Source organism: Lygodium microphyllum, chromosome 13, assembly GCF_053477565.2.
Source record: "Lygodium microphyllum isolate KBCC chromosome 13, Lygodium_microphyllum_v1.1.10, whole genome shotgun sequence".
NCBI lineage: Eukaryota > Viridiplantae > Streptophyta > Polypodiopsida > Schizaeales > Lygodiaceae > Lygodium > Lygodium microphyllum.
The window spans coordinates 49,323,334-49,395,422 of NC_141147.1; the positions used below are offsets into that span (position 1 = coordinate 49,323,334).

A 72,089-nucleotide genomic window follows, 5' to 3' on the forward strand; every position below is an offset into this window, starting at 1 on the left:
TCAGAGTTTCGAAAGGAAACTTGACCCTTTCCACAGTGGATGTGGGCGTCATCAGGCTTAAGCCAATCCATCCCGAGTAGACACTCATGGATACCTAAATTCATGACTTTGAATTTGACTGAGGTTTTCTTTCCTCCCAGAAAGAATTCCACCTTAGCAGTTTGCCTGGTACAAGTTACCTCACGACCGTTTGCCAATTCCACAAGCAGGGTAGGTGCTTCTACTGTGGCTATTCCTAATCTTTTTGCACATGTTGGTGAGATAAAGGAATGTGTACTACCACAATCAATCAAGGTTTTGAAACCTTTACCTTGATAGTTTGACGGCATCTGAATCACCGAGAACTGGCGATTTGACCCTTTCTTGTGTAAAGCGGCATGGACTGTCGCTCTTTCGAATTCTGCTTCCATAGTCAGATCTTTCTCATCTTCTTCTTTGCATCTTTGCCTATTGGCAATGCAGGCAGTTCTTCCTCTTCCACGGGTGGCGGCTCCTTGACTGCGGCCTACACCTTGGAAAGGCGTTTGACGATGTCCCCCGCTGAGCTTTGGACATTGCCTCTTGAAGTGACCGGGTTCATTGCAGTGGAAACATCGGAGGTTTCGACCATTACTTTGAGTAGGAACAAAGTTGTTGACGTTATTTGTCCTTGCTTTCTTCCTTTGTCCATGATTGTGACCTTGAACTCTCTTCACTTGAGGTTTGAATGCTCCTCTGTTCGGGTCACTATAGGACTAAGTTTTATTACCTCTTGGTCTAGCTTGCACCTCCTGAATTATAGGTGCCGCTCGAATGAGTGCATCCTAAAGATTTGATGGACGCATAGATTCGAGACGGGTATTTACGGGTGGATTTAAGCCCACGCAAAATTTGGACACCTGCTGCGTCATGTCCATCTATGGCGCACACTTTAAAAGTGAGACGAATTGAGAGTAGTATACGTCAAGAGTGAGTCCTAGCTATTTTAGCTCGTAGAACTCATTCATTTTCTGTGTACGATATGCAGGTGGCAAATATCTTCCTTGCACTGCTTTCTTCAACTTCTCCTAGGTAATGAACCCCTCTGAAGTCCCTTGATCCCTACACCATTGCTTCCACCAAAGTCTGGCTTCGCAGGTGAGTTTTAACTTGGCGAGCATGGCATGATTGGTAGGTGCAGTACCAACTGCTTCAAAGTAATCCTCCATGGATTCAATCCAAATTTCAATATCAGCCTGGATGAATCTACCTCTCCCGTCAAACTTGGGTGGCTTTATCTACTTGAGGAGGAACTTCTTCTCCTGGGTCACAGCAGTACTTGATGTAGGGGGCGAATTTGGAACCTGTACCTGGGGTTGTGCCTGGATAAAAGTTTTCTTAACATTATTATATGATAATTGGCATTAGCTTATCTTTAGTTCAGCTATCTCGTAAATAATGAAGCTACTTAACTTTTTAACAACTCTGATGCACAGCCAGATATTGACAAAAGAAGTCTTTATTTATATTTACATGGGCGTAGCCTTATACAAAGTCTCGTGTGATGATAATCCAATCATTACATTCGGTTTGGGGAGAACAACGTTGTATTGCATTTGTCTACAGGAACTGTGTAATAGTAGGGTTTTTGGTCATGGATCTTTAGGAATCGATAATTCATTGGAAGTTCAGGATACCCTTTTCGTTGGAATCCATACCTCTCATGGCGGCCCAACACTTTAATCCTGTCGGCTGGGATAACACGGGTTACTTCCTCATATACATATGAGTTCATTTCAACCTTCCGACCTTGAATATGTAAAGTCGAATTTACGTGAGCTTCCACAAAAATGAATAGCTTCACAACTTTCAAGTCTTCCAACCACTTGATCCTCTTTAGGTTGGTCTGTAGATAAGCAAACCGGTGGCTGGCTATATAGTAGATTCCTGAAGACCCCGTCCATCTTCGTTCTATGTATAAAGGTGATGGATTATAAATCTGCTCCAGGATGTTCATCATTCCAATTCTTTGTCTATAAAGGGGAGAATGCATTGCAGTCATAAACATGACCCGAAACACCAAAAACTTGTTCCACGCTTCATAGTTCTGCAAGACAGCATTGAAGATGAGGAAATGTTTGGATAGCAACCATTTCTTTACTTCATTTTTTTAAGATCTCATAAAACAATTCCGTTGTTGGTCGGCTGTGATATCAACTGTAACGTGTCCCTAGTATCATCCAGGACACGTCTTAGCACTCCATCAGAAAGGATGTCTAGAAAGCTCCGCCCGGCACTCCCATGGAATGTTACGGGTTTTGCGATCTAGTTCTTCCTGCGCCTGCCACGTAGCGGAAGTATCCTGGCCGTTCCCACTTAGAATCGACCGGAATTAGGGTTTTCCTAATGGGTCATTAGCTAACAGCAACAAGCGTCAGACCCGAGCGAAGTACTTTAGGCAGAAACGCCAGATCCGAAGCTGATTCACGCTGCACTTGGTTCAAGGAGAATGGGAAACGAGAGGGATGCAAAGCTCAACCTCTCTACCAAAAGGCATAGTCCCATTCCGTTCCCCTAAAACAGCGTAAGTCGGGTAAGACGTAACTTTAGGTCATTGTTCTCGTTATTCGTTTTGATGATGATGATCATTCCGCTGTTCTTCGAGGTTTTTGAGAAAAGTTCCTGGCTAACTGGGACCACCCAACCGTAGGACGGACCCATGGTCCATCCTCCGCACTTTCCTCGGTTTGTTGTAGTTATGTAATTATCTAACACATTAATTTGACATATAACAATCAGCTTCTTTAATTAACCCTGTTAAGCGCTGGTTTCTTCATGTAATCTTATCATGTGACATAGAAAAACAACATCAAGCAAGTTCTTTTAACATTTCTTCATTTTATCTTTAAAATACAAGGAGTTCCACCCATAGGCTTGTCCATAATCTGCCCGAAGGCTATTTAGTAATCTCCAGGGATCACTATTCCAAGCTTCCGCCCGTCAACTAGTATGTGGGCCTCGAGATCCAATCCCGAGTCACGTTGGCCTCTTGTGCAGGACCCGGAAGGCAAGGGATTTACGGCCAGAGCCCCCCTGGCACCCAAGCGTCCTCCTGCTCCAAGTAGAACTCAACGGAGAGACCTCTTGCGGCGAGTTCGGTCCACGTTCCCGGTGCGGTCAACAACCCCCTTGGTTAGGGTCAGGCAGGCAGTCGGGGGTAACTGAAGCTGCCTCTCCCTTCAGGCCTTTAACCTGAAATATAGGTACTCATTTAATTTGTAATTTATATTTCATAAAGAGCTCTAAAATCTCTAGCAAGCACAAACATTTCCGTTAATCAACTGAGTTGTTTGGCAAACTGCTAAGGAAGTGTTCTTTCCTTTTTGAGTGTATCAGCACCCGTTCCCAAGGTGTCTTTAACTTGGCAAGATCTCTTACACTCCGGTGTAGGGCATACCCAATTTGGTTAATCCCTAAAGTGCCTTAGATATGCTAGTTTCTGGTTTACAACTCTCTTTATTTAGAAGGATATCCAAAAATACGTCTTTTTGCAAGATAACTTGCGTAGGGATCTGCCGTCCTTGATGAGGGTTTTTACCCTTTTTCCCTTGTGAATCAATCACAAGACTAAATGATTTCATACATGTCGCGCAAGTCTGCGATGGAATAATATGTTTAGATTCTTTAAGCTGACGTATGTCAGGCCTAGGGTTTCTTCTTTTAAGAACCTTAGGGACAAACCCTAGTTTCTTATCTTTATGAATTTATTGTCCCTACGGTAAGGAAAGTAATGAAGTGTTTAGGGTATGAATGTTTCTATGTTTAGATTGGTTCAATTATCTTTTGGAAGGTAATATTAATCGTCTTGTCACGGTTTTACTATCCTTGTGACAATTTACTCTCCCAACCAATACAGTTTAATTTGGCATATAGCCTAATGCCAAGGTGATACAAAGAGCGACAATACTCCTTGGAAGAAAAAAAAAAAAGGCTAGCTGTGAAATTGGTGTATACACACTTTATTAGTCCCCAAGCCCTCAAATAGCAAGAGAAAAGTATTAATAGAGTGTCATCCAGCAATTCCCCATTACATTTTCTTTCCAAATGAGTTCGTATATCTAATTTTTATACTTGTTAATTCCTAACATTTAACTTCCGTTTTCTTTAAAGATGAACTCATGCCAAATAACAACAATTGCCTTGCTAAGATGTGCAACTAGCAAAGATAACTCCCTAGTAATTTTGAGCATCGAAAGAAACCTTTCATGAATTTAGCCATTTACCATGATTCGTTGCAAAAGGAATAAGACTAATGGTGCAAGATATAATTTCTACACCTTAGGAATATATTACTATAGTAAATGGTTAAGCTTTCTCGTAATTTTATAATGCTTGATGCAATTTGAAGAAAGCTAAGTTGTATACATTGTCATTCATAAGTTAAACTCCTTCGTTACAAATAACTCGAACAAATATATCCTATCCTTAACAATTTTTCTTTGCATGATCGACTTAAAACTGAATTAATGCCAATAAGAAAAACCTGGCTTTGAGGTGAGATATCCACATGGATACCGGGGGATGACCCTCCCGCAGCTACACCTTGGACTTTCTTCGGTGGTATCGTAGTTCGAATGTGAGATAGCCTTTTCCTCTTTCTTCTGGAATTCCACCGTCTTCTCCTTCTTTCCCTTTCTTTTGTCTTTTTCCCACTCTTCCTCCTTCACTCCTTCTTTTCAATCCCTTTACTTTCCCTCCCTATCTTTTATCTCACGGCTATTTTTCCCTTACGGGATACCATCCGAGTCCATGATGATGGTTAGGTTCGGGGGGAAAATAATAATGGGGATACAGGGGGATTAGGAAGAAAGCTTAGGGAGTTGTGGGAAAATGAGAGTTCCGGGGGGTTTGAAGAAGGGTTGAAAGGGTTATAAGGGGGTGAGAAAGGGTTTAGGGGAATAAAACACGGGGTTTAGGTTCCCAAAGTCTAAAGGAGGGCTTAAGGGAAAAAGGGAAAAAAATAACCTAGGGGGTGTGTGGTTCCAAAAACCATGGGGAGGGCTAAGGGAATTTTTGAAACCCGAGGGGTGGAAAACAAGGGCCTTATGGGGATTAGAAAGGCTTAAAGACCTCTTAAGTCCTTCTAAGGATAATTTGGGGGGGAAACAAGGGGCTTAGGGGGGGATTAAACCCGGGAGGGGGAGGGAAACAAAGGGGGTTTTAAAAAATAACATAAGGGGGGTGAAAGGGGGCTAAGAAGGTTCTTTAGAAACTTCCCCCCAGGAAGCTTCTAAAGCTTCCACGTGGGAGGGGGGGAAGCTTATTAGGCAGACTACGGCGGCGTGTTGACGGAATGGGCAGATTGCGATGTGATGGAGGCCAAATGGCGATGCCTGCGGCACTGGAGGATAATTCGCGGTGTCTCGAGACGGTGTATGCATGGCAGACAGACTGAAGTGGCTCACGGCCCTCTCCCAGCGGCACCCCACTTCCTGTTCCACATCTCAACGACATTGGCCTCAGGATGCATAGGTGGGAAAGGTAATCACATCATCCTTATTGCAGGGCGGATGAGCATGTGGCGACCTCTCTCCTACACAGTGACAGCAGACGGTGTTTTTTTTTCCCCCTCCGATCTCAGGCGGTCCCCTTGTTTAAATAATGGAGGGGAGGGGGATCTTCCCTCCTTGCGTGTCGACATGCATGTCCCCCCTTGCCTCATAAGGCTCCACCAAGGAGCTTAAATGGCTCCTTCTATTCCCCTCCCCATCCAGCTCGTCAGTCGGCTGGAGGGGTAAGGGGGGGAATAAATTTATTTTTTTTCTCCCATTTTATTTCTTCCGTGGAATATTACATCAAGTACATGCAAGACTTGGTTGACCCACTTGTAGGAAGACATGGAGCTGTCTACATAAAAGAGCAATCAATGATCTTATTTCAAGACCTTAAAGACATTTCTGCTGCCTAAAAAATGATGATACCTTTGCTTGAGGGGAACAAGAAGAGGAATGTGAAAGTTAAAGAAGCTGTAAGTAAGGTGAAGAGTGACAAAGCAAGCAAAATAAAGGACAAGATGTTGTATGATCTCAAAAGAAAATCCAATGTAATGTTAAGCCATGAGTGAAAGACATATGAAATTCCAAAATTTATGTATCCCAAGATTTATGTCATGGTTCAACAAGCCATGTCAAGTCACAGCAATGTACTTATTTATACCCATCTCAAACTCACTGAGAAAGAAGACCAAAAGGACCTCACAAAGAAGAATAGAGCAGAAGATAATGAAGAAAAAGTCAAAGATGAAGAGCATGAAAACCAAGAAGACCAAGAAGATCAAGAAAAACAAAGGAGGCCAAAGGTGCATCAAGAAGACAAAGAAATTTCCATTGCTAACAACAAAGAAGTTTTCCCAGAATGGATCTTTATTTTCCATAGTGGATCTTGTTTTCCCATAGTGGATCTTTATTTCCCATAGTGGATCGTGTTTCCGATAGTGGATGGAAAAACCCTTACCAAAATGTAATGTTTCAAGCCTTAACTTGACTAGGTTGCCAAATAGCTAATCTCCTAGCCCATGTAGGAAGGCAAAAGCCAAAAAGGGCAAAGAATCATCATTTAAGGGGGGGCGTTGAGAATAGAAAATGATGCTTGCCCATAGAGGCTAGATGTATTCCCTGAAGAGGCTAGAAGATAGACGAATGATGTATGCTCTAGGAAGAGATGTCCAAAATCCGATATGCACAATGAGGAGAGTGGTACTATTCAAAACACTATAAGGGCATGTACTTGGTTGACACTCATTATAGGAGAATGGTAATGTTAGTTTGAGTCATTGTCAGTGGCATTGTCCATCTTACACAAGAATGTGTTTACGAGTCCAAGCTTCCATCTTGAAACCTAATTCACTTGTGTAGCAATTAGTCTATCTAAGTCTATGTCATCATGAGTTGTGTATTTATCTTCCATCCTCCATAGCTCTTGCCATGCTCTAGATCCATGTTTATCAATAAGATCGATATCTCCATTGCACCATAAACTACTATTAGAATGATTGGTTTGAGATTTTGTCATTTGCAAAATTTGCTTATAAAAATAGTATCTAAGCATCTATCAAACAAACTCCTTTCTTTGCAAATTATGGATACTATCTAAGGATGGACGTACATTTCTCTAATCAAGTAAAGAACCCTACCACCTGAAACAAATCTCAACACCTAGCAGATATACACCAAGAATGCAAGTAACAAATCCAAAAGATTCAAAATCAGTAGAAGCACTATGCGAACCAACATGGTCTCTAACATCTAGTATACAAAGTTGATGATAATGTATGTTTACTCAGGTATAACCTCTAGACAACAAGGCTCTCCACCAAGCTAGACCACTAGAGATTTGGACCCTTCACTATCATAGCCCAGATCAACCCAATTGCTTACCGACTCCAACTCCCCAACACCATAAAGATCCAACTAGTCTTGTAGGTTTACTTACTTGAGCAATAACATATCTCACCTCTGAGGGGGGAGAGATCTAACCTCCTGTCACTTGTCCAAATTAAAGATTATGAAGAATTTGAGGTCAAGCATGTCATCTTAGACTTGAGGATCTCCCAAGATGGATTGGAATAACTTCTTCACTGGAAAGGATATGACATCAATGATCACACTTGGGAGCCTATACAATATGTCCAAAGAGCACATCTCAAAGCTAAATAACTTTACAAGAGGAAAAAAAAAAATTTGGACCAAACCACCAAGCATCTCCTCATGGAACTCGTCACTAGAGGAGCTAATGTCACAAACATGCCATGATCAAGTGTACAGATTAATTCTTGCTCATGGCACATGAATCAACACCCCATGTGAATGTGCCCTTAATAGGGCATCCTCGAGCCAACCATCCAAAAACTAAGTCGTGCCATGTCATCATAGTACCTTCTAGAAGATATGCCATGTCATCACCTGTATCATTGATGAAATCATCTTAGAACCTTCTAGAAGATATCCCATGTCATTGCTTGCATCATCGATGATGGCATTGATGATGTCATCATGGAGCATTCTAGAATATCTTTAGCTATCGTCCAACACCTATAAAAGGAGGGACTCACCGTATAGCTCCTCAACCTTGGTGATGCTAGTTTTGGGAGCTCAAGGTGTTGAGACCTCCAAATAAGTAACTTTGAGTTTCAATTCTAGTTCTTGTCTAGTCACAATACCTAGTATTGTCTTGTCTCATGTTATCTTGTCACCTCGTGATCTTCGTAGAATGAGATCTTGTCTACTACTATCTTGTATCTTATTCATTCCCGTCTAGGGACATCTTGTAATTTGAATATCTTATATCCATACCCATGGTCTCGCTTTATGGGATCCTTCATATCTTATCAAGTCCTATTGTCTATACCTACGGTCCCGGGTTATGGGATTTTTCGTATCTTGTTAAGTTATCATTGTACCTTGTGCCCCTATGTGGGATCATCTTGTAATCAGAATTCTTGTAAAAAATCTTGCATCTAGTCTAGTCTCTCAGGTACAATATAATGCTTCCATAATAGAGGGTGGTCCCTTTGTTTGTGTTACTAGATGTTAGACACTCTTATGTTTGGGTGCTTCTTTTGTTTGGAGTCGAAAAGGGCATTACATTGGATTACGATCTAGAGATAGTATCTACAAATACTTTCTTTGGATAAATCAATCTACAATGTCTATACTCTCATGGCTACGAGGTTGCAGGGTTATTTAGGTGAGTTTAGGAGGCTTGGCTAGAGCCCTAGAGCTAGTGTCGGACCCATTTTTTATCAAAGCATCCTACCTTTTCCCTTTTTTCTTTTTCTAGTATTTTATCATGAAGGAACCTTAAAGGAGAGAGAAAGAGAAGAGTGAAGATTGTAGGAAAGAGAAAAGAATAGTTCAAAGGAGAGAAATACTAGAAATGGAGAGAGAAAGAAAGAAAAGAAGGAAAGAGATGGCTAATAGCCATGAAATGACAATAAGAGCTTCAGAAGTAAAGGATTGGAGCCCCAAAAGGAACACCAAGAAGATAGGGATTCTATTGCAAGATGATCTAACTTGTATCATCAACAACCATCTTTTTCACATTTGATATGACCACAACAAGAAAAATAACACCAGCAAATAAGAAAGCTTTATGAAGCTTCATAGAAACAATTCTTCCACTGCTTTGACTTAAATAAAAATTCATTATGTTGTTCATATTCTTCATAAAATTCATTGATAGACCAGAAAAACATAAGAGAATACACCACTTTGAATGCAGCAGTACGACATCCACCCCCTCTGATCCTGCGCATCCTCCAGATGGGCCAACTACCCATGATCATTGTCGTCAAGATCCACGAACAGACCAATCTCTTCATTGACTATTTCCAGTATATCAGGAAGATTATCTGTCATATCATCTGTCTCTTCTACTAGAGTTTCTTCTTGTTGCTCTTCTTTTGCAAATTCTTCCAATGCATAATCCTCATCATCTCTTTTCTTGAAAATCTTGATTCTTGTTCCTACAATAGGCACTCTAAGGACTGTCCCATATGGCCTAGAGCCGGAAGAAAACGCAATGAATAGGCTTTTTGCTACTCATCTCAACAGGCTGTTCGAATGATGTGTGCTTGGGGGATGACTCTCTTCTTTAGCCCAGAAATAAAGAAAAGCATAGCTATGTTAGAACGCAGGAAAAAGAAGGTGATTGATCTACAAAGTCACAAAAACCTTGAAAAGGGAGCGTTAAAGTGGCATATTATCAATTTCCATCACCTTTGCCTATCAATTTGGGTCTGGACGAGCCGCCATTAATAGTGGCAAGCAAAAAAACTGGTTGTTACCATTGGAGGGAAGCTAATTCATGTATGAGGCAGGCATTGATTGGAAATAATGGCGGGAATATCATCTATTCTAATGAGCCAGGACAAGATCTCAGAAAATATAGAGACTGGGACTGAGTAAGGATGCTGTAGCATCTATTTTCCCAAGGTGGACATTCTCTCTGAGACCTATCAAGTCATCGATTTGTGATAGCAAACAAGGTGGCTGATTCTGAAGGTGAATCGGAGAAGGAGTGCTGATTTTGGGAAGGAAAGCATCGGGGAGGAGTCCCTCTTGTGGTTTGGACTCGCCTAAGGTCGCCTCTGATCTGCAGCAGCTTAGAGGAACAAACATTGAAGAGCACAAAAGGAACGTATAATAAGGAGTAATCGACATCTGCTGCGGATATTGAAGACATCAACCTATCGTAGGGAGGCCTACTGATGCTAATACCGATGAAAATAGCGATGGCTACAAAGAATTTTCCACGCTAATACCGACGATTGCAGAATACTTTTTCGACGCTGATACTGACGGTTGTAGAGAATAAAAATTTTTTGTGGCAGGGCAGCAGATACAGCCCTGCCATAGTTAGAACCACATAGGGCTAAGAGACAATTCCTGCTGTCAAAGAAATTAGACAATCGATCCCAAATAATTACAAGACTTTGCAAACAAGTACTTTCATGACATTAATTAACAGAAATGTGTACTACATTGATAAAGAAAATAACAGAACTTAAATTGAGAAGTGCTACTGCGACAAAGCAAATATGGAGTCATGCTACAATATAGAAGTCCGAATCATATATACTTTGCTATTACATATGGAAGTTAGAGGCCATAATGCCATACATAATACAAGATGGGGAGTAATCCTATGTAGCCTAATCTGCCCTCTACGACTCATTCACATCATAAAACTCCTCTCGCTGTAGTGGCATATCGAAGGGAGTCTGCAAAAGCAAATGCATATATAATTGTGACTACCAAATACAAACTGACATATGATGATAGATTTCTCAAATTAGAAATGATATTTATTACTACTTACCGGTCCTTCGCGAGCATAGAGCTTCTCGATCAGGGCACTCAAACCATGCTTCTCCCCGTATGTCACCTCCAGTGCAGTCGGGTCGTGATTCGTAAAAACTTGCTGTAGCACACAAACATTGAAAAACAACATACTTGATATTCATGTTCGAAATACATACATCAACATGGATGTCATTAAATTAGAGTACTCTACCCTATTAATACTTACAAAATTTGCACGAATGTTGTGTTGCCGCCGCTACCAAGGTGATGCACCGATCCTGCATCCAAGCGCGCCTTTGCTGCATCCTTTTGCTGCTTCCACTTGTCTGGAGTGGATGTCGCCTCATCCTCGAGATTACTCCAGTCCTCTGTATCGAGCCACTCCAGCTTCGATTTGCCGTGCTTGACTGCTTCGCGTTAATAAGCTTAGCTTAAGCTTAAAAAGCTTAAATCTTCCAATTCGTAAAAAAACGTGCATTACGCAAAAGTAGTAAATCTTATCTCATTTGGGTGAATGAACTGCAAGTTAAGGAAACTCATATGCACCCTAGGCATAAAGAATTTCTTGCACACTTTAAAGACTGTTTTGCCGAAGATCTACCACCTGGTTTATCTCCTTCACGTCCATAAGACCATAAAATAGATTTGATTCCTGGTACACAACCACCTTGTAAAGCACCATATACGCATAACCAGATAGAGAAAAAAGAAATTCTAAGTCAAGTTGAGAAGTTACTAAATAGAGGATTGATTAGACCTAGTAGTTCTCCATTTGATGCACCTGTTCTGTTAGTAAAGAAAAAGAATAATACCTATCGTATGTGCATTGACTATCGTGCTTTAAATAAGATTATTGTAAAGAATAGGTATCCAATTCCTAGAGTCGATGACCTTATGGATAAACTGCAAGGTTCTGCCATATTTAGTAAAATAGGCCTTAAATCTGGTTATCATTAGGTGAGACTAGATAAGTTTGACATATTCAAGACTGCATTTAGGACACAGTTTGGTCATTATGAATTTTTAGTGATGCCTTTCGGACTAACTAATGCACCTGCTACATTTAGTAGAATGATGAATCGTATATTTTTGAAATATCAGTATTGTGTTATTGTCTTCTTTGATGATATTTTGGTGTTTAGTCAAAATGAGAAAGAACATTATGAACATTTGTCATTGGTTTTCCAATTATTAAAAGATAATCAACTGTATGCAAATCCGGAAAAGAGTGAGTTCTTTAAAATAGAAATTAAATATTTAGGTAATATTGTATCATCTGATGGAATTAAGGCTGACCCTAAGAAAATAGATGCAATATTGAATTGGCCTATACCTAAAAATGTGCATGAGTTACGATCATTCCTAGGTCTTGCTAGTTTCTATAGGAAGTTTGTGCGTAATTTTTCATTACTTGCTTTGCCTTTGACCAAACTTTTGAAGAAAGATATTGTTTATCATTGGTCCGATAATCAACAGAAATCCTTTGACATATTGAAACGTGCATTAACCCATGCTCCTGTACTACAGTTGCCTGATTTTAATAGACCATTCTTTTTAGTAGTGACCGATGCTAGCACATCTGGAATAGGAGCCATACTTATGTAGGACAATCATCCCATAGCCTATTCTAGTTGTAAGCTGAAACCCTCTGAACTGAAATATTCCACATATGACAAAGAATTATTAGCTATGGTACAAGCCTTAAGACAGTGGAAACACTAGTTAATGGGCTCTGAATTTATGATTAAGACCGATCAACAAAGTATTAGACATTTACTCAGCCAACCTCAAATATCTGACCGACATATCAAATGGGCAGCCTTTATTCAGAGTTTTCATCCTATCATTCAATATCAACCCGGTAAAGAAAATGTAGTGGCTGATGCATTAAGTAGAAGACCTGCCATTCATAATATTTCTATTATATCATTTGATTATTTGACTCCTATGAAAGATACTTATCATCAGGACATTACTTTTCATGTTGATTGGAATAAATTAGCTCAAAATAACTTGATTCCTATTTATTCACTATCTTATAATGATGGATTCATGTTTTATGAAAAGAGATTATGTGTTACAGTTCAATTCAGATCTTTTGTTTTGAATGAGATTCATTGTCCTCCATATCAAGGTCATAGAGGTATTATATCTACTTTACGTACATTAACTGAAGATTTTTATTGACCGCATATGGACACTGATGTATCTAACTTTGTTTCTGAATGTTTGATTTGTCAAAGAGTTAAGAGACATCATGGTAAACAGTATGGATTACTTATGCCTTTGTCTATTCCATCAAGACCATGGGAACAAATTTCTATGGATTTTACTACTGGTTTACCTAATACTAAAGCTAACCATGATATGATTTGGATAGTAGTAGACAGGTTTAGTAAACAAGCATATTTCATTCCATGTAAGAAAACTTTAACAGCATCATAGGCAGCACAATTGTTTTTGAAAACTATTTTCACTAACCATGGATTACCAAAAGTTATTATTTCTTATCGTGATTCTAGATTTTGTAACAACTTTTGGATTACTTTGTTTGTTAACCTAGGCACAAATATCGATTTCTCATCTGCATTTCATCCTGAAACTAATGGACAAACAGAAGCTACTAATAGTACTATTCTAGATCTTTTACGTGCTTATACTATTTCTAAACCACAGACATGGGATACACATTTGCATTTATTACAGTTTGCATATAACAATACACCACACACATCTACAAAGAAAGCACCGTTTGAAGTGATTTCTGGTTATAGATTGTCTACACCTGTTGCATCTTTGTCAAATAGAATTCACAGTGCTGATGATATTGCTAGTATGCACAATACTATTTTTGATGAGGTTAAAGCCATGATTGTCAAAGCCCAGCAATCATATACCAAACAAGCCAATAAGAAAAGACAAGCAATGAATTTCAAAGTTGATGACTATGTTTGGTTGAGAATAGAAAAATGTAGATTACAAAGTGTAGATAGACACCTAGTTGTGAAATTAGCACCTAGATTCTATGGACAATTTAGGATCATTCATAAAATTAATGACAATGCATTCAAGTTAGAATTACCACCTCACTGGAAAATTCACAACACATTTCACATTAGTTTATTAAGACCCTTTAGAGGCCAATTACCTGTACACCCTGTTTATGAAAACCCACCTTTGTTAGAGGAAGAGATTGAAATACTTGAACCTGAAGCTATCATAGACACTGACTTTATGACCACTAGAACTGGTCGAAGATATTCTAGATATTTAGTCAAGTTTAAGAACCATCCTATAGAGGAAGCTCAATGGATGCACGCTAGAGACTTAAATGCTTTCCCCACTCTGTTAGCTCCACATTGAGATAATAGCAATTGAGATCAATTGCTATCCCACCCCGGGGGTATGATGCCAGGAGGCATATTTCACAGTAAAATTCTGTGCCAGGGTGGATTCCGTGAGGTTTTACGGTGGATTCCGTAAACTTTGATAACCGGGGCTCATACACAAAGTGGATTCTTTGTGCGAGAAGTTGATGGGGACGCCTATCCTTTTTAGGCGTTCATTAATTTAGTGTGTACATGGGTGATTTCATAGCGGGTGATTCCGCAAAATGCATATTAAATTAATAAACATTTATGAGTTTAGAGTGTGCACTCGTAATAAATTAAGGTTAGGATTGATTTCTAACTAGTTGATTTATTTATGTAGCTGAAGACTGCTAGGTATTCACTTTTGTCGATTTAATTGTATTGTTTTACTAACGATTGTGAATGCTTCAGTTGATGTATAGAGATAGCAGCAGTGGTGGAGAAAAGCATTGGAGGATAGCGAGTATTCGATTTATCATTTATATTTTGATGGGTGCATACCTTAGGCATGGCGCCTATATTTTGTCGCGCCTATTTATTGAGGCATTGGATATTTATTTATTATTTTGTATGCATATGGGCGCACGATTATGTTATTTGTACTTGGACATTGTATTGGGTATGCCAAACTCTTTGGGCACTACCCATTAGCTTTATTCCTATTTTGTGCTAAAGCAAACTCAAAAGCTAAAAGCTTGCTATTTTGTAATTTGGGCTATTTTTTGAGCTTGAAGATGATTAATACATAAAATACATGCTTTATGGAGCGCTCACACAAGGCATGGGGGGAGATTTCACCCAATTGGTCTCTTCTTCATGTCGTGCATGCTTTTTACCTTGAGTTTTGTGCAAACTGTAGAGTTCTTTTGTTCTTGGGGACCTTCCGGCATTCACTACGTGAGCGTACAGCATCCGATCTACGCATCACTGTCCATGCACACAATGCAAATTGGCCATTCGTCGGAAACATCATTTGTCCATAGAGCATGTGCAACGGTATGGAGAGTTTCGAGTTGAGATAATCGACCAAGCAGTCTTGAATTATGAGATTGTGGTAAGTTCTCTCTCATTACTATATGATATGTAATTGATTTAAGTATAACAATTTGGGGTTATCTTAGAAGTTAGCTCCTTAATGTCCTTTATTGGGTCAGGGCCATGTCGATACATTGCAGTTTTGCAAATCTCTTGTGTCCAGTAAGACGCGTTCGTCCGCACTCTATACAAATGCCGTCTGAGATAACTAACTGTCTCATAGAAGGTGATAACTCTCAACCCCCTTCTATGGGTGAGAATACTGGAGACATGGACGATCCTCATGCTTTTTTGGAGCCCGACTTAGAGGACATGATCGAATCATTGCTTCCGACGGACTCGGAATCCCAAGATCCTTTAATTGCGGAGGCTGCCATTCCATTGTATGATGGGGGTAGGGTATCCCGTTTGAAGACACTTCTTGCATTGTTGAGCATACAAACAAAGTATGGATGGAGCGATGCGAGTGTGACAGAGCTATTCAGGTATATTATGATGTGTATGATTCTTTATTGAAAGCCATTAAAATGTGCTATGTAGTACTCTAATAACGTGCTTCATTGCAATTTGTAGAACATTGAAATCTTACATTTTGCCTACCCAAAACACGATGTCTGAGTCTCGTGATGATGCAAGACAAGTGTTGTGAAAGCTAGGTATGGATTATAATTGCATTTATGCTTGCCCCAATGATTGCATTCTCTTCCGGGGAGAGTTTGAATTGTTGGCCACATGTCCCAAGTGCGGTGCGGACAGGTATCAAAATGACTTGCAAGGACAGACTATTCCGCAAAAGGTTTTGAGGCACTTGGTCGCTGATATCACGTGTTTGTCACATTTTTCGAACCAAGAGTTTTGCAAAGTTGACTACATGGCATGCGGAAAATTGATCCACTGATGATGTACAGTGTACACCAGCTGACTCAGAAGCATGACATCACATTGACGAGACTTTCCCTGACTTTGAAAAAGAGGCGAGGAATCTACGATTCGGTCTTGCCATGGATGGGGTAAATCCTTTTGGTTTACGTTCCACCTCCTATAGTATATGGCCTGTGGTCCTTGTTAACTACAATATATTGCCATGGCTTTCCACCAAGAAAGGACACCTTTTGCTCAGCTTGCTTGTGCCTGGATGATACAAAGTCAAGAATATGGATGTCTACCTCTCTCCACTGATTGATGAGCTAAAGGAGTTGTGGGAGGGAATTGTAGTGGAGGACATGAGCAAACATATTGGTAGGCGATCCACAACTATAAGGGTAATTCTTATGTGGACCGTGCATGACTTTCCAGGTTATGGAGAATCCTCTCATAAAGCGTGTTTTCTTATTTTGCTAGTTTTCTTTGAGTGATGTTGATGTTACGACATGCCTCATTGTACATGTGTGTTCTGCAGGGCTAGTCACGTCAGGTTACCATGCATGTCCTCTGTGTGGACCAAGGTTGGATTCTCGTATGTCAAAATCTATGAAGAAGATGGTATTTGAGGGACATCGGGCTTTTTTGCCAAAGGATTTCTTGGTCGCCCTTCTACGAGAAGGAACGCACTGAGCTAGTTTGATCGCAGATGGCGGAACAAGACTCGCTTCCAAGTGGAATGCGATGCTTCTCAATTTTCTATGAGTTGACTTATTGGAAAAAACTGAAAATTAACCACCTTTTAGATCCCATGCACAGTTTTAAGAATGTGGGTAGCTTGCTATGGGACCACCTCACTGGGCAGTGAGACACACTAGCAGCGAGGATGGATTTGAAAGCAGTGGAAAAGATGGAACCATACTGGCCTGTAAGTGGCGTTGATGGTCGAGTGCAATTGCCACGCACTCCTTGGGTTTTGTCTGGCAATGAAGTGTGATGAGTAAAGGAAAACATCAAGTCCTTTCACACACTGACTGGCCTAATGCGTTCTCTCAAGACAGCATTCACAAAGGATGACCAACTGACAGGACTCAAATCCCATGATTGGCATAAGATGTGTCAGGTATGTATGGTATGAGGCTGTGTATGGCATGATTCTGCATATTAGATTTCAGAATCTCCGTTTGTTTATACACAATATTAATTACATGGCTTTCACAGTTCATATTGCCGATCACAATCGCGGGGTCTCTGACATCGAAGGTACGGATAGCCATTTACAAATTGTCAGTATTTGTTCAATTTGTCTCCCAAAAAGAGATTCACACATCATCGATTGAATCCGCGAAATACATGGTAGTAGAGACTGCTTGTCTTTTGGAGAAGTATCTTTCCACTAGCATGCTTATGATATAAACCCATCTTCTAGTGCATATTGTAGATGAATTGCAGGTTGCAGGTCCAGTCCATAGTCGATGGATGTTTTTCCTTGAACAGTTCATGAAGAGCTTAAAGGGATTTGTGCGACAACAGGCTCATCCTGAGGGTAGCATGCTGAAGGTTGGTGAGTGTCGAAGGCCCTGGTATACATTTCTAAGTGGTTGTCCACTGTGGACTGGGATAAAGGCTTGATATGGTCACTTAAGGAGGATGATCGTCTGAATGGAGATGTCCTAGTGGGAAACCGAATAGAGAAGAAGATGGACGCATCCATGGAGTCCAAGGTGAACCGATTTTGTATGCTGCATACCGCTACGATGGAGAAGTGGCTACAATAGTATAAGGATGCTTGAGCTGAGCGAGAGTCTGCAAGATCTGACTTTCCATGAAGTACGCGGCAATGGCACATTCAATATCCAAAGGGCTTAGAGGAGATGCCTCTACTCATGTCCACTAGATGGCTACATGAGGCCCTAACCAAAGCATCTCAAGATGGAGAAAGAGTTACTGAAGAAGAGTGGGACTTCTCATGTGGATGCAATCCCAAGGTATGGATGCAATCCCAAGAAATTACAATCTATATTGCAAATCACAACTAATATACTTGTTCTTCTTCCAGTATAAGGTCCATAGTGCAGCATGGTCACATGGACGACATTTCAGAGTAGAGTACATCAACAAGTTATGCTCGACAATGGACAGTGGAGTGATGGCAATGTTTGAGTAGGAAAGCCGACGACGTGCCACAGATCCAAACCGTGTAGTTGCAGAGATGGAGTATTTCGGATGTTTACAGAGCATCCTTGCAGTGGACTATCGAAGTTTCTCCGTGACCATATTTGATGTGCAATGGTTCAAGGTTACTCTCGAAGGAGGAGGTGCAACTGTTCGGCGAGGACCAAGTGGCTTTGCTGAGATTGACTCAACAAAGAAGTGGACCGATTTGAGTGATACATTTGTTTTGCCAAATCACTGTGAGTAGGTAACAGTCCCTAATACTTGACGTGCTTTAGCAATCTCAAAGTGGACTTTTATACTAATCATAATATGGATGAGGTTGTCTTTTTCCCTAATCCGCAACAACCTCAATGGTGGTATGTCATTCCCATGACATCTAGGAGTATCCGCAACACCCACAACCGATCATAGAAGAGACACCTTTAATAGCGGCAATGAAAAAAGGCATACAAGAAACTAGGATGAACTGCCTGGAGGACCAAGACATCTCACCTATGGAGAAAGAGGATGGGTTTTTTGAAAATGAAGCAGAGTCCTCATTTTGTGGAGAATTTTATATAGATCTCCCGGTGTATATTGAGCTATGTCAAGATGAGATTGTGGAACCCTAAACAAAAGTGATTCGATCAAAACGTTCCTCCCACTACAGCAATGCCACTTTTTGCAAATTGGTTAGGACAATTTGTATGTTTTTGGAGTATGTTGTTTTGTATTATCTAATTTTTTAAATTATTTTAAAATGAAGTCTTGCAAAATAAGTCTTAGTTTTATTATGTCTTGCAATTCATTGTCTAATATTATTATTTTTCCTTGTATGTGCAGGTTTAGGATTTGGGCACGGACGGCAAGATGAGTCGCGATTTTACAGATGACGACATTGACGCGACGCTAGCGCGTTTCTCACCGGAGCAGCTAGCACGTGTCAGAGATAGAGTCGATGCACAGCTTTCCCATTCCACCTCAGCACGATCGACAAACTCTAGACGGTCCGATGCTTCGGTCTCCAGTAGACGTAGTCGCAGGTCTCGCTTTGCTTTAGAGTCACGTAGTCGAGGAGGAGGCAGCTCCTGTTGTGGGGATACAAATGCAGTCTCTCCCACTCGCATTGCCACCAGGGTGTCGACACCGTCTTTCACTAGTGGTGGCGAGCAGACATCTACTGCTCCCACTCCTTCACGCACCCCACCGATCACTTCTAGGGCCAACAAGAAGTACACAAAACCCACTCCTCCAGGTATGTGATTTCGCATCCTTTTTCGCAGTAGCACTTATCAATTCAAGTTGTGTTTGACACATTTATATTAATGTCATGAAAGTATCCATTTGCAAAATCTTGCAGGTTACTCATATCTCATAGATAAGGCCACTGGCCATTTATACATGAATGATGAGGGAAAAGCTGTCATCTCTAGGATGCATGAGTTATGCCAACAAGTATTTAAGCACAACATTACAGACAAGTGGAAGCAGATCCCAGATGCTAGCAAGGAGTACATAATCAATACATTGTATCGAGAGTTTCCTCTGTCCTCTAGCAATGATACATTTTTGACAGAGTGGATGACTGCGTATGCGTGACTATCAGTCGCATAGGCGGTCTGATGCACGTGAAGCAGTCAAGCAGGGCAAATCGAAGCCAGAGTGGCTGGATACAGAGGACTGGAGTAATCTCTAGGATGAGGTGACATCCACTCCAGACAAGTGGAAGCAGCAGAAGGATGCAGCAAAGGCGCGCTTGGACGCAGAATCGATGCATCACCTCGGTAGCAGCGGCTACGCAACATTCCTAGCAGATTTCGTAAGCATTAATAGGATAGAGTGCTCTAATTTAATGACATCCATATTGATGTATGTATTTTGAACATGAATCTCAAGTACGTTGTTTTTCAATGTTTGTGTGCCACAGCAAGGTTTTATGAATCGCGACCCCACTGCACTAGAGGTGACATACAGGGAGAAGCATGGCTTGAGTGCCCTGATCGAGAAGCTCTATGCTCGCAGAGGACTGGTAAGTAGTAATAAATATCATTCCTAATTTGAGAAATCTGTCATTATATGTCAGTTTGTATTTGATACTCACAATTATATATGTATTTGCTGTTGCAGGCTCCCTTCGATATGCCACTACAGCGAGAGGATTTTGTCTGATGTGGATGAGTCGTAGAGAGCAGATTAGGCTACATAGGATTACTCCCCATCTTGTATTATGTAAGGCCTTATGGCCTCTATCCTCCATATGTAATAGTTAAGTGTATATGATTCGAACTTCTTTGTTGTAGCATGACTCCATATACACATCTCCATGTTATTCACCACATATTGATGTACAGGTGTATACATATTTGCTTTGTCGCAATAGCACTTCTCAATTTAAGTTATGTTATTTTCTTTATCAATGCAGTGCACATTTGTGTTAATTAATGTCATGAAAGTACTTGTTTGCAAAGTCTTGTTATTATTTGGGATCGATTGTCTAACTTCTTTAACAGCAGGAATTGTCTCTTAGCCCTGTGTGGCTCTAACTATAGCAGGGCTGCATCTGCAGCGCTGCCACAATTTTTTTTTTCTGCAACCGTCAGTATTAGCGTCGCAAAACAATTCTGTAATCATCGATATTGGCGTCAAAATTTCTCTGTAACCGTCGTTATTTTCGTCTCTAATTTTGTCGGTATTAGCGTCAAAATTAGCGACGAAAATAGTGAGGCAAATAGTGACAGTTTTGTAGTGATGCTAATAGCGACGACGGGGATATTTTTCATATATAAAGAAAACCTCGTTATAGCATGTATATGTTGTAGTGAGAGCTCTATGTTGCATGTCCTAATGAAAAAGTGATGATTGGTGATGTACAGGAAGAGAAACACTTCTTTGTGCAAGATAATTTCTCATATGCAGTGATTTTGGGATAGCCCTATACTACAAGTGTGCGTGTGGAAACAAAGGTGCTTGATGATGGTTCTGCTTATGCAAGAGTCAGAAGTAAGGATGGGAGAAAAGCAGTCCAATTTCTTACTCTTTGTATTAATCATCCTAGAAATTGGGATACGCTTCAAGAGTCTCCTTTGGTTCCAAATGCAAGGGAATTCAAAGACCTGGATTTTCATTAAGCATTGCTATAATGTAGGGCTACAGTAGTGATGTTCGGTGGGTGTACTCGCCTCTTGATGAAATGAAGCATGTATTTACTATTGGTAATTCTCAGTTTATAGCAAACATTTCATGCTGTTTTAAGCCTATGGAAGCTATGTGTAGGGCTGAATGCATATCTATGAAATGGGCTACTAAGAAACTGAGAGCATTGGGGTTGTTAGCTAAAAATGATGGCATTTCAAGCATCTTTTATGGGCTGAATATTACTGACACTATGGCTGAACTTTCAGCAACTATACATGTAGAAAATGAGGATGAAAACATAGTGTTGTTAGTATGTTCTTTGGATATGTATAATATTATAGCATTGTTTGCTCAACATGAAGGATTACAATGGGCTAAAGCATTTGTGGAGACAGAATATAAGACAATTGACAAAAATGTGAAACCAATTGCTTTGCCACTTCCACCAGAGAGTAAGGGTATGTATGAAAAAGTATAAAGGCAGCCAAGCTTACGGGATCCTAAAGATATAGGTCATCAATTTACATTTGAAACATTACAGGAATTCAAAGTTGGTGTAGAAGGGTTTATTTTGCCTACTGAGAGAGACTGTTTTATGTGGATGTTGGCTAGATATGGGAAGGCATTTGCATTTTAGCCAAGTGAAATAGGTTGTGTGGATCCAAATGTTGTCTCTCCTATGGTCATATTTACTGTGCCACATGTACCATGGAACTTGATGCCTATTCCAATGCCTAAAGCTTACTTGCCAAAGCTGATGGATTTGCTAAATGAAAAGATTCACATGAAGATCTTGGAGCCTTCTTTATCCCCGTACTCAAATCGTTGGTTTACTCTGCCCAAAAAGAATGGGGCTTTGAGATTTATTCAAGACATGCAACCAGTCAATAAAGTGACCATAAGAAATGTGGGTGCAGGTCTTGTGGTTGATGAATTTGCAGAGGATTTTGCAGGTAGAGCGATCTATTCTTTGGGTGATCTTTACTCATGTTATGATCAATTTCAACTTGCAATTAAAAGCAAGGATATCACAACCATGAAGGCTCCTTTGGGATTAGTACAGATGTGTACTCTCCCACAGGGTGCAACAAACTCAGTGACACACATGACAAATGCTATGAATAGGATACTCATGGATTTTATACCACAATTGACTATGCCCTTCTTGGATGATGTTCCAATCCAAGGGTGTGTAGTGGATGAAAAGAATGAAGAGATGGATGCTTATGGATGTAGACAGTTTGTTGCAGACCATATTTTGGATTGTGAGAGGATTTTAACACGTCTAGAAGAGGTGCATTTAACTCTTTTTGGACAAATGTCTATCTTTGGAGTTGAAGAGGTTTTGATTGTTGGGCATATGTGTGGGCCTTATGGGTAAAGGCCATCACCGGAAAAAATAGATGGGATTGATAGAATGCGAGATGTATGCACAAATGTATCAGAGGTGCGTAGATTCTTGGGTGCATATGTGTTCTATTTGATATGGATTCCTAACTTTGCACATGTAACCGATACTCTTTATTAGCTTCTAAAAGGAAAGGTCAGAAATTTCATTGGGAAAGGAAGTGTCAGAAAGTAACGATGAAATTGAAGCAACTCTTAAAATCTGCTCCTACATTGAGAAAGGCTGACTATTCACATGGAAAGCCTGTCATTATTACTGTTGATACAATCCCAATTGGAATTGGATGGGCAATTGGGCAAGATGATGAGGAAGGACAAAGATATGCAATTCTCTTTGGTACTAAAGTATTGACTGAACCATAGAGAAGATATCCACAGGTTAGAAGAGAATTATGCAGAATTGTGACATCCCTTGAATGTGATAAGGAGTATTTTATGGGTGCTCATGTAGTCATTGAGACCGATTGTTTACCAGTATTGGGTATGATTATTAGTTGTGCTACTCTGGACATTAGTATGCTTCAGTGGATTGCATACATCAAATCTTTGAACCCTAAATTTCAGCATATTATAGGAAGAGATAACCTAGTGGTAGACATGTTATCTCAAGCGTGTTATGAGAATGAAGATGGGATGATGAAGAGAAGACACTTTAGATGTATTTTATCTTGTGTAGAAGTGTTTTTGAAAGACAAATTTATAGGAGAGTGGCTGAGAATTGGTCAATACCTCGGTAGATTAACAAAGAGAGATGAATGGTCATATGAGGAGTTTAAGAAAATCAAGAGGAAAGCATATGAGTTTTTTTAAAAAGATGGATACTTATGGAAACATGCTAAAAAGAAACAGAGTATACCATTGCAAGTTTTGGGTGATAGAGCTTCACAAGTAAAAGTAATGCAAGAATTTCATGAAAGCTTGTGGGCTGGTCATAGAGGTATTTGGGGTACTTTTACAAAGATCAAAGAAAGATATTGGTGGCAGGGTATATATAAGGATGTTTCTCACTTTGTGGAAACATGTACGACATGTCAAATGTATTCATCTATGAGACATCGGCATGGATTGCAACCCACATATCCATTGTCTCTTCATTTTAAGTGGGTGGTAGATTTGGTAACAATGCCTATAGGTCTTTGGAAAATGAGGTATCTTATGCTTGCTTGTGAAGACTTAACTAATCAAGTGGAAGGGAAAGCTTTACTTACTAATACAACAAATGCTATGTATACTTTTCTCTTAGAAGAGATCTTTGGTCCGTATGGCTGTGTGGAAAAAATTATAGGAGATAGGGGTGAGTTGGATGAAGATGAAGCTCATGATTCTTTGCACGGTTGGGGATTAATCTTGCTTTAAATTCAGCCTATAGCCCTAAAGGAAATGGAAAAAGTGAAAGAAGTCACCCAGCTATTGTGAAGGCATTGGCAAAAGCATGTGGAAAGAAGGTAAAAGAGTGGCCACGATTGCTCCCTTTTTCTTTGTGGGTTGACAGAACAACTCATAGTGCTATTATAGGATATATGCATGCAGAATTGATCTATGGTCAAAAACTTATCATGTCGATAGAAGAGATGACAGTCACATGGAGTGTGTTACCTTGGGAGGAGGAGTTGAATCGAGAGGAGTTGATGGCCTTACATATTAGACAGTTGGAAAGAAAGTATGAAGGCATAGAGACAACAACTGCAAAGTTAAGGGCAGCAAGGATACAGAACAAGAAACGGTTTGACAAAATATATAGACTGAGACCAAGAACCTTAGAAGATGGGGATTGGGTATTGGTTTATGATAGCAGTTTAGATAACCGGCATAGTGCCATGCATAAAGTTTCCAAAAGATGGTTTTGACCCTATATGGTAAGACAGGTGTTTGATAATGGTACTTATGCATTAAATGAGCTGGATGGGACAGTCATCAAACTTCCGGTAGCAGGAAAAAAAATCAAATTATTCAAAAGGCAAGAATCTACTACCTATGAGTTGCCAAAATTGGAAGAAATTAGTGGTCTTGATACAGGGGCTAGCCAAGAAGATATGGAAGATGAAGAAGTAAAGGATATGATTACAGAGGATGAGGAGGACTCAGAATCCAGTGACAACTAGGATTTTGGCACATACCGGAGGATGTGTAGGTTCAGAGGGGGTGGATGTCGTGATGTTATGAGGGCATAGTGTGAAAAAGTAGGGAATGCATCATCATCCGACTTCTTTATTGATCTAGAGAGTCAATGTGATTTGAGCTATTAGTACTAGTGTGAGTTGTATGGATTATCCAACAATACTAGATTTTTGCATAATTTTAGCCTATTTTTGATATTATTTATTGTAAAAATCTGAAAAACTTAGAAAAAAGCTTCTTGATAAGTATAGCATGCAAAAAGCTAGTTGCTTTTTCAGCCAATTAGGGGATTTTCACAAAAGGGACAGATTTATGAAATTGCACACATCGTGATCATTGTAAACAAGCTGAAAACTGCAAATCAAACTGAAAGAAGAAGAAGGACCGATCTAGGAGATTTGTGACCAAGTTTCCTAGGATTTTACCCCCCTTTCAACGTCAATGGAGCCATCAGATTTGGGTTTCGAGTAGCAGAGAAGGAGCTGTAATTTTTATGCACATTTTGTTTTACGAAGAAGCTCCAGCAGATCTAATGCCTGGAGATTGCTTTTGAGTAGTGCAAAGATTCTAGGTTCTTTCAATACATATTGATTCAATTCATTGTGATTTGTCTTTGTAGTGTTTACCACTTGGGTATTCTCTATCTTTTCTTCCATCTCCTATATCTACTTCCTTGTACTTCTGATCCCCGGTGGATTCGACCTTTTGACAAAAACCCCTCCGACAACGTTAGGCTTGGCCCCCCATTAATTTCCCTCCTTAAGCTTAAAAATAAGGGAGGGGTAGGGTATAAGTGAGAGGGGGGGGGGGGGGAACACACATACAAATATGTATAGATAGAGAGTTGATTAATGGCATAACTCATAGTGCTTACATCCACAATAATGGTGACAAGGAAATTGAAAGATAACATGGATAGTTGCATATTTCTTGAATGTGCTTCTAGTAATATTCTGAAGAAAGTAAAGTCCATATTGAAGTAATATATGCATTCTACATTTAATCCCTAGTCTTGAGACAATCACTATTACTTCATATATATAATCAAGTATGTTAACTACCGATTGTCTGATGATTAGAAATTATATGTCTAATTATACATATTTAGGGATGAGATCTCTCCCCTTGAGTGTACCCATATATGAAGTATTCTGTTATATATACCTCTTGATGTTCTAACCTTAGCTCATTCACATACACATATTTATGTGCCCACATGTGCGTGCGCGCACGCGCACACACACACACACACACACACCTCTTCTAGAAAAGGAAACATTCTTAAAATAAGGACAACATTCTTTGGGTGGGACCACTAAATGACATGCAACACACTTATATTTTACACTAAGACTTTGAACAATAATCTTGACCACCATTCCTTGCAATATTCATTCTTTCGAATCCACTATATTGCATACCAGGGAAGAAGGAAGGGGCGAGGGGTGGAATGGATTAATGTAACGTTCTAAATTTTCTTCGCGTGAACTACCTCTTATAGGAAAGGGGATAATGATATAGCATTTTTGAAATTTCCTAAGGATAGTGCAAATTTTTGTTTTCTATCCCTCTCCCCAGCCGACTATCATGCTGGAGAGGGAAGGGAATAGAATGCATGGGAAAAGCTCCTCGGTGAAGCTCGCTGGTCACAATCTGCCATCGTGCAGACACGTAGGGGAGGAAGGAGTCCCTCCCCCTTACCTATATAAACTGGGGGGGGGATCACCGTGAAGGAGGAGAAAAAAAGGACAAGTGACGGCCTACTGCTAGTGTGAGAGGGGGGGGCAGAAATCGGAAAGAAGACAGAAAGGTTGCGCCTGCTGACACTATGAGGGGGAGAGGACGAGGCGTTGATGTAGGTCGAGGGCCTGGACGACGTCACCTCTACTGTCGGCCGCGCCCAACCGCCGTCAGAACACCACCTTCGGCGTTGGCTTTGATTCCCCCCTCCTGCCACGTAAGAAGCTATAGAAGCTTCTGAGGTGACGCTTCTAAGGGGGCTTTATAAGCCCCCTTCTCCCCCCCATAAGAACTAAGGCCTTAAAGGTCTTATTACCCTTACCCCCCATGTTTAATCCCTTAAACCCCTATCCCTTGGTTTTGGAATCATCCCTCCCCCCGGGCTCTAAAAATCTCTTATCCCCCTTCCCTTGGGCTCCCCTCCGTGTTTAAACCCTTGGCCCCCTTCCCTTGTGCCATTTTGGAAAACCCCCCCCAACCCCCCCCCCCCCCCTCCGCCTCCCTTGTCTTTAAAAAAACACCCTTAGGGCCCCTTCCTGTGGGATTGGAGATTTTGCCCCATAAAAGGGTTTTGGCCTTGAAGATCTTATCTCCCCAGTTTTTATTTCCTCCTTAGGGCCCTTGTTCATTATAACCTTCGGGACTACCCCCCCTTATATCTTCTTCTAAGGCCTCCTTAGGCCCCCTTTTCCAATAGCCTTTAAGGCTACTTTTTCCCCCCTTGGAGTTCCTCCCTTAGGATTCTATAAGGCCCTTTTTCCCCCAAGAGAATTTGTCCTTAGCCTTTCCTTGCCTTATGCAAAATACCCTTGGGGCTTTGTTTTTTTCCCCACTCGAAAAATGAAAGAGAGTGTTGGGGGCTTTTAACATCTCCCTTTCCCACTCAAAAACCCTCGTAAGGGATTCCACACCTTGTTATTTCCCATTCGTGCGAGTCCTTACAAAGGCCATTAAGCCTTCCCCATGGCTTAATGGGTCTTAGTCGTGAAAGATTCTGAAACACCCCTTTCGAATTCCCGACTCCAAGGAGGAAGCCTTCTAAAACTGTTTTCGACGGATGGTGCAAGTTATTGCAAAAGAGAGCCACGGTGGAATATCAAAAAGGAGTTGTAAAGCTGCTTCCACGAGGGAAATGCCTCCTAAGAAAGTCCAAAGTGCAGTTGCGGGAGGGTCGTCTCCCAGCATCCATGTGGACATCTCACCCCAAGCCCAGGTTTTGCTTCCTAATTTTTATTTGATATTATTGTAATTCAATCATGCAAGGCTAATTGTTAGAAGTAGGATATATTTTTGTCCTAGTTGTTCATGACGAAGGAACTTAGTCATTAATACTTTTAATGAAACATGCAAAATAAAGAAAGCATAAATGCATTTCTAGCAAATAGCTTTATGCATTGGAATGAATTATAAGCTAGATTATTATCCATTAAAATAGTATACTTTGGTTAAGCCTAGAAGTATAAACTGCATCTTGCACTATTAACCCATATCATCTTTGCAATGAATCATCATGGAAAGTGCAAAGCATGAAATGATTCTTACAATGCATAAACTCTATGAAATTATCCTTTGTCAACTGCATAAATTATCAAGTAAAAGGTTGCTTATTTAGCATAAATTTTATTCGCAAGTTATAGGAAGATTAGTTGAAATTAACCTAACCTATGCCTGACCTCAAATCGATAAGTTAGGGTTGAAAAATCAATTTACGCATAGACAACAAATCATGTGGAAGTAATCTCGAAATTATTTTCTAGAGTTAACCAAATTGGCATAAACCTAAAACACCTAAACCGCGCATTTATTTATTAAGGTGGATGTGGATGTGGATGTGGCCCCCTCATATCTCTATCTCTTTTTGGTGATTTTGTAACAATGTACTTGTTATCTTTTGTACAAAAGATGAAATTGTGATATATGCATGGACATTTTTGTGCCTTGTTTTTATGCTTCTTTTGGTGTCATCATATTCCTCCCATACTAAAATGTGAAGCGTCCTCGTGAACCTTGTCAAAGAAGAACCACTGTCTAACATAAACAACTTCCAAAATTGTTAGTAAAACAACTTCAATCATAAGGATGAGGCCTAGCCATGGTAGGGTATAGGACTCCAAATCCATGACCACCAGAGTAAGGGAACTCCTGCCTCAAATACTCCCACACTGAAAAACTTTACTAGTCTTCAAAGGATAGGGTTTTGTCGTTGACAAGGGATCACAAGCACAACTCCTCCATTCCAATAGAGGAAAGAAAGAAAACTCCATCATGTAGCCCCAAGGGAAATTCGTTAACACTTGACAAGGGGAAAGAGGAAAGCATGAAAACATGCTATTGTGAAAATGGATTTTTTTATAGTGAAGAAGATGGAGCATGATGGCTACAATAAAAGCGCTCTTTCTATACTCTCTTCCATATTGCTCCAAGGCTGTGCTCCACAAGGAGAGACCTAATCTTCTTTCTCTTAAATTTTGTATTGTCCTACTAAGTTCCAATATAGATGTGGAATCTTGACTACTCCATTATAATTCGTATGCTCTGCATCTCTTCATCATCTTCTTCTCCTTATTATGCTAGTAATTCTGAATTATAGGACAACTATGGAGAAGCAAGAAAGGAAGAGATTTTCAAAAGATACATGTGTCTATTTGTCCTTCTATACTTCTCCTTTACGTCCTCCTTCCTATTCTTCTTCTATTCATCTGTCTCTTTTTTTTTTTGCATCAAATTTCTTCAAACCTTCCCTGATACACACTTTTATCTCCTAAGATTTTCAAATTTGCATTCTACTTCTCTTCAAATACTATAGTGCCATCATTGCTCCACCATTAATGCAAGTTATTGCCCTGAGAAACTTTACTAATTGTAAATCTTCGTCCTTGAAATTCTCCACCAGCATTGAGATATTTCCCCGGCTGCGCACCAAAATGACAGCAACCGATTTGTTATCTTCATCATCTTCATCCATATCTTCAACCATTATACAAGAACAAAAGGGAAAAGAAGAATTTCTGCACAAAAGACAGAGGAGAGAGGAGAGAGAACAACTTTTTGCACCACCAAAAAGAGAATGTGCGATTGGACAAGAGAGGGAAGGGAGAGAGGCACATAACCATTCGTGCACTCCACCCCACCTCTTCCCCAAAAAGCACACCCCTTTGTATTTTTATTATTTCTTTGAAACTTTGATACATTTGATATTATAAGACCTTTGGCCTTTAATTTTGAGTATTCCTACCCTTCACCAATGCATGCACGTAACACTTTTGTGTATACCATTTATTTATTATGGTGGATGTGGATGTGGATGTGGCCCCCTCATATCTCTATCTCTTTTTGGTGATTTTGTAACAATGTACTTGTTATCTTTTTTACAAAAGATGAAATTGTGATATATGCATGGACATTTTTGTGCCTTGTTTTTATGCTTCTTTTGGTGTCATCAGTCGGTGAAAGAGTGCTCAAGGCTTCCTGGACCACCAAAGCCTTTGACTATATCCATCATAGGGAAAGAAAGATCAAGCCATAAACAATCATTGCATAGCTAAGAGGTAAGCATAATGCTCATAGCTTTAAAGTTTCATATCGATGTTTTATGGCCCTACACATTGAGGTCGATACAATATATCGATGATTATGTTTATGACTGTCTCATGAATCCATCTCCTTGTGTTGCAAACATGTCACATGTAGGTTTAGAAAAAGAACACAAATGAAAGAACGAGATATTTGTAGGACTAGGCTATAGAAATGTGAGATCATGCTAGAAAAAAGGACAAGTAATTAGAAAATCTATCATGATAGATGAGATTGTCAATTGTGTTCAATTTATGTAAAGACATAAAGACAAGTAGAGGCAAGGAAAAACTTTGTGAGAATAAAAAATATAAGTTAGCAAACATCTATTTCTTTTTATGGAAACTCTTGATTGACTTGAACTTTTTAGGAATTGTGTAGTTTTTGCCTATGAAGCTTGTTGTAGGTCCAAGGCTGGAATTCAACATTGATAGCATGTTTGCAGGATAGGTGAACTCTCTTGACCTTGAATTCTTTTGGCTAGGAAATTTAAATTTTTCTCTACTTATTGATTTTGAGGAAAATTTATTCTAGATTATCCTAAATAGTAGGAGGGTAATGCACTAGCATAGATGGACCTAGATCTTATGATAGTCTTTGTGGTCTACAAAGGCAAGCCATGGTATATTTAAATCTACTATTTGGTCCAAAGAACCTCCTTAGTGATTCTTGTTGACACATGATAATACTATAAATAGCTCTTCTGCTTCCTCATCCTTAAGCACCACAACTACCTCTTTGAAAGCAAGATACTAGATTACATGCACTTAGAGAGAATGAAATGTTTACCGAATCTTTTGCCTCCTACTATGACCACATAGGGTTCCTTTCTTTCCCTATTATTTTCCTATTGCAACTATACAAGAATAGGGATATGTATAACAACCACACCTCTTGCAATATTGCCGGAAATTGGGGAGGTCTTGAGGAAGATCAAAGCCAAACTAGAATCATCAAATTACTAAGGTGAGATAAATGCTAACTTAGAAGTATGATACTTTGTGTTTCCCATTACTTTTTGTATATTATTATTATGTTCTTTAAGAAAAACACAAATTGGTTGCTAGAGACCCCTCAGTATGGTAGAAAATTTGTTTATTTGGATAGCCTCTTGAAGTATATACCAAAGATTCATCCATTTCTCACTTCAAGCTATGAGAGAGGTTTGATGTTTGAACTATGCTTGCTATCTATGTTTCAACTTTGATAGACTTGGCACCATAAGTTATACCTAGACTTGATACAATCATATGTATTCTGCCAAGTTAGTTGTAATACCTTATAAGATTTAAAGTTTGTTGCAAATACCTAAAAGTAGCTTTCTTTAAGCTTGATTATCCATGTTCCAACTTTCCCTTGGAACAAAGAAATATAAAGCAGTACAAAATATGCTTGTATTGATGGCAATATGAATGTCCCAAGTCGTCTCAAATCTTACAAACTTAGTTCCAAGGGATATCAAGATTGATGTAATCATATGGAATACCAAGTTAGTTATAATTTCTAAAAAGATCTATTTTAAGTTGATCAATTTTGATCTTAGTATTTATGTTTCAAGTTTAACTTATAATAAGATAGGACTATGTTTTAATGCACATACCTAATGCTTGCACTAAGATTGGTATATGGATATCCTAAGTCCTATAAACTTGGTGCCAGGAGAATAAGAATCAATGCTAGATATTATAAGATTTATTGCAGATCATATTGTGTGTACTAACAACTAGAATATAATATATGATTTTGAGGAAAATGTGCATACATATACTAAGATTGATATCCATGTCCTAAGGTAAAGATTTTATTGTCATATGAGGGGAGAGTTGGTTTTGCAAAGAAGTTCAATTTCCTTTAAGAAACTAAACTTTAGTAAATATTTTACTTTAATCTATGTAAAGTTTCCATTATCTAGGGCTATATTTATATTAGTCATTTTAGAACTTTGTAGTTACTTTTGTGAGCCAAGTGTTTATGACTTCATGTGGCATATAAAAAATATAGGGCTTATTAGACTTGAAATGGAAAAATGGCAATGCTTTGTGAATAACTAAAAAGTGAAAAGGTTGAATCATCCTTTGCATAAGGAGAGATTCAAAAGATGCCATGAGATCATGAACTTTCAATCGAAACCTAGCAAGGGCTTTTTAAAGATAAACAGAAATGGTACAATATGCATCAAAGTACATTCAAGGTTGGTACATCTTTATGTCTCTAGGAAGTGAGTTCAAGGATGACTTGTTTTTAGAAGACAACCTGTAAAGATGAAAACTTTGTATAATGTAGTGGAGAGTGTTAAAATCACATTAGCACAAGTTACATGGTCTATGTCACAGGAAATAAGAGAACGGTTTCCAAAAGATGAACTATTGGAGGCAATGTCAATAGTATATCCACAATTTTGGAACTATCAGCAAGACATGCGTGCTCTTCAAGCAAATTTCAAGATAAGAGTTCATGTTCTTAAATATCACTTTGGGAAAATGTTACAATTGCAAGAGTCTGATGCAGTCTTCTCGGTAAGAGATGGAGATACACTTCTACAACAATCACAATGCTTTGGAGAGACCATGTGGCATCAATTTACAGAACTTGAAGCCTACAAAATCAGGTGCGATTACTCGATCATGGAACATGTTGAGCCAAGTTCTCCAAGATTGTATGCCTGAATATTTTCGACTTGTTGACTTGGCTCAAACAATAACTTTAGGATCCATGGAGGATGAAAGAATGTTTAGTGTTATGACCTTTTTTTAAAACAGATTGAGCATGAGTCAAGTTCTCCAAGATCGTATGCCTAAATATTTTGAACTTGTTGGCTTGGCTTAAACAATTAATGACTTTAGGATCCATGGAGGATGAAAGATTGTTTAGTGTTATGGCGTTTTTTAAAAATAGATTGAGCATGAGTCAAGTTCTCCAAGATCGTATAACTTGGCTCAAGCAATGACTTTAGGATCCGTGGAGGATAAAAGAATGCTTAGTGTTATGGTGTTTTTAGAAAACAAGGTGCACAACAACTTAATTACAAACTTGGATACTTGCATGAGATTGTATGTTTCCCATCAGTACTCAGTAGAGAACTTTCCCTATGAGTAAGCTTTGGCATATTGGATATCAATTATTACTCGACGAAATCAATTGAACATCAACAAAGGGTCGACATCAGTACCATTATCATCATTAACAAAACTACATAAAAATGATGAAGTTCTTAGTACTGATGGATGGCAAACCTAAGATAATCAAGTTGCTCTTTGTGTAATCAATCTAAATGATGAAGCTTTTCTATAGAAAATCCAAGTGAATGTTGCATTCTGGCTCATCAATACATTTATTATACGTATTTGCTCATAGAAAAGTTGAGCTTTAATCAATGTGTATTGACTTGATTTACCTTGTTTTAATTGTACTATTTTCTTTGCAATAACACAGTCATTGGTTGAATTATCTTTCATTCAATGTTTTTTCAACGTTATTATGAAGAAAACTTTACCATCTTGAGTTCAAAAATAACACTTTAAACCATTTATTACTTTATTATTCTCATTAAAAATATTTGCCAACCAATTATAGGATATCTTTGGTTTAGAAAATAAATCGTCATACTTTCGAAAGTCTAAAATACAAGTTTCGTCACATATTCTATAACATGAAAGTATACATTGGCTCTTAAAGTCATCTATGACCTCTTCCTAATATTTTATTTTAGCATCACCAATTTAAAAGGGCATCCACTTCTAATGGCCCATTAAGATGAAGACTAAGAACATTTAACCTTTCCTTATAATCGGTCATCATGTTTTTTCAACATGGAAACTACTATTGTCATGTTGGCTAGTTTGTGCATGTTCTACTTGATGACTAGCAAAAATTGCACAAACTTAAGAAGAAAAGATGCACACACACACATATCTCAAAAATATATATTCTTAGTAATAGAAATCCACCTGATTTGCTCACAAGGGGATTCCTTGCTAACAAACATGAGTACATAACATAACCTATGTACTCATGTTGCTAGATTAAAAGACCCAACACAATACTAATTCCATTTCATCACCCTTTGCTATTCAAAGTTTCTAGTACTATCATTTTACTCTTCACATATTTGGGGGGAGAAGCACTACTAGAAATGCTCTAATCTAGTTTGAAGGGAAGTGTGAAAAGTCGAACTAGATTCTCTCTAAGAATCTATTAGTAATTGCTAGCCACACCATTTGAAGCCAAAAGGCTCACCAACCACAGATTTTACCTATTCTATTGAAAACCAATGGCTGTCTTTGAATTATACCCTCATATAAATAAATGCATTGTAATGAGTCCCACATCAGTTTTTGAATTCAATTTCAAGAAATTTACGAGAGAGAAAGAGAGAGAGAGAGACATGTGCAGGAATGGTGATTCAATAACTGAGGCCTCGTTTACGCTGATTACAACCCAGGCATATACTTCATCCATCTTAGTATTTATTCAGCCTCGATGGATGCCGAGCACTCATACATATACTAACGCTCGCGCTGCTGCTGATCATCAATGATCACAAACAGCAGTCCCTCATGCCCGCTCCGTCTAGCGCTCGTAGAAGGTGACGTGCTTGCCGTTGCGCGAGAAGTTGCCGCCAAAGCACCAGTGCTCGTAGCCGCCGTCGCCGAGGAGCGTGAAACTGCCGGACTTGAAGATGTAGACGTCGTAGTGACGGCTGAGAACGTAGTCGTAGGGCACGTTGATGTCCTGGTGGACGCTCTGCTCAAAGCTGGCGATGTGGGGGGAATTCACCACTATGACGTTCCACTTGGGGAAGGCGTACAGGAAGTGCTCCACGATGTCCTGCGTCACCTGGCCCAGGTCCTGGTTGGTACCTAAGCCAGAAGCGAATCCCTTCAGCCACTTCGACACCATACTCACAATCTCCGAGGGATCAAAGTCGCCGACGGCCAGCTCAGTCGTTAGCGCCTGCGCTGCCTGCGTAAGCTTGCGCGGGGCAGGTGCGCTCTTCCCTGCGTCTAAGCGCAGCAGCTGCTCAAACGGCAATATCTCATAATTCTTAGCCGGGTCGACGGCCTCCTGCTCCACTTGGGTGGCGCTCTCAGCCATTGTGATACCCCAGCTACCTCTCTCTTTCTCTCTCTCTCTCTCTTGCTGCTGTCTTCCTCTCTGCAGAGCCCCTCCGACCGATTTATACACATACCTGCCGCACAACTCATGCAGAATCATGATGACACTATTCCAGCCAATAACCGCGCCGCGTATGTATATCACGGCCAGCACATGCTCTATCCCTGCAGCCGTAGCTCGTGGCCGAATGATGACTTCGACGTGCAATGGTAGCGTGCAAGCAGGAACGGTACGCTACCACGTGAAGGCATCAATTCATTGGCGTTGCGCTAAAAAGACTACCATTCTTGGGACTTGGACTCGTCTTCTGAAAAATTTCACCCTACTGTCTAAAGTGTTGCCTACAATTTAGATAAACAGTGGCTCATCGCCTGCAATGCTCGAAATAAATATTTTTCTGAAAAGTTGGAAAACCTTCAACTAGGGAAGATAAGAGGTTTTTTGCCAACATTTAGAGGTATTTAGATAAGAATACGTTAAAAATTTCCAATATTTATAGATATTCCCCCTTTTCACATTTATTTTTAGGTTGGTTGAGAAGGGACAAAAATAAACACAGGGGTTTAGAAAAGGGAAAAGATATATGAAATGCTAGTTAATTAGTTAGTACTGTTATGATTCGTGTGAAGACAAGGCTATATTTATATGATCATGATTGTATTGCATGTCCTCTAGGCAATTAACATGATGCCTATGAATAAATGGTGATTCGATCAATATGAAAGGTTAAACACAATTAATATACTATCTTCATCTAGGGTGTCTATTTGTAGCCTTGTCATTTTATGTATTTACTCCATGCGGACCACTCCATCATTATTCCTTACAGTTGTATAGAATGATTGTCTTTGTGTGCTCCATTTAGAATCCCAATGATTGAATTGTGATACCAACATAATAGAGATATTAGATATTCTACTATCATAGATATAAGAATCACAAGTAGAAAAAAATGGTCAAAATGTATAGTAATAGATCTGTTTCATAACTCATATAAGTGAGTTTGAAACAAAAGGAATCCTGCGAATATTACTATCAAAGACATTTCTTATCTATATTAATGAAATCTCATTCTTTTTTTGTGGAAATTGAAGGGAGGTGAGCCCTGAAGTGGAAGCACGAGCATGAGCAAGAGCTATGGTGGAAGAAGTAGGAGCAAGAGAGAGAAAGACTTCAATGTGGGAACTCTAACTTCTTTCCACGGGTCTTACTACGTCCATGTGACTTAGAGCAGGACTTCTGAGAGTCCTTTTCATGATGATCATTATCTTTCTTCTCACTTCTGCCACCTCTAACGGATAAAGCACGTGAGAAGGATAATTCTTTTTCTTGTTAATTTCTTTAGTCAAAAGAGCACTCTCTACATCTTCCAATTTCAGCCCATCAAGTTTGTTGGTATAGTTGGCAATGTGAAATACATCCCAAGACTCAAGTAAAGTGGCAAGTAGAAACAAAGAATTTATATTATTCTGAAACTCAATACCCTGTTAAAGAAGATTCTTCATGATAGAATGAAATTGGCTAAAGTGAATAGACAATGGGATCTCCTCCTTCATGCAAAGATCCATCAACTCTTTAAGCCAATACATTTGCAAAGCAAGGCTTTGCTTTGCATAAAGTTCTTCAATTTTTTCCCATAGATTATATGCACTATGATCTTCATCTTCAATAACATTATTATGGATCTCTTAAGAGAGTGATAAAATGATAGTGGATTTGCAATATAGTGTATTCAAATCAACCCAGTCATCATCATCCATGTTTTCAGGTTTAATACCCTTGTTGCTTAGTGACTGAATCTCTAAATTTTGCACCAAAACCTACCATATTGGAGGGTTCCAATTGCCATATTGGTGCCATCCAACTTGGCAATGTTAAACAAAGCCATATCTTTTAGATTACTAGCCATAATAAGTCAAATAGGGGTAGACTATGTAAAAAATATTTTGCGATAATTAGCAATGAACATGCCAAAATCACTATCAAAACAAGCTGAAAATAAGAGAAATTAATAAAATTACCAGCTAGCTGCCAAATACAACTGAAAGGATGTCAAACAGTAATGATTGCCCTTAGTAAATGCTCATAGTATGCAATTTATAGCTTGTTGTAATAAATCACAACAGTAGGCAATGTTAAACAAAACCATATCTTTGAGATGACCAGCCATAATGAGTCAAATAGGGATAGACTATGTGAAAAACAATTTGCTATAATTAGCAAGGAACATGCAAAAATCACTACCAAAACAAGTTGAAAATAAGAGAAATTACTAAAATGACTAGCTGTCTACCAAATATAACTGAAAGGATGTCAAACATTAATGATTGTCCTTAGTAAATGCTTACAATATGCAATTTATAGCTTGCTATAATAAATCATAGCAATAGGTAAAAGAAGCCAAAAGCAGAGCTATTACTGATACATGACCAACTGTAACAAGAACTGTCAACCAAGCAAGGTGCCAGACAAGATATATCTCGTAGACATAAAAGTCATGCATAGAACAAGTCTCACGTTAACAAAAGAGACCAAGCAGATGCACAACGGATAGAGCACTGTGAGTAAAGCTGAATGCAAAGCCATTCAAGATGCATACATAACTGGCAATACCATGACAGAGATAGGTGCCTACCCAAGAGTAGGGTTAGCCCACTAAGCATGAAGTGCATACATGAAGCACAAAGAGAGCAGACACATGTCAATTTCCCACAATCTCAAGCTCAACTACAAAGTCCAAGTGCTATGTACATCCAAATAGGCCAGAATCTCCCATTGGAAGGAAAGTCATATGCATACAGAGCAAGCACTACTCAAATACATCAAGTACATATCATTAGATATCTGACCTCCAAGTAGGATAAATCTAGAGTTTAAATTCCAAAGTAGCTCAAGCCCCTAAAGCATAAAGCATTGAAGCTTCCAAAGTTGAGTAGCTCGCAACCAAATAGGGTGTCCAAGTTAGGGAATTCTATTCCCCATAGCTTAAACTATGGATTTTTAAGTCATATGACTAGGGAGTCATGTTTCCCACATAAAACATATTAGGGAATTTTAAGCCACACAACTAGGGAACTTCATTCCTCACATTTTAGACTACAAATAGATGTATCAAGAACATATACTTCATGGAAATTTCCAAATAGTTTGTGGAAAATGGTCGCCAAACAAATTAGACTTAAATTAAGTAGTCATTCAATAATACAACATTGCTTCTTATCTTTGATTACAAAATTTAATAAAATTCTTCTCAATTCTATAAAGATTAATTCGTGATGCACCAAGCCCTATAAATGTGATGTTATTGATCAATAATTTAATATTGACCACCTTGTGAGGTAGCTCAAAACTCATGGAAATTAGGAACCAATTGTAGCATGTCATTTTTGCATATTCTTCCACACATTTCTAATGCATGTGCATTGTAAAATGATATGAAAATAATCTACTTTTTCATAAGGTATATGTCCTAAAATAAGCATCAATATACTATATCTACCCTTGAAAAGGTTCAACATAATTAGCCTCCAAAGAAACATACTAAAATTATAGAAAGATGTTACATCCCATGCTGGTAAGGCTAAATGTTTTCATTTTGGTCACATATGTAAGATTGTTGCAGTTACTTTGATAGCCCAAATTATGTTAGAGTTTAAAAATAGATTGTGCATGTCACCTATAATCAAGCCTAATTGAGGTTGATTTTAAGGACGCATTGCCCATGTCACCTACTATAATCAAACATTATTTGAGGTTAAAATTATCATAATGATGTGGCATTCCATGTTGGTAAGGCTAAACTTTTTCATTTTTCTCACATATGTAAGCTTGTTGCACTTTGGTTAACCCAAATTAGGTTAGAGTTAAAAAATAGAGTGTGCATATCACCTATAATCAAGCCTAATTGAGGTTGATTTCAAGGACACATTGCCTAAGTCACCTACTATAATCAAGCCTACCAAAGATTATAAATACTAAGGTATTGTAATGGAAAATGTATTGGAGATTAAAGCCATGAGCCAAATGGATTGGGTAATCAAGACATATGTGTTTTACCCCACTTTATTTGAAAATAATCACTACAAGATATAGGCCTTATACCGACATTAAAAGTGACGAAAATATAAATAACAAAATTTTCCACCGTCGTCACAAAAAGCATCATTATTGGCGATGCCATAGAACAGTTGGTTTCAGCGTCGTTATCATCGTCGCTATTTGCGTCGATATCAAGCGTCGCTGATATCGACACAAATAGCGACGCTAATAACGACGCGTGCAGGTAAATTTGCAACGCTAATAGCGATGATAATAAGAAAAAAAATTGATGTGGTGCCACATATAGCACTGTGTGCTTTATTTGGGCCATACAAAATAGTTTCTGGACTATGTACAATGCTCGTGTAAACAAAAACAAAGTGTTCTTAAATCATAACATTGGTACATGAAATAAATACATGATCGCATAATGAAAGCAACTGGAACAATCATGATAATATATCACTACTATATAGAAAATTTTTCCATAGATCAGGTGACCAAAAAAGAAGGGTGTGTGAGCTCCACATCAGTCCACCATACAATAATGCATTCTAATTAAACATAGTAACTACAGACAAGAAAGATGAGTGACTTACAGGGCCGCCACGTCTATACAATCGGTCGATCAATATAGTGAGACCGTTGTCAAAGAGTTTACTGTTCATAATATGAATTATGGGATTCTTATGAACACAGAAGAACTTCACTAGAAGTTATATGAGGAATTTGCATACGAAATTTAGACATTGTTATCCAATAACCACCTTAGTTACACAAGTTCTTTTGTATTTAGCATATAATTTTCAGTTATACCATGTATATTTATGAAAAATAAGTCTATGGGAACCTACAACTTGGTCAGCTGAAAGTAATTGACAATCTGCTGGATAAATCACGTTGATTCAGGTACAAAAATATGGTCAGAACTCAAGAAATTTGCCAAAAGTTGTCAAAAGTCCACTAGGTTCACATGGGACCTGGAGTAATAGACTTAAGTGACCAGCAAGTGACCTGGGTAGGCCAAAAAGTGACAAGGGGCTGAGCAGGAAGCAGCCCGCATTTTTTCGGTGCAAAATGCGGGCTACACAATCTAAAGAAAACTGGAGAGAGCTAGAGCTATGGTGCATGATTTGGAGCATGCAAACTGAAGATCAACATGCCCAACTACTGAAGATGTAAACATGGTGAGAGCTCCACTTCTCTGCCCCTTTGGTCTGACAAGAATGCATACTGAAATAGTCTACAAAAGAGGGAAATCTGAGAGAAAAGTATTCAGCCTGCTCTTATGCACGACTTCTCTCATTTTGTCTTTCTTATTCTTAGTCCAATGAAGCCCAACTTGTACCCAAGTACTTGAGTGACTTTGGGGCAAGAAAAGGGTGAGGATATTGAAGGTATACGGGCTGTTATAGGCTGAAATAACTAGTCAAAAACAGGGCAGCCCACTGTTATGGTCCATTTTTATGAGCAAACATGGGATTTATGTGGTTGTAATGGAAGGAAATGACCTCTTTTCATCACGGCATTGTTCATTAATGATTAGAGGTGTTTCTTATTGAGTTTATACACTCATTTTGAGCTTGATTATGGGCTGGAATTTTCTGTTTTAAAACAGGGCTGAAGCTAAAATTATGCTTCTTCAATTCATTTGATGTATCATTGGCCCAACTCTTGAATGCATTTGAGTCTATCAACATAATACTTGTTCCAAAGGGTTGAAATCCATCTATGTACTTGAAATAAATGCCATTAGATCTTGCATTTGATATTCATAAATTAAATTGAGAATCTGGAAATATCCTTTATGATATGATGTATGTATCTAGAGGCATTTGATGTAATCAAGATAGACTTATTTATTCCGATCATGTATGCTAAATACATAGTGAAAAAGCTTGAACTCTTCTTCCATACCTAAATCATGTCTAAATCCCGGATCTTATTAAACCCCAATCTATTTCCCTTTCCTGAACCTTGAATCCTAAACTCCTCTTTTGCACTAAAGCCCCGGTGGTAGACCTTCAACCCTTAACGCGACGACATTGGTGAACCCGACGTGAAGGTCCGCTGCGGAAGAAGAAGTCCAATGGGAGAATCATCAAGTTCGAGAGGAGATGCCTTGCAACAGTTGGTTTGTCTAATGCAAGAAAGCCAACAACAACAGTTGCAATTTCAACAGCAATTGCAATTACAACAACAACGAAGACAAGAAGAAGAGCGGATTGATGCTGCTCCCATTAAAGCCTTAGAAGTAGTTGGACAATAGCTCAAGAAATTTAATGGGAAAAATGTATCCTCTTTTATCCGCCTTTATACTGACAAGATGGTCTTCTTTGGAGTCCCTCAACAAGCCTGGAGCCGTTATTTTTCCCGTCTGGCTGTGCATGGTCTCCAGGACCGAATTCATGGTCTTTTTCAAAAAGATGCAGGATGGACTGTGTTCAAGAAGGCTCTTCGGGAAGAATTTTTCCTTGAAGATTCTGGCCTTATGACAAAGAAAGTCTTCACCGAATGGGTTGAGAGGCCCAATAAGGGTCTAACGGCTACTGCTCTTCATCGATAATTTGAAAGTAAATTTGCCCAACTAGATCTTGATGACCAACAAGGTATGGAAAGTCAAAAGATTGAATTATTTTTAAAGGCTATAGATTCTTTTCTTCAAGAGAAACTAACTAACCGACTTGAAGATCCTAACTCTGAGTTAGGATTGAAGACTGCTTGGAGTGATGTCACTGAAGCAGTTAATATGATTGCTCGAAGAGAGCGATTGTGCCTAAGATGGGGATCAACCCCTGCAACAACTGAATCTATGAAGGAGCCTGTTCCAGTTTCTCGATCTCCTGCCTCTATGGCCGAGCAACCAAGAAATTCTGTTGTTCCTTCTCCAAAGAAGGATGTCATGGACGAGCTAATTAAAAGCATGCGGGATCTCCATCTTAACTTAACGGAAATTAATTCTAAAGTAGAAAGGCTTGATGTAAAAGTAGAAGAAAGGGGTCGGTCAACTGCCCAAAGGCCTGCACGAGAAGGCTTCAAAAGATGTTGCATTTGGTGTGATAGCCTTCAGCATGACAAGAGGGAGTGCGGTGCATTCCGTGAAGCTGAAGCACAAAAATTAGTCTTTTGGAAGGATGGTAAAATTCATGCAACCGAAACCAGGCTTCCTCTTGAGCCAAACTTCGGTAACGGTGGCATGAAGAAAAGATTGGAGGATTTGGCAACAAGAACGGCCTATACAACTGTTGATGCTGCAACTTATGGGCTGCAAATTGAGCCAACTAATGAAATTATTAAATCATGTAAAACTAATGCAAAATCTAAAGTGTGGACGCAGGCCTAGGAATGCATGGAGCAAGGCAAGGCAATTAAAGATGATTTAACCACTGCTAGTCAATGTATTCGAGGGAGAACCGGTTGGTCCGAGCCTGTAGATTCATTTTCAGCTTTTGCTCGCTTAGCTGAAATTAATAATCAAGAAGCCATGATAGAAGAAAAGAGAAGAAGAGAAGAAGATGTTACCGGTCCTTCTTCTTCAGAACCGACTAAACGCATAACAAGAAGTAAACCAGACCAACAAAAGGCTACTGAAAATCCGCCGCCACCATAATTTGACATGGGAGATGCCTCTCAAGCAAAGAAGACAGAAGGAAAAAGAAAAAGTAAACATCCCAGTTACAAGTTGCAGTTTGACATAGAGACCGCAATGGATCTTAAACGGATCCTAGAAGAAAGGATTCTTGGAAGTAGAATTGAATTTACATTAGGTGAAATTCTCGGTATTGCAAAACGAGGATTTCATGATGTAATAATTAATGTAATTAACGAACAAGACAACATGTTGGTGAAGAAACTGAAGAATCTGTACATGCTTTTTTGCAAGTACTTCATGTGTATTTGCAGGATGAAGAGAAGCTAAAAACTCAAGGGATTTGATTGGAGGCAATCAAAGAATTGATTGCACCCATAGAATCCAAAGATGAAGACGTTTATGAAGCTGAAGCTGAAGAAGCCATAATGATGGGTACTTCTCAATCTAAAGTGCAGCCCATGCGTAAGAAAGAGACTCTTCTTCACAACATGCAAGAAGAAAGTGAAGCTCACTTTATTCCTAGTAGTCACTATTCCCGTACCCATTGGGCAAGGGCGACTACTGAAACTATTGTTAAAATCGGTGAAAAAGAAACTCCATGCATTGCCCTTATAGATCATGGTTCGAAAATTAATGTTATGTCAAGAAATCTCTATGAGAATGGTAGATGGCCCATTGATGTGGACCCAGGATGGCGCATGAAGGCAGCCAATAACTCTTTTGGCGATCTTTATGCAGCATGTCCTTATGTACAAGTTACTATTGGTAATGTAAAAGATGAATTTCATTTCTTTGTTCAAGATTCCTGTAGTTATCCTATCATTCTTGGACAACCATTTATTTTCGAGTCTCGTTTAGAGACAAAGGCTCTTGATGATGGTTCATCATATGCTCGGATAAGAAGCAAAGATAATGATAAAGCTGTTCAATTCCTAACTATCTGTGTTAATCACCACCGGAATAGGGATCGATTGAGAGATCATCCTGTTCCTCCTAATGCCCGAGAATTTAAGGGTTTTCGGGTAGCGATGCTATAAGTGGAGACTATGGCAGTGCATCATGTCACAAAAAATTGCCTCCACATATGAAGGAGGCAAGGCCAAAAGCTGATTTGCAGGTTTTTTCAGCCAATGGTGTGGGCTATTATAAACAATTTTCAGCCATGAAGAGGGTTGAAAGAAAGTATTTGAGTCATATGGAGCAAGAGCTGAAGCAAATTGATGTTTTACCTAAAGATGAAGAAATTTCAGGACTATTTTATGGGCTGAATTATAATGATACAATGGCTGAAATTTATACAGCCATTCATGCTGAAAATCAAGCTGAAAATCAGTCCATACAGGTATGTACATTGGATATGTATGACATAATTCAAGAATTTGCAGATTATGAAGCTTTTGGACAGCCAAACAAGGATGAAGTAAGAGTAGAAAAAAAGTATAAAATAGTTGATAAGAAGGTCAAGCCAGTAGCTACTCCTCTACCGCTTGAAAGTGAAGGACTGGCAGAAAGGATATCCAAACAACCAAGCCTTCGTGATCCTAAATATATTGGTCACTAATTTACAGCAGAAAGTCTACAAAAGCTAAAAATTGGTGAAAACACTTTTCTCTTGCCGGCGGCTGAAAAGCAAATCTTCATGTAGATGTTAAAAAACCATGGTAAAGCCTTTTCATTTCAGCCACATGAAATTGGCTGTGTGGATCCAAGCATTGTGGCACCAATGATAATTTTTACGGTCCCACATGTTTCTTGGAATCTTAAACCTATTCCGGTTCCAAGAGCTCATTTGCCTAAGTTATTGGAACTTCTAAATGAAAAGATAAAAATGCGAATATTAGAGCCATCTTCAGCTCCATATTCCAACCGATGGTTTATTGTACCTAAGAAGAATGGATCTTTATGATTCATTCAAGATTTACAACACGTCAATAAAGTCACTATTAGAAATGTTGGATCAGGACCAATTGTGGATGAGTTTGCTGAAGCTTTTGCATGTAGGGCAATCTATTCCATGGGTGATTTATATTCAGGCTACGATCAATTTCAGCTTGCTTTGGAAAACCGTGACATTACCACAATGAAGACGCCTCTTGGCCTAGTCCGCATGTGTACTCTACCTCAAGGGGCTACGAATTCAGTAGCTCACATGATGAATGCCATGCATAAAGTGTTGAGGGACTATATTCCTCAATTGACTTTTCCTTTTCTTGATGATGTTCTAATCAAAGGATGTGAAGTTCATGAGAAAAATGAAGAACTCAATGAGCTTGGATGTCGAAAGTTTGTTTCTGATCATATTAATGATTGTGCTCAAATCTTGTCTAAATTAGAAGAAGTCCATCTTACTCTTTCAGGAGCTAAATCTATTTTTGGAGACGAAGAAGTCCTTGTGGTCGGTCATATGTGTGCTCCATATGGCCGAAAGCCTTCTCCATCCAAAATAAATGCTATCAACAAAATGCAGGAAGAATGTACAAATGTTTCAGAAGTGAGAAGATTTCTTGGTGCATGTGTCTTCTACCTTATTTGGATTCCACATTTTGCCCATGTTGCTGAAAGTCTTTATCAGCTTCTAAGAAAGGGCCAAAGGTTTATATGGGAAAAAGAACACACTCAGGCTATTCGGAAACTCAAGAAAATGCTGACTTTAGCCCCCACTTTAAAGAGGGCTAATTACTCTAATGGACAATCCATTATACTCACAGTAGACACAAGTCCTATTGGAATAGGATGGGCAGTTGATCAAGACGATCTTGAAGGCAACAGATATGTAATCCGCTTTGGAGCAAAGGTTCTTAATGAACGAGAAAGAAGGTATGCTCAAATTAAAAGAGAGCTTTGGAGAGTAGTAACTGCATTAAAATGTGACAGGGAGTACTTTATGGGCGTACATGTTATAGTTGAAATAGATTGCCTTCCACTCTTGGGCATGATCGCCAACTGTTCCACTCCCGACATAGCCATGCTAAGATGGATAGCCTATATTAAATCCTTAAATCCTGATTTGAAACATATTTCAGGTAGAGATAATCCAGTTGCTGACATGCTTTCACGTGCTAGATATATGGATAAAGAAGAAATGATGGATGAAGAAGAATCAGAGTTTATAAATGATGTTGTTAATGTAGGTACAACAAAAATTACAGCAAGAACAACAGGTTCAGCTGTTAAAACAAATTTTACATCAGCAAGGAAGGATGAAACAACCAAAGAAGGACAATGGATAGCTAGTAAGCAGCATGTTCAATGTTATGTTATGGTTTTTTCACATTTTAAAGAAGAATATTATGCAGATAATTGGCTAAAAATTGGCCAATTTTTTAGCACTATGACAAAGAAGGAAGATTGGACTAATGAAGAGTTCAAAAGAATTAAGAGAAAAGCTTATGGTTTTTTTCTTAAAGATGGTTACCTTTGGAGGCATGCGAAAAAGAAAGGAAGGGCGCTTGTTCGTGTCTTAGGAGACAAAAAGACACAAAGACAGATCATGTAAGAATTTCATGAAAGCCTATTGGCTGGTCATAGAGGCATATGGGACACTTTTGCCAAAATAAAAGAGAAATTTTGGTGGCAAAACATGTATAAAGACATTGAGCATTTTGTTGAGTCTTGTCATGTTTGTCAAATGTATTCTATGGTAAAGCATAGGGATGGGCTTCAACCTACCTATCCTTTATCCATTCACTATAGATGGGTTATTGATTTAGTAACCATGCCTACAGGAATTTGGAACATGAGATATCTAGTACTTGCTAGAGAAGATCTCACAAATCAAGTGGAAGGAAAGGCCTTGACAACAAAGTCTACTCATGCTGTTTGTAGATTTTTACTTGAAGAAGTATTTTGCAAGTATGGATGTGTTGCTAAAGTAACTGCTGATAGAGGGGAATTGGATGCCGATGAGGCTTGACATTTCTTTGCTCAATTGGGAATCAAGCTATCTCTTACTTCAGCTTACAACCCTGAAGGCAATGGTAAGAGTGAAAGAGGTCATCAACCAATTCTTAAAGCTTTAGCAAAATCATGCAAAGGAAAGTTGAGGGAATGGCCTAAAATTCTACCATTCGCATTATGGGCTGATAGAACTACCCATAGTGCAGTGACAGAATATATACCAGCTGAACTTATATATGGACAGCCACCTGTTCTGCCTATTGAGGAATCCATTGTCACATGGAGTATCTTGCCTTGGGATGAAGGCATGAATAGAGAAGGATTGCTGTCTTTGCGCATAAGGTAACTTGAAAGAAGGCCAGAAGATGTCAAAACAGCCATTGAAAGGCTGAAAACAGCAAGATTAAAGAATAAGAAGAGGTTTGACAAGCATCATTAACTCCGTCCAAGAGCTATTCAAGAGAATGATTGGGTTCTTGTCTATGATAGCAACCTGGACAATCAATATAGTGCTCATAGGAAGTTAGCCAAGCGATGGTTTGGACCATACGTTGTAAAAGTAGTACATAATAATGCTACTTACTCTTTGGCTAAAATGGATGGGACCATGATTAAGATTCCAATATCTGGGAAACGAATCAAACTCTTTAAACGAAGAGAATCTTCAACTTATGAACTTGATGACTTAGATATGAGCCCTCTACTTGAAGACATGTAGGAAGAAAAAGACTTAGAGAATGAAGATGATGATGAAGACCCTCCTTGACCTGTAATCTTATGAAATGGCACATGCCAGAGGATGTGCAGGTTAGGAGGGGGTGAATGCCAAAGAGTTTACTGTTCATAATATAAATTATGGGATTCTTATGAACACAGAAGAACTTCACTAGAAGTTATATGAGGAATTTGCATACAAAATTCAGACATTGTTATCCAATAACCACCTTAGTTACACAAGTTCTTTTGTATTTAGCATATAATTTTCAGTTATACCATGTATATTTATGAAAAATAAGTCTATGGGAACCTATAACTTGGTCAGTTGGAAGTAATTGACAATCTGCTGGATAAATCACATTGATTCAGGTACAAAAATATGGTCAGAACTCAAGAAAATTGCCAAAAGTTGCCAAAAGTCCACTAGGTTCACATGGGACCTGGAGTAATAGACTTAAGTGACCAGCAAGTGACCTAGGTAGGCCAAAAAGTGACAAGGGGCTGAGCAGGAAGCAGCCCGCATTTTTTCGGTGCAAAATGCTAGCTGCACAGTCTGAAGCAAATTGGAGAGAGTTGGAGCTATGGTGCATGATTTGGAGCATGCAAACTGAAGATCAATATGCCCAACTACTGAAGATGTAAACATGGTGAGAGCTCCACTTCTCTGCCCCTGTGGTCTGACAAGAATGCATACTGAAACAGTCTACAAAAGAGGGAAATTTGAGAGAAAAGTATTCAGCCTGCTCTTATGCACGACTTCTCTCATTTTTTATGTCTTATTCTTAGTCCAATGAAGCCCGACTTGTACCCAAGTACTTGAGTGACTTTGGGGCAAGAAAAGGGTGAGGATATTGAAGGTATACGGGCTGTTATAGGCTGAAATAACTAGTCAAAAACAGGGCAGCCCACTGTTATGGTCCATTTTTATGAGCAAACATGGGATTTATGTGGTTGTAATGGAAGGAAATGACCTCTTTTCATCACGGCATTGTTCATTAATGATTAGAGGTGTTTTGTCTTGAGTTTATACACTCATTTTGAGCTTGATTATGGGCTGGAATTTTCTGTTTTAGAACAGGGTTGAAGCTAAAATTATGCTTCGTCAATTCATTTCATGTATCATTGGCTCAACTCTTGAACTATCAACATAATACTTGTTCCAAAGGGTTGAAATCCATCTATGTACTTGATAAATTCCATTAGATCTTGCATTTGATATTTATAAATTGAATTGAGAATTTGGAAATATCCTTTATGATATGATGTATGTATCTAGAGGCATTTGATGTAATCAAGATAGACTTATTTATTCCGATCATGTATGCTAAATACATAGTGAAAAAGCTTGAACTCTTTTTCCATACCTAAATCATTTCTAAATCTCGGATCTTATTAAACCCCAATCTATTTCGCCTTCCTGAACCTTGAATCCTAAACTCCTCTTCTGCACTAAAGCCTCGGTGGTAGACCTTCAACCCTTAACGCGACGACACCATGCCTCTCTGCATATCGAATCTCAAGACCGGTGGGATCGCAATTTGTAATGGAGTGATGCAAAGAAAAAAAATTCTAACTATTAGAAACATGATTGTTAGTACAAAGGATATTGCAAAAAAACAAGCAAGCAAAACAAAAGAAAAACTTACAAAGTCCTCTAGATATGTCATGTGGCCGCCACTCCCAAGATGATGGACCACTCTGGCCTCTAGTTGTGCCCTCACTGCCTCACGTTGCTGACTCCAATGTCTTGGAGAATCTGTAGCCTCCTCCCTCAGTCGGCGCTAGTCGTCCACGTCTAGCCACTCGGGCTTTGCAGCCCCACTCTTGAGTGCCTTGTGTGCATCCGATCGTCTGTGTGACATATATGCACGCATGCAGTCCATCATCTAGCCCATAGAAAATGTATCTGCTGTGGCTAGAATCGGAAACTCCTCATGCAAGGATGCTACTATGTAGTCCTTTCTCCCCTCCGATATGTTTTTCCAATGATCTAAGACATGCCAAAAAACTTATTGGTACAACTCTCTCATGTGAGCCATCACTCTCCTCCCCTCATCATTCATGATGATGGCTCTTGATCTATCATCAACAAGATAGGCATATCCCTCTCGGGTATGCCTAAGATGGGTCCTCTCCCACTTGCGTCCACGCTCCTGGGCATATCTAGGAGACCCCTGTATATCTAGTGTACCGACCGGGGTAGTATCTATCGATGTAGCACCCATAGGGGTGCCACCTGCAAACTGCTGAGCAAAAGGCAGAGTAACTGGAGTAGATGTCCCCATAGGTGTGACAAATCCTGGAGGTGACGCGACTCCAGCAGTCCGTGCCTCCATAGTAACCACCTCAGCCATGCTCCCTGGAACTGCCATAAGAGCGAGGAGTCGCACCTATATCCCGTGCCGACCGTGGGCTCGTTGCCACCCGTATCTCTACAGCATCCCCTTGACCCTAAAGCACTCCCTTCCTCTGGCCTAAGTTTGGAGCGTCGATCTCATCTGTTGGACGCTGTCGAAGGGATTTCAAAAGCAAAGTCGCGACCATAGAGGACCTTGACTAATTTTAGGATAGAAGATCAATCAAACGAGATCACGTTTGATTACAACCCTATTCAACATGAACATCTTTAACTTCATTAAAAAAACAAATTCGATTTACAAACTGGCTGTTCAAAAACTGAAGTCCTTCATGTCTTTTCGACAAAAAGTGAGGAAATTGAACATTAGACAGCACAATGCTGATTTCAATAATGTCATTGTAAGAGGAGAGACAAGGCTTTGTATACTCTTTTGGAAGATGAAATAACAACTTCCAAGAGTAGGCCAAGTGTACAATTCTCACTGCAGCTCAGAAAGAGATGATGAAGGATGTTGCGGTACATCAAAATAATGACTAATCCTATAGCACATGATAATTATCTAAAGAAACTTCAGTCTTTGGACGTAATCTTTTACTTCCAGATTGCAGTTCACTTTGTAATTCCTTGAAGGCATGGCTCATTAGAGATTACAACGATCCATTGTAAAGGTGCTTTCGGACGTAGATTTGAGGAATGATGAAGAGGAGAGTTGGAGGACATTCCTAAGGCTGGAAACTCGCATTGAGTTGGCAATCACGTTCGTTAGAAGAATCGAGACTGGATGGAAGATCTCGTCACCATAATCTTGTCTTTTGGTGCGTTACCTTTCTTCGCCTCTTCGTCCTTCTTCTGCTCTACTACGTCATCTTCCTCATTGGATCATCAGCTAACTTTCATCGTTGTTGTCAGTGTGATCGTTCAACATGCCCTTATCGTCGTTTTCTGCAAATCGAAGATCATTCTTGACTTCCTTCGCCTTCAGCAGAGCTCACCAATGCTTCATCGTAGCCTCATCAATTTGTGTTATTGGCCTCCTTTTTGACTTCAGCTCCTTTGCCTCATTCAGCGTTCATGTTCTTCAACTTCTTCTTTTGTTTTTTTTCTCCCTTCGATGTCGCAAAGCTCCTCGAATTGAATTGGCTTCTTTTTTTTGAATTTTCAACTGCTTCTCAACCTTCTTATCTTTAATAATCTTCTTCTTCGTGTCCATTTGCTCCATCTTTGTCTTCCACTCGTTGTAGCCTTGTCAATGTCCTTTGCTCATCATCATCTTAAGCTTTATCTTCCATTTCGTCTTTCAGAAGAGCTGCCACTTCCACTACAATAGAAACGAGGCGTAGACGCGCATGTTAGATGCGCAAAGTCGGGCGCGTCTATCATTGCGTCTATATGTGCGTGTAAAAGTGCGTGTAAATATACGCGAATTTTGCGTCTATATATCTGTGCAAATAGACACCAATATAGACGCGCCAACAGACGTGCAATTATTTAACCACCTAAAATTGGAATTAATATAATTAAAAAACCAAATATAATAATTATTTAACCACCTGAAATTGATTCTTGAGCATGCACGTGTGCGCATGATAAAAACCATAGAATTAAGAATACACGTTGAATCATTGAATTAAAAAAATAGAGTTAATAATTACTTTTTCATTGCTCTCTAATGAATGGCAGTTCCTCCAATTGACAAGCTTGATATAAGTAATTAGCGGCAAGCGACAGAAACCTTACAATTAGTAGCAAGCATTGCAATATGTATCTCATAATTTCTCTACTTGAAGATGATAAAAAATACTTTCTTTTTATTATGGAAAATTCAATTTAGCTTTAAACTTGACTATTGATTCTTGAGTATGCACGTGTGCACATGATAAAAACCATAGAATTAAGAATACACATTGAATCATTAAGCAAATTAAGTATGTTACAGTGAATGATCCATCTCATCTTCAATGAGATCAGCCCTTGCTAAACTATCTACTTCTAGGTCTATGTGACCAAGAGGTAACAAAACAAATAAGTCTATCCCACTATCAGATGTGTTGCTATATTGCTTAATAACTTCATCAATATCGCGAGGTGCATCTTGTACTATATCACGCATATCATCCATTATGGTGTCATCATGCACATCATCATTAATTGTTGGATTGTCATCTGCTAACTCCATGTCGATAATATTACCATATATTGGTTTTGAACGATTAGATATAGGAATGATATATCACCATCGGTTATTGTTTACCATTGGATGATACACAACCTGTATTTGAAAAACAAAAGCAAGAAACTTAAATACTTATTATATTGTGTATATGTATCACATGTATACATATTAAAAAAATTAGCCTTTGCATATATACCTACTCGCATTGTTGAGGTAGTACTAATGTGTCATTCTTGTTTTGGTGAAATTTTGTAGAGTCAATGATTACAAAACCACTTGGATGACGTTTGATTGTGCAATGCTCACCATTTGTTACCACTTCTTTAAACCACTTCACATCCAATACATATATAAAGAATCGTCTAAAGTCAAGCTTCAGAATATCTTGGATCAAGCCACAATAACCTTCCATGGTACCATTGGCATCCTCGAAGTGAGCAAGGACACCACAATCTTGGGTATTTTTCTTTTCATCTATACGTTGAGTTCGAAGATGTTTACCCTCACACCAAAGTGCATTGAATAATGTGCACTAGTAGTAAAAGATAAAAGATCAAACATGTCAATTATTTATATAAAATAAAACTTATCGAAACAAATTAATTGATAGTATGTCTCACCTTTGATAAGCAACCTCGTGCGTATTCCCACTCTTCTTGAGATATATTAATTTCCTCTTTTTCCATTCTCTCCATTTCCTCATGTAACCAATCTATATCAATATGACGTGGGAGCGCATTTAGATGATCTGGAAATGAGACATTACGTCCATATCTAGTGAGAAATTCTTGTCTTTCACTTTTTCTTCTTGCCCCTGCTTCATTATATAGTGTCACCCATTTGCTCATTACATTACTATTGAGCACACAAAAACTATTTAACTTATGAAGTTCTTCTTTTGTTAGCACTTTACTCATTCCCTTTCCTTGAGGTACTATAGAGGTCATCCTCAAGTCTTCATCATCTTTCCATAGTCGTGGTTGAGAGGGATCCACTTCAGCAAGATACTCAGAGATATAAACAAGGGATGATTGCACTAACCAACCCTCAGGCCGTGCTTTTTTCCTCACAAAATCTTTCAAGGTTTTCATGAAGCGCTCAGGAAAAAACATCCACCTTGCATGAACTGCCCCACAAAGTGCGATCTCATCAATCAAATGTACGAGTTAATGTAATTGAGTAGTCAAAATGGATCGAGGAAAAATTTCCTTCACCAAACAAACCACCTCAACAGATAATACTTGAGCATCTTGCAATGTGTTTGGATCAATTTCCTTCGAGCTCACGTATCTATCAGGATGTATTTGAGAATTGTTTATTTTTTTGTAGAATTTCAAAGATATATAATGAAAAAATACAATGTATACCCACCTCACCAGCTCTCCCATCTTGTAAATGATATCACGTACATCTTTGGATACACAATGGGATATGCTAGTAGGAAGTACGAACTGAATGTAAACAATATTCATAGATCAAATGATTAGTTGAGAAAAAAGTTATCATACCCCAAAGTTTACACATAGTTACTCCACTAATTACTATATTCATGGTTAGAGATACCCTTACTTGAATCATTTTGTGCCAATCGTGGGACTTCAAACTAGATAGTTGATCCACACCTCTTTTCTTTTTCTTTATGAAGGCTCCCTTGAGACATCTCATACATCCTGTGGGTGTTCGAAAGATATATATTTGTTCCTTCACTATTTTTCCATCGTTCTTTGACAACATCCAAGGTGCATAGGGTAGCTCAATCTTTCCTCTGGGTCCAATGCGTAGCCAGGCTCGTCTCATGCGACCAATGTTACGTAAATCCTCCCTTACATTAATTAAATCACGAGCCCCTATCAAGTGATCCAATAATGTAGATACAACATTTTTGAATATGTGCATGGGGTCCAACAAGTGATTGATCTTGAGTTCAGTCCAGTATGGAAGACGAAAAAAATATAGAGAACCTAACAAACAAACAATATATTATGTAAACAATTCATCATGCTAAATACTTTAAAGTCAATCGAGAGAAATGCACTTCTTACCGACTCATGCCGAGTGGAGGGTGGCTGTCAGCATTAATCCATCTCTCCTTCCAATCTCGAATGGTTAGAGATTGTGGAGTCATTTCATTAGTAGAAAGAACATACTTGGGATGGTCAATAGGAAGAAATCGATGATGATTGTCGTAGATAACCTTCTTTAAACGTGCCGGCCTAGAGGAAACTAGAGAGGGCCCGCAAATAGGACATGCATGATATCCTGATGTGGTTAAACCTGAAAAAACAAGTGAATTAATAAAATGCAATTGATTCAAGTTTTGAATTACAAATATAGAGTTATATACATGTACCTAAACACTCTCCCTATCTTGGAAAGTCATGCATGGTTCACAACAACATGGCCTTCAATGTGAAGTCTCTAGAGGATGCAGATGCACTTGTATCTTGCACCTCAATACCTTCCCATAACATTTCTAACTCTTCAATCAAAGGCTCTAAGTAAATGTCCATGTTTTTCACCTTGTGCTTTCTAGGAATTAGAAGAGACAACATTACATGTCCCTTTTTAATTGCCATGGATGGAGGAATATTATAGTTTACCAATACCACGACCATACATTGTATGATGTGCTTTTGATGCCAAATGGATTGATTCCATCCATACCTAAACCAAATCTCAAATTTCTTGGCTCTTCTTTGAAAACGGGCCACAAATTATCTATATGTTGCCATGCCGATGTGTCTACAGGGATCCTCCATTTTCCATCACTTGAACGATGACTAGCATGCCATGACATGACCTTTCCAATAGACCTACACTTGAATATAGGTTTTATACATGGAACAATCAGAAAATATAGGCAAAACCTTACGAGGCACATCCATTGACTTCATCTCCACTTCGTATCTTGATTCGCCACAAACAGGACACTCTCATGCGAACTCATGAATCCCATGAAATAAGACACAATCATTGACACATGCATGGATCATGACATAATCGAGGCCTCCCAGAGATGTCAAGTAATGTCTTGCTTGCTCTCTCTTACTTGGCAATTTGTTTCCTTTTGGAAGCATTTGTGATAATAACCTACATATATTTTTAAAAGTGAGTTAAGAAACCACCAACATATATTTCTGTCTGATTTCAAAATAGAACAATTAATATTATGATTCATAAGCCAAACTGAATTGATACCTACTTCAATAACGCATCCAAACTGACATTACTCCATCCATAAATTGTTTGCAAGTTAGGTATCTCGAGGGACGCACGAAGAACAGAGTACGTACAACCTTCATACAACGGAGTAGATGATGCTACATATAGTGGATCATCTGGCTTCGTAGAGTGACCTTCTCCCTGAACTGGTTGCGAAAATAGATGGTGTACCATGTTGTCCAAAATCTCATCCTCTACGACTTGATGGGGCATTTCATGAGGGTTACTATCATGGTCGTGAGTCTCTACTCTTCTTGAAGACTCTGCCTCCTCGCGTCAACGTTTTGCAGCCTCTCGACGCCCGGGAGGGAGCATCTGAGGATGTGACATCGCATCCTGCTCAACCACAAAAGGAAGTTTCATGTACGTTGATATATAATTCCCGTAACATAGACTAGCCATCTTACTGGTAAAAAAAAACAATGAATACCAGTGATTTTTCTCTGTCCCATTCTCCATACAAGCTGAGGTGTGACATTGCAATTCGACGTGCTAAAAAAATACACCCTGGACAACGATCACACATGCATTTAATTTTTCGTCGTAGCCATGCATCTCGATTATGAAGGCGCAATGTTTCATCCTCACTTGAGGATGTGCTCATTGACTCATCAGCATGCACCGTACTAGGTGATGACGATGACATGATTAAACCTAATTCATGACAACATCAAAATATTTATCATTTATATGTTTGCATAAAAACTTAAAACTAGCATATTAATTATTCTAAGATCTCAATTTTAAATACACAAAAATCATCATAAATACATTAAAACTTATGATAAGAATTCACTATCAAAACTTATCTCAAAAACAAAAAATTATGATAAAGCCTAAATGCGCGTCTATATTCGCGTTTACGTACGTGTCTATATTAGCGTCTATTTGCACATCTATGTTCACGTCTATACTCACGTCTACATGAACAATAGATGCACATATACACGCCAAAATAGACGCACACGTCGAAATTCAAACCATACTTAAATCATTTCTTTTCAAACTGTGCCTTTCCTTTCCTACGTTTTTTGCGGTTCTGAAGCTTGAGTTTAGCCGACATGCAGTCTCTTCAAGCCTCACCTAGTCTCTTCATGCCTCACCTCCTCATGACTCACCTCTTCTTTCATTTCAAACACACAAGAAGGGAAAAAGGAAAGCCAAGGAGAGGAAGAAAGAGAGAATAAGATAGAGGAGAACAAGAAGAAGCTGCAAGCAAGCAAGCAAGCATCAAGGGAGGGTAACTTACCAAGGAGAGGAAGAAGAAGAAGGAAGAAGCGCTACCACCCCGCCACACCAAACACCCAAGGCGAGTCTCTCTCTCTCTCTCTCTCTCTCTCTCTCTCTCTCTCTCTCTCTCTCTTTGTCTCTCTCTTTGTCTCTCTGCTGTGTCTGTGTATTAGCATTTCTGATTCCGTTATGTATTGTATTTTGTAAATCATCAATGGCGATCGTCGGACTAAAATCAGCCGACTGAGCGCATCTGCTAGCGCGTCTACATTTCAGTGTAGACGCAAGTATAGACACAAAAAAATGTTTCCTCTCATTGCGTCTGAGGACGCATCTTAGAGCGCGTGTGCTCTGCAGTCTGCACGCGATGATACACACGCGTGCAGAGCATTGACCTAGAACGCCTCTGAGAGCGCGTCTAACCTGTAATTTAGACGCGCTTATACACGCACCAAATCTCCCAACTCTGATAGAAAACAATATATTTTTGCAATGATGAATGTGACCCATCTCATGCTTGTGTTTATCAGTTTTCTTATTTATGAGAAGTATTAGTACTTAAGTTTTATGCTCAATGTCTAAAGAAAGCCCTTTGAAAATCTAGGTAATATATGATTTTTTGTATGCAAACAAATTTGTCTTTTTCCTGTGTTTTTTTTGCAGATGTTGTATCCTGGTTCATCTAGCAATGACCAGGATTTGGATCGCATGAATGATACATTGGCGTCGTTTGGCAGGGGGTCAATGCATTTTTTGGAGATTTTCCTAGTAGGAAAGACTTCATGGGAGAGATGACAAAACACCTTGGCCGTTCTCCCACAGCAGAGGAGGTGTTCAGTGTCATGTCTGGAATGCCTCTGACGTCTTTGCCTGGCTCTACTTCCCAAACTCCAATTGCAGGTACTCCATGTGCAACTCCTGTTCGTGCATCGGCTGAAGCACAAGCGTCAGCCGATGCATGTGCATCTGGAGAAGCATGTGCATCCAGGGAGGGAGATGGTAGTCGACAAAGAGGGAGGAGGGAGAGTCGAGGGGGAGGACGAGGCTTGTGTAGGGGTTGTCTAGGAGGTGGCGAGCGATCACCCTCACCAGTAGATCATGTAGAGGAACTTGTACGCCATTACTTTAGAGTTACAGATACTGGTGGCATCTTCCATGATGATGAAGAAAGGGATGTAATGGTGTACATGAGGAGCGTCATGCATGTGACGTATAAAGATTGTTTCATTGTCTTCAAAAATCAGAAAAGCAGCTTGCGGCAGGAGGTATTGAGGGCAGTAGATAGGAGGTATCCAAATCCTGAGGGTCAGCGATTCTCCGATGATTGGGGACGCACAAAAGTGAGGGATTTGCTTCACAACAAAAGATCCCATCTCATGACACGCACCAGGGACTCACTGCGGAGGCAGAAGCAGGGGTGTGGAGCCTATTGCCAACCACCTATGTGCCACCGCATAGAGTGTAAGAAAGCGAAGAAGAAAGCAGCATAGAAAGTGAAGAGTCGCTAGCACGTAGAGGTGCGACGGATCCAAATGGAAACCATGGGATCATCACATTACGGATCGGGTGGCAGAGAGTCGTGGGAGGTAGAGTTTGTAAGTATATTTTGATTTCTAGTTTTTTAAAATTTATATTTCTTTCAATTCTTTATATAATTTGTTCTAATACATTGTGTCTCATAATTGTTTGTATATATCATAATTGTTTTGCAAATTACTATCGTTGGTAGGATACCTACTCCTAAAGAGGTAGGCTACCATCGAGGCCATAACCGCACAGCCACATGGCTTCACTTCTATGAGGAGGGTCTCATCACTGAGGACCAATACAACTGGGCTATGAGGATTTGACAGCCAAAGAATGTATATTTTTCTTACTTTCCTATTAAAAATATAGCTAATTATAACTTTATCTCCACCATGTCTACGTAAGCAACTTTGATCTTTTGTGCATGTAGGCGAACCCGGATATGGAGCATAGCAAGGATGGGGATAGCGACGCTAGTAGCCATGCTGGTACTAGCGAAGATGTTTCTTCTTCAGATTCGTAGAGGAGCACCATACCTTCTCTATGGCCTTGTTTTCTTCTATATGTATGATCCATCTTTGAGCCTACTGCTTGCGGCCACGCTTTAGGTCGCAAGCACTTACACTTCCCATGTAAATGCTTTTGATCTATAATGAATACATGGACTTTTATTTTCAATTCTCGTGCTTTTAGATCCATTGTCTTTTTCCCAAATGCACAATCTGATGTATAGGAGGGGGAAAAAAAAAACCAGAGAGCATGTGTCTGCAGGGATCCTCCATTTTCCATCACTTGAACGATAACTAGCATGCCATGACATGAGCTTTCCAATTGACTTATACTTGAACATAAGTTTTATACGTCGAACAATCAAAAAATGTCGCAAAACCTTATGAGGCACGTCCATTAACTTCATCTCCACTTCGTATCTTGATTCGCCACAAATAGGACACTCTTGTGCGAACTCATGAATCCCACAAAATAAGACACAATCATTGACACATGCATGGATCTTGACATAATCGAGGCCTCCCAGAGATGTCAAGTAATGTCTTGCTTGCTCTCTCTTAGTTGGCAATTTGTTTCCTTTTGGAAGCATTTGTGATAATAACCTACATATATTTTTAAAAGTGAGTTAAAAAACCACCAACATATATTTCTGTCTGATTTCAAAATAGAATAATTAATATTATGATTCATAAGCCAAATTGATACCTACTTCAATAACTTTTCGTCATAGCCATGCATCTCGATTACGAAGACGCAATGTTTTATTCTCACTTGAGGATGTACTCATTGACTCATCAGCATGCACTGTACTAGGTGATGATGACAACATGATGAAACCTAATTCATGACAACATCAAAATATTTGTCATTCGTATGTTTACATAAAAACTTAAAGCTAGCGTATTAATTATTCTAAGATCTCAATTTTAAATACACAAAAATCATCATAAATACATTAAAACTTATGATAAGAATTCACTATCAAAACTTATCTCAAAATTTTTTTTATAATAAGGCCTAAATGCGCGTCTATATCTACGTTCACGTACACGTCTATATTAGCGTCTATTTGTGCGTCTATGTTCGCGTCTATACTCTCCTCTACATGAACAATAGACACGCATATACACACCAAAATAGACACGCACGTTGAAATTCAAACTATACTTAAATCATTTCTTTTCAAACTGCGCCTTTTCTTTTTTGCATTTTTTACGGTTCTGAAGCTTGAATTTAGCCGACATGCAGTCTCTTCATGCCTCACCTAGTCTCTTCATGCCTCACCTCCTCATGACTCACCTCTTCTTTCATTTCAAACACACAAGAAGGAAAACGGAAAGCCAAGGAGAGGAAGAAAGAGAGAACAAGAGAGAGGAGAACAAGAATAAGCAGCAAGTAAGTAAGTAAGCATCAAGGGAGGGTAACTTACCAAGGAGAGGAAGAAGGAGAAGGAAGAAGCGCTACCACCTGCCACACCAAACACCCAATATGAGTTTCTCTCTCTCTCCCTCTCTCTCTCTCTCTCTCTCTCTCTCTGTCTCTCTCTTTCTCTCTCTTTCTCTCTCTTCTCTGTCTTTGTATTAGGATTTCTGATTCCATTATGTATTGTATTTTGTAAATCATTAATGGCGGTCGTCGGACTAAAACCAGACGATTGAGCGCGTCTGTTAGTGCGTCTACATTTCAGTGTGGACGCAGGTATAGATGTGAAAAAATTTTTTCTCTCATTGTGTCTGAGAATGCGTATTAGAGCGCGTGTGTTGGCGCATGTGCTCTGCAGTATACACGCGATGATACACGCGCACGTAGAGCATTGACCTGAAACGTGTTTGAGGACGCGTCTAACCTGCAATTTAGACGTGCTTATACACGCACTAGATATTCCAACTCTGATAGAAAATAATATATTTTTGCAATGATGAACGTGACCCATCGGATGTTTGTGTTTATCAATTTTCTTGTTTATGAGAAGCATTAGCACTTAAGTTTTATGCTCAATGTCTAAAGAAAGCTCTTTGAAAATGTAGGTAATATATGATTTTTTGTATGCAAACAAATTTGTCTTTTTCCTGTGTTTTTTTTGCAGATGTCGTATCCTGGTTCATCTAGCAATGACCCGGATTTGGATCACATGAATGATACATTGGTCTCGTTTGGAAGGGGAGTCAATGCATTTTTTGGAGGTTTTCCTAGTAGGGAAGACTTCATGGAGAGATGACAAGACACCTTGGCCATTCTCCCACAGCGGAGGAAGTGTTGAGTGTCATGTCTAGAATGCCTCTGACGTCTTTGCTTGGCTCTACTTCCCAAACTCCAATTGCAGGTACTCCACATACAGGTACTCCATATGCAGGTACTCCATGTGCAACTCCTGTTCGTGCATCGGCTGAAGCACAAGCGTCAGCGGACGCACGTGCATCCAGTGAGGGAGAGGGTAGTCGACAAAGAGGGAGAAGGGAGAGTCGAGGGGGAGGACGAGGATTGTGTGGGGGTTGTCTAGGAGGTGGCGAGCAATCACCCTCACCAGTAGATCACGTAGAGGAGCTTCTATGCCATTACTATAGAGTTAGAGATACTGGTGGCATCTTATATGATGATGAAGGAAGGGATGTAATGGCGTACATGAGGAGTGTCGTGCATGCGACGTATAAAGATTGTTTCATTGCCTTCAAAAATCAGAAAAGCGGCTTGTGGCAGGAGGTGTTGAGGGCAGTCCATAGGAGGTACCCAAATCCTGAGGGTAAGTGAGAGAGAGAGAGGTTGGGGAAGCACAAAAGTGAGGGATTTACTTCACAACAAAAGATCCCACCTCATGACACATGCCAAGGACTCAATGCGGAGGCAGGAGGAGGAGCGTGGAGCCGCTAGCCAACCACCTATGTGCCACCACATAGAGTGGAAGAAAGCCAAGAAGAAAGCAGCAGAGAAAGTGAAGAGTCGCCAGCACGCAAAGGCGCGACGGATCCAAATGGAAACCATGGGATCGTCGCATTACAGATCGGGTGGCAGAGAGTCGTGGGAGGCAGAGTTTGTAAGTATATTTTGATTTCTAGTTTAATAAAATTTATATTTCTTTCAATTCTTTATATAATTTGTTCTAATACATTGTGTCTCATAATTGTTTGTATATATCATAATTGTTTTGCAGACTACTATCGTTGATAGGATACCTACTCCTAGAGAGGTAGGTTACCATGGAGGCCATAACCGCGCAGCCACATGGCTTCACTTCTATGAGGAGGGTCTCATCACTGAGGACCAATACAACTGGGCTATGAGGATTTGACAGCCAGAGGAGGTATTTTTTTCTTACTTTCCTATTAAAAGTATAGCTAATTATAACTTTTTCTCCGCCATGTCTACATAAGCAACCTTGATCTTTTGTGTGTGTAGGCGAACCCGGATGTGGAACATAGCGAGGAGAGGGATAGCGATGCTAGTAGCCATGGTGGTACTAGCAAAGATGTTTCTTCTATAGATTTGTAGAGGAGCACCATACCTCCTCTATGGCCTTGTTTTCTTGTATATGTATGATCCATCTTTGAGCCTACTGCTTGCGGCCACGCTTTAGGTTGCAAGCACTTAAACTTTCCATGTAAATGCTATTGATATATAATGAATACATGTACTTTTATTTTCAATTCTCGTGCTTTTAGAGCCTAGGGGGATCTATGGATTGAAGAGTGCACAAGAGGCAAAGGCTTCAACAAGAAAGAGGAACTATATCATCTTCCCAAAGCAGCTTTGGCACATCAAGAAGTAGTGTAGGAGGTGTTGCTACTGTACCGACTATTCAAACATTGAGGATTCATCCACCAACCTTCAACGAAGGCAAGCTAGATGGTACAAACTACACATTATGGAAGTTCAAATTTACAAATATCCTTGATTCTTATGAGCTTTTGGAGATTATGCTAGGGACTGATGCAGAACCACACCCTACCCCCAATCCATTAAATTTTAGTGTGATGATTCCTCCAAATACATATCTCCTATGAGCTTGGAACCAAAGGAATGCAGATGCATTGTGTGCCTTAGTTACAGGTTGTTCTAATGGTGTTCTGACTTTGATTTAGCGCATACAACCAAATCATGAGAGGCTTGGAATGTACTAAGGATCCAGTATGAAACATGAAACCAAACAAGGACTCAAAACTTGGAGAATCAACTAGCAACAAAAAAGTTTGCTGAAGGAGAGACGAATGAAGCATTCATCACTCAGATTAAGAATCTGGGCAACTAGGTGGCTGGCACTAGGATACAAAAGACTAGCGAGGAGCTAGCTCAAAGGTGTCTTTGGATTTGTCCACAAAAGTTTGATGGACTAATGATTGCCTTTAATACTCAGGTGAGACCTCAAGCTTTGACTTTTGAGGAGTTTTGTGCATTATTGATGGAGAAGGATTTGAGAGTGAGAGCTGGAGAAGGAAGCAACAATGGAGATGCTACATTATCTACCCACTGCAAAAGGCAAAGGTGGTTCCTACACCAAAAATTATGGTGACAAATAAAAGAAGGGCGGTAAGAAGAGGTTTCAAGGAGAGTGCTTCTACTACAAGAAGAAAGGACATGCAATCGCAGATTGTCGTGTCAAGAAGGAAAATGAAAATAATAGTATCCTTAAAAGTAAAGGGAAAGAGATAGCCAATACAGTTGAAGAAGAGTTGGAGTTAGTGACCATTGAGGAAGTGTGCTCCTCGATGCAAGAAGAATCTACGAGTGACTCATGGGTGTTGGATAGTGGGGCCTCCCGTCACATGACCAACAAGAAATATCTATATAGTTCTATGCAGCCTCTATAAGAATCCATTAATGTGATGGTTGGAAATGATGCAAAATGCCATGCTATGGGCACAGGTACTATTTCTTTTGTTGGTGCAAATGGTGAAGTCAAAAAGCTTTCAAATGTGTTGTATGTTCTGAAAAATAGGAGAAATATGTTATTAGTGCTGCCATAACCGATCTCGGTCATGAAGTGAGGTTCAAGAAGACAAGTGCAAAAATTCTCAATAGTGCTAGCAGAGTTCCTGGCAAAGGAGAAAAAAGGAACAACCTGTCTGAGCTAAGTGCTCTTACATCCACTATTGGAGTGGGCACAAGTAAGCTTTTGCATGAAAGGTTTGGATACATCAAATTTGCAATATTGAAGGAGATGCACAAGCAAGGTATGGTTGCTCACCTACTTGCAATGAAATCAAAGGAACCATGTGAAGCTTGTATGATGGGCAAGCAATAGAGAAAGGTATTTCCGTAGGAAAGCAAGAATAGAGCATAGGCTCCTCTAGAGTTGGTGCATGCTAATTTGTGCAATAAGATGCCTACACAGGCCTTGGGGGGATCTTCTTATTTTATGTTGATTGTAATTGACTACAGTAGAAAGATGTGGGTGTACTTCCTTTATGATAAGGCTCAAGCTTTTGGTAAGTTTAAACAAGGGCTAAAACTTGTTGAGAATGAAATAGGGAAAAGTGTGAAGAAAATTAGAAGAGATGGTGGCAATGAATTCAACTCAAAGGAGTTTGAAGACTTTTGCAAGAGCAAAGGGATCAAGTAGCAATTGATGATGCCTCACACACCTCAGTAGAATGGTGTTGTGAAATGCAAGAATCCCACCATTGTGGAGATGGCAAGATGCATGCTAAAGGGCAAGGGATTGCCTAATCAATTTTGGGCTAAAGTTGTTAAATATTATAGTCTATATTCTAAATCGAAGATACACAAAGGCTCTAAAGGGAAAACCGCGTTATGATGCTTACACTAGTAAGAAACCATCTATCTCACATTTCATAATGTTTGGAGGTGAATGTTATGCACATGTTCCAGATGAAAAGAGAAGCAAGTTAAAACCAAAAAGTAGAAAATATCTCTTCTTGGATTATAGTCATGAGCAAAAGTCCTACAAATTATATGACCAAGAGGCAAAGAAGATCATCACGAGACATGATGTGCTATTCAAGTAGTAGCCGCATACAGGGGAGGAGGAGAAGTAAAGTTCTTCCACTTTATCATCAAACGAAGTAGTAGTCCACTATGAACGTACTGTCCCAAGAGAGCTGCCTCTATCCTTAAGGAGGAGGGAGCATCATCTTCAGATGATGAGGAAAAATTTCAACAATGTGACATCACCCCACCTGAAAAGCCATTGCCGCATTGGGTGAAGCACTCTATGACCATAATAATCCTATGCCTACATCTATTAAGAAGCAGGTAGAGACGAAGGAGGTCTTAGAGAATAGAGGAGAAAAGGAGGGCTTTTGCACACATAATCAATATGGCCTTTCTATGTAAGCCAAGTATGAAAACATAATGAAGAATGATACTTGGGAGCTAGTGGATTGGCCAACAAAGCAAAAGATTATTGGTACTAAGTGAATATTGAAGGTAAAGTACAAGGCTGATGGTACCTTAGAAAAGTACAAAGCTAAACTAGTTGCCTAGATATTTTCACAAGTTGAAGGGTTTGATTTTCAAGAGTCATTTGTCCCAACTGCAAGAATGACCACTATTTGCACAGTACTTACATTGGCCACCCACAAGCATTGGCTAGTTCACCAAATGGATATTAAGTCAATGTTCTTGAATGGTGACTGTAGGGAGGAGGTGTACATGGCTCAAGCACCAAGGTTTGAGGTTCCCCATTCTCAGAAAAAAGTGTGTAAGTTGAAGAAGGCATTGTATAGGCTGAAACAAGTCCCCCAGAGCATGGTATCACCGGATAGATAAGTTCTTTTTAAGCTTGAACTTCAAAAGATGTGTCTCATATGCAAACTTTTATATTTGTAGGGATAGTGAAAAGTCTGTAGTAATTGTCTTATATCTGGACGACCTTCTTATTACAAGTGACTATGAAGATATGATCAACCAAACTTGAAAGGCTTTGAGTTCTAAGTTTGAAATGACAAACTCGGGCTTGTTGCAATATTTTTTAGGCATTGAAGTCTAGCAAGAGCCAGAAAAGATCTTCATCTCTCAGAAGAAGTATGCATGGAAGATCTTGAAGGCATTTGGCATGACTGAGTGCAAGGAGATAACTACACCTATGGAGGTAAATGCAAAGTTATCCATTGAGGATACATCAACCCTAGTAGATAGTGGGAGGTACAAGAGGTTGGTTGGCAGTGCGATCTACTTGTGTAATACTAGACCAAATATTAGCTTTGTTATTGGTGTTTTGAGCAAGTTATAAAACAAACTTGATGAGAGTCATTGGAAAGTTGGGATGCGGGTGCTCAGATACTTGAAGAAAACTCTTGACTATGGTATTACATATAGTTCATATTTGAAATGATGAGACGAAAGTGCAACACAACAAATCATACATTGAAGTTATGGTGTAAGGAAAGACGTTTAGTTCAAAAAGTATTCTCCAAAAGAAAGAGACCCAAGATAGATGAAATGTGGGCAAAAATAAAGCAACCCAAAATAGACAAAATGTGTGACAGAAAAAATCGGTCCAACATAGATGAACAATGCTCAAAACGTTATCGCTTTACTTTTTGGCAAAGAATAGATGATGATTTGGCTAATTTTTGCAGAAACACAGAAACACAAGAGTGAGTAATCGTCAAAAAACTTGTGTCATAGAAGTTTGTACGAAAATCTATTATCGTGTTTGTTTTTTGGTTTCAAGTCCAATTTACCATCGATTTGATAGAAAGAAGGCTTGTGAGTCCTAGTACATCATAAAACTTATTTTTCTTGAGAAATTCGTTTCCCTAAGAGTTTTCCAAATAGAAAATTTTAGGGTGTCCAAGCAAGGTATATCTACAATTCAACATATATGCAATCTAAAGGATGATCGAGTGAACTTCTTCTATGCTTAAAATTCATAATGTAAGTTTCTCATAACATACACAATGCATCAAATTTAATCATAAAAAGAACATGAATCAAGAATAGAAGAGATACTACATAGGTATATCTCTTGATTATCTTGTTCAAGGAATTGGTAGTACTCAATTGTGACAGCTATGATACCGTGTTGAAATGTAGAGAGAGAAGATATGTAGAGATATGATAGAGAGAGAAGAGACACACTATATACCCTTCCAAATACTATATCAAATTGATCACAATCTACATATTGTAAAAATTACATGATACAATGAACAAAATCTGAGAAAGAGATAGAGAGTATACAACAAATAAGAGAAGAATTAAAAAGATATTTAGCTCCAAACAACTTATACAAAGATGGCTCTATCTAGCGCTTTGTAATATTCCGCATAAGAAACGATTTTGGATAAATAATTTTTTTTTTTCCCCCTATCTCTCCACCCGACTAACGAGCTGGAGAGGGAGGGAAATAGTAGGAGCCATTAAGCTCCTTGTTGGAGCCTTATGGAGGGAGGGGGGACATGCATGTCGACATGCAGGGAGGGAAGATCCCCTTCCCCTCCACTATAAATGAGGACGAGAACGCTGCAAGCTGGGCGTCGGAGGAGGAAGAAAGAGAGTGGTGGATACTCTGTCGTTGGGCAACCGTGAAGTGGAGTGAGAGGGTGGTTGTGAAGGAGAGGGAAAAAAACCAAGCCTTGCTGCTGTTGGAAGACGAGACACGCCGTGGCCGTTCTGAACTTCCACTACAGTCCGCCATAGCCGCCTCTTAACCGTCGAATCGCCGCCTGGGAAGTCGTGTTCCCCCCCCCCCCCCCACGTGGTCTTTTCCTTTGAAGCTCCTGGAACCTTCCAAGGGGGCTTCCTAAGCCCCCTTTCATACCCTTTTTTTGTTCCCCCCCCCCCCCCCCCCAGTTTTAATCCCCATAAGGCCCTTGTTTTCCCCCTAGGTTTTATCCCCCCTAAGCCCGTGTTTCTTTCCCCCCCTCTTAGCTCTTTAGGCTAATCGAGTCACACCCATAGGCTACTTTGTCCTTAGGCTACCTTGAAGACTTTCATTCTCTTTCATTGATTCCTTCATTCACTTTTTAGACCTTTTTGTGCATGTGCTCTCTTAGTAGCTGAGCTTTGTTTTCTTAGTTTTATCAAACAAACTGGTGTCCACACACCCTCCATGACCTAAAATCCCCCAAGACCCCCTTCCTATATTTCCCCCCCCCCCCCCCCCCCCCCCCCGTGTTTTATTCCATTAAGCCCTTTTCACCCTCATAACTCTTTTCTTTTCTTCTTCTTTTTTCCCACAACTCCCTAAGTTTTCCTCGTAATCCCCTGTATCCCCCTTATTATTTTCCCCCCTCAACCTAAAAATCCAATTCATCATCATGGCCTCGTATGATATCCCGTAAGGGAAAAGTAGCCGTGAGAGAAAAAAAAGGGAGGGAAGGTAGAGGGAGTAAAAAGAAGGAGTGAAGGAGGAAGAGTGGGAAAAAGACAAAAGAAAGGGAAGGAAGGAGAAGACGGTGGAATTCCAGAAGAAAGAGGAAAAGGCTATCTCACATTCGAACTACGATGCCGCCGAAGAAAGTCCAAGGTGTAGCTGCGGGAGGGTCATCCCCCGGTATCCATGTGGATATCTCACCTCAAAGCCAGGTTTTTCTTCTTGGCTTTAATTCGGTTTTAAGTCGATCATGCAAAGAAAAATTGTTAAGGATAGGATATATTTGTTTGAGTTATTTGTAACGAAGGAGTTTAGCTTATGAATGACAATGTATACAACTTAGCTTTCTTCAAATTGCATCAAGCATTATAAATTACGAGCAAGATTAGCCATTTACTATAGTAGTATATTTTAGTTAAATCCTAAGGTATTGAAATTATATCTTGCACCATTAGTCTTATTCCTTTCGCAACGAATCGTTGTAAATGGTTAAATTCATGAAAGGTTTCTTTCGATGCTCAAATCACTAGGAAGTTATCTTTGCTAATTGCACATCTTAGCAAGGCAAATGCTGTTATTTGGCATGAGTTTATCTGTAAGGAAAACGGAAGTTAAAATTAAGCTGTATCGACTGGAAAGTAAATTATCACAAGGATAGCAAAACCGTGACAAGAAGATTAATGTTACCTTCCGAAAGATAACTAAACCAATCTAAACATAGAAACATTCATACCCTAAGCACTTGACTACTTTCCTTAGAGTAGGGACAATAAATTCGTAAAGATAAGAAACTAGGGTTTGTCCCTAAGGTTCTTAAAAGAAGAAACCCTAGGCCAGACATACGTCAGCTTAAAGAATCTAAACAGATTATTCCATCGCAGGACTTGCGCAACAAGTATGAAATCATTTAGTCTTGTTATTGATTCACAAGGAGAAAGGGGTAAAAGAAGGGTAAAAACCCTCATCAAGGACGGCAGATCCCTACACAGGTTATCTTGCAAAAAGATGTATTTTTGGATATCTTGCTAAATAAGGAAAGTTGTAAACCAGAAACTAGGATATCTAAGGCACCTTAGGGTTAACCAAGTTGGGTATGCCCTACACCGGAATGTAAGAGATCTTGCCAAGTTACAAGACACCTTGGGAACGAGTGCTGATACACTCAAAAAGAAAAGAACACTTCCTTAGCAGTTTGCCAAACAACTCGGTTGATTAATGGAAATGTTTATGCTTGCTAGAGATTTTAGAGCTCTGTTTGAAATACGAATTACAAAATAAATGAGTACCTATACTTCAGGTTAAATGCCTGAAGGGAGAGGCAGCTTCAGTTACCCCCGACTGCCTGCCTGACCCTAACCAAGGGGGTTGTTGATCGCGCCGGGAACGTGGACCGAACCCGCCACGAGAGGTCTCTCCGTTGAGTTCTACTTGGAGCAGGAGGACACTTGGGTGCCAGGGGGGGCTCTGGCCGTAAATCCCTCGCCTTTCGGGTCCTGCACAAGAGGCTAACGTGACTCGAGATTGGATCTCGAGGCCCGCATACTAGTTGATGGGCGGAAGCTTGGAATAGTGATCCCTGGAGATTACTGGATAGCCTTCGGGCAGATTATGGACAAGCCTACGGGCGGAACTCCTTGTATTTCAAAGATAAAATGATGAAATGTTGAAAGAACTTGCTTGATGTTGTTTTTCTATGTCACATGATAAGATTACGTGAAGGAACAAGTGCTTAACAGGGTTAATTAAAGAAGCTGATTGTTATATGTCAAATTAATGTGTTAGATAATTACATAACTAAAAAAAACCAAGGAAAGTGCGGAGGATGGGCCATGGGTCCGGCCTACAGTTGGGTGGTCCCGGTTAGCCGAGAACTTTTCTCAAAAATCTCGAAGAACAGCGGAAGGATCATCATCATCAAAACGAATAACGAGAATGATGACCTAAAGTTACGTCTTACCCGATTTACGCTGTTTTAGGGGAACGGAATGGGACTATGCCTTATGGCAGAGAGGTTGAGCTTTGCATCCCTCTCGTTTCCCATTCTCCTTGAACCAAGTGCAGCGTGAATCCGCTTCGGACCTGGCATTTTTGCATAAAGTAGTTCGCTCGGGTTTGACGCTAGTTTTGATGTTAGCTAATGACCAAACAGGAAAACCCTAATTCCGGTCGATCCTAAGTGGGAAACGGCCAGGATACTTCTGCTACGTGGCAGACGCGAGAAGACCTAGATCGCAAAACCCGTAACATTCCTTGGGAGTGCCAAGCGGAGTTTTCTAGACATCCTTTTCGATGGACTGCTAAGACGTGTCCTGGATGATACAAATGGACACGTTACACGCTTCCACTATGGCGCTTAGATGGAGATCTAGAAAGAAGATAGGTGAAGAGCTTAAGGCTAGCTGAATTAACTGTGACTGGGTCAAAGATAGATTATAGATGGCTGTGAATGGATTTAGCTTTTATAGCGTGAGAAGGTGGTTAGGACCTACCATATGAGCCTCCACTAGTCCGCTAGGGAATATTCTAGGAGATATTCTGTTTAGTGTCAGGTCCCCCAGACCCCAGACCCCAAAATAGGGGCCCCTGATAACTCCCTTACCCCACAACCTGATGCAATGTGCCTCAAGTTGCTACTAGCTTAACTACTTCTTCTAACCCAAAGATTAGACCCACAATGGTCACCTTTTTCCATTCGATCACATAGATCTCATTTGACATATAGGCGAGGACTCAACCAAGCTCGGATATGTCTTCACCTAATAATGGGGGCCTTTCAACTTTGAGCACCATGGATCATAAATGGCACCTTATGAGGGTGGGGCATTGAGCTTATCTAACACCACCCCTCAATGTCTACCACCCGTAGGTGAACTATCTCTTCGACCTAATACAGAGCCTTTGAAGATGAACTTGAAGCAGATCCTTCGTAAGTGCTTTGGTGAAGATATCCTCTCCATTTTCCTCTGTTGTGGAGAGTCCACCAATTCCACTATCCCATCCTTGATGAAATCACACACATAGTGATACGGCATCTCTATATGTTTGGCGCACACATGAAACATTGGATTTTTGGCAATGGCGATGCAACTCTAATTGTCACATCTCAACACACTTGGTTCTTCATCTTGCACTCCCATATGCCATAGGATCCTTCTCGACCATACTGCTTCACATCCAGCAAAACAAGTTGCCTCTTGTACTCCGTTTCAAATGCCATTATTGGCTTCTTCTTAGACTAAAATAGATATACCTAGTTTTCCAAGCAACTCAACAAGATAGAGGTACTCTGTTATTACATTTTTCAATGACATTTGTATATGTGGTGGTATTACTTTTTGATTATAAGTCACTTGTGGATGAGGGAAGGAGAAATTTGACATAGAAAAAAAGGCTTGTACATGATACGTCTAGCAAGAGATGTTGAATACTTTTAGAGCTAGCAATGCAGGTAGAGGCATAGAAGTTGCACTTTAGGTTTGAAGCATAGACCTGGGTGCATAAAGCTGAGTAAAAGCATTTACAAGTCTAATCTTTATGTGAAAAAACCTTGCATGAATATTGATTAATAGGTGTGTGGACCCATAATGTTCTCCTAATGATAGTAACTCCATGGTTTCTTTGCGATCAAAGGAGGAGATATCTTCTACATATGCTTCCTATGGGCCTTGGAGTGTAGGAGCTCATTTCCAAGTGAGTCATACTTCAATAGGGCAAAAGAAATGATCACGGTGATGCCATTTGCTGATCATCTTTAAACCTGGTGTACTTTCTCAAGTATCTCTTGTTGGATATAAGGAATGACAACAATAACAAAAATGGCATTTGAAATGTTTTGTAGTTACTCCAAAGCAACATTGCAACTTATTTTCCAAAGCGTAATGTTTATGTAGATTTTGATTATACAAATATTGGAAACTATGATAGGCAAGAGAATATGGGTGAGTTCAAAGCTTCATAAGAGACAAAGTTAGCATTTTATGAGCTAGCCTTGCTATTTTTGGGTTACGTCAGCACAATTTTTAATGCTTTCCTCTTGCGATGATGAATATTTCCATGTAGTGTTGCCATTCTAATTTTTATCTAAGTGTGAGTTGATAAGGTTTGATGTGGATATGTGATAAGTGTGATATAAGCTAAGGTTCATAGGTTGGGGCTAATAGAAAAATTGTGATTTTATGCTAGGCAGCAATGTATTAGAGAGCATGTATGCTAAGTGTG

At 39.4% G+C, this 72,089-nt stretch overlaps 1 pseudogene; it reads left to right on the forward strand.

The window, feature by feature from the left end:
• Nucleotides 1-9,851: 9,851 nt before the first annotated feature.
• On the forward strand, nucleotides 9,852-33,043 carry LOC148026600 (uncharacterized; annotated as a pseudogene).
• Nucleotides 33,044-72,089: the final 39,046 nt, after the last annotated feature.